Genomic DNA, 71,531 nt, shown 5'->3' with positions numbered 1-71,531 from the left:
CAGCACCTTGTCACCCTACAGTGAATGTAGTAGTTTTATACCCAAGTAATTAATCATAGCCTAATTTACGCAGCAGAATATAATAATATAATAACAATAAATAAGTCCAAATACTCAAATCAAGGGGTGCTATAGCTTTCTGTTATTCTGACGTTGGGGCATTCTGCAGTAGTCCTAGTTGATTAATATCATTGTTAGCCTTGTAGTCACACCAGAAATGAGGAAATGTGTGCCAAAATGTGCATTTAAAAAAAATATTGTGTAACATATTTTGAGCATCTGACATGAAACTACGTGTTTAGCTCCTCTTTAATCAGTTCAATTGTATTAGTCTTAGTTTTAAATGTTTGCAGGCATTTTCTCCCAGATTATTGATATTTCCACACTTTTTGCCAATTAAATGGTAAATAACAGCTGTCAGAAATTTAGGAGGTTGATGTGACTATCTGTATGGTATTATTTATTCACAGCATTAGCTTGGCTCAGAATAAACAATGGAAGCAGGTGGAAAAATCTCCATCAAAGGTGGCTTCCAAAATGCCAAAACTGTCATAAATACATACTGTATCTTCCCTGTGGTTTAATGAGCAGATAGCTTCTTGGAACTGACCAACATTAGCTGATTCCAGTGACTGCAGCATCTGTCCTGTCCTCGTGAAGTTGTTTACTAATGTCTGTGCAGTCAGTATTGGCTGTTTGGTCAAATTAATTGTAAAAACTGTCTAGTGGTTAAATTTGCTTTGCTAATGTGAGGCCAAAATATGCTTCGGGTTTCGTCTGAATATCTAACCGTCTTTTTGGAACTGTTTGGAGGATGCAAATGAAACAAATGTACATGTATTATATTAGTATTATTCGGAGCAGTTACATTTTTAGCTCTTGACCAACATCTTTGCAGTTTTGTGCTGGGCAGGTTGTGTACACATTAGTTTAACAGTCTTTGCTGTTGCTGATGGAAACAGGGCTGATGAGAGCAGTAAGACTGACACATACAGTGAATGTATGAATAAAATTAAAACAATGAGCTAAAAGAGGCTAAAAAAAACTGCACAGAGCTACCAGACCTGGTTGATATTTCTCTGTGGGCACTGTTGTCTATTTCAACTCATGTTTTTGTCCACCATTATTGTATGTCTTTGCACAATATTTTTTAAAACCCAACACGCAATTAGAATATATTTTTACTTATTGTTTATTGTAAAATTGTATTCATATTGTTTATGATGATCCACCACAATACCAACACCTACTGGATAAAAAACCTGGTTCTGGTTCATGTATGCTTTTTGAACATGGTTGCCATTTTACTCTATCTATTAATATGAAACAGGGCAAATCAAGAAAAAAGAAAATGCATGATCACACTTAGTGCTATTTCTTCAAATCCATCTTCGTGAGACAGGTCATTTAGGCATTTTCTGTCAGTGGTTAATATGACCATGAGCTCTAAGATGTCTGGGCTCAGCTACTTATGCTTTCAGTTTTGTTTAGTGTTATGCTTTAGGGTGGTATTTATATCTGTGTTTGTGTAATTCAAGACAAAAAAAAGTCAATTCAATATTCATCAGAAATATTCAAGCAGGAAATAGTGGAACAACAGAGTAGAGTGCATTAAAGATTAAGTCATCAAACAAGCTGAAAATATATATCGTGGACTTTTTGACAGAGCACAGATAAAGAGGAAGTCCAGTGATTTATGACTGAACTGGTGTAAATCTTTAAAAACGAGTTACAAAAGGGTAAGTGAGCAGCTGGGCACAGTGGTTTTTAACAAGCACTACTCTGAACTGGAGTTCATGGTGCATTTAAGGACATTTTTTTAGCTGCGGATTAACACACATTTGGTACACTGGTGAGTATTTTGGGCAACAGGATGATGTATGTGGCCTGTTGACAAGTTGTTGTTTTTTATATCAGTTTTTGGCTTGTTTTGGGGTTTTCCATGAAACTTGGTGGCACTAAAAAAAATGTATTTAATATAAGGCAGTGTTTTCTTATGATCCCCTTTCATAGGTTTAATGTCTATAAATTGTGCAGTATGTTGTTTTATTGTAATACATCTCATAGCCTTGAAAGAGTAAAACTAAAGCATTTCCCAACATGAAACAGATATTAGAGAAAAGTCTGAAAAATAGACCAAATTTTGTGTATCAAGTCTTGTTTTTAATTATATAGACAATATCACAATTTTGACTCAGTGGGCTTTACAACATCCTCCATCATTTAATTCAAACAAGGAAAAATGCCACTCAAAAAAACCTGGAAAAACTGTACATATCAGAATCTAGTTAAAGGTGGTCTGGGCCCACCATGGTCTAGAGTAAAGTGCTCATTTAAAAATGCAGACAGCAAAGAGCCTTAATTGATTGCATGAGTTCACTTTGACATTTGTGGTTTTGAGATTCACAGATGTCTGACAGTGCTCCGTCGAGGAAATACTAGCGATACTTATTTTGTAGCTACTGTATTTCTTGACTGGCTTCACTGTAGAAGCACAATCCAGTCAACAAATCAATATTTCAGCATTTTCTGAGCACAACAGGTGTTAGGTTTGGCTTTGCTTGCAGGTTTAAGGAGTTTAGTTTAGTGTGTGTGATCCTATCTAAGCTACTGTACAGCAGAAATTTCAAATGTCTGTCCCTTTCTGTTGGATAAAATATGCAGCCACTGAGCAACAAGCGGAGGCAAACAATCTTTCTCACACAATTAAATTCCAAGAGGACACTATAGGCTTGGTTATCACAGCCTCAGTCGTCCAGACTGCAAACAAGTGTAAACAGAGGCAATACAGTTTTATGTAATAAAGACATGGTCCGCCTCGCTGACACATATGCTTTGGTGTGTGTGTATGCCTGGTTGGGGGTTGGGGGGTGATGATCTAAAGAGGGAGTTCATGAGCCTACAGTCGCTTTAGGCCCCAAAATGCTCTTTGATTGTCCCAGATTATGATAACCTACAGCAGTGATGGATCCCACCGCACAGAACTGAAATAAAACCACTGAATGGACGTCCAACATCAAAAGCCATACTGAAGAGACTGCAGAGGACATAAATTATATGTAGCTGCTGTACGGAGCGCGCCGTTACTCTTCCATTGATGCCAATCAGGTTTTTTTTTTTCTTGGTTTTTTTTCATGTGATCCGTCCACAGCCTTGTGCACTGCAATTACAGAGATTGGCTCCCTGGATATCTAGTCACGATCAGTTCATATTCACCCTGCAACATGGACATCTGGATTCATTATTGATGCTGTGTTGGTGCCGCTGCATGTGGAAAGGGTGGGTTTGGCGCACGGGGAGTCGCCTGTGAAAACCCCAACACACACACACACACACACACACACACACACACACACACACACACAAACACGCATGCACATATATAGGCTACACACACACACACACACACACACACACACACAAACCTCAAAACCCTTACAGCTTTCATATACTCGACTCTGAACTTCATGTACACCCTTGAATGAACAAGGCAGCCTTTTGTGGCCCCGAAAACGCCGCCGAACATGCTTCAGGTGTGCGCTACCCGCAGTAACGAGACTGCGATGCTGAGCCAATGCAGCGGCAACACACGCCCCTCCGCTCCGAACACACACCGACCCCCCCTCACCCACCCCTTCCCCATCATCACCACCTCGTCGACGGACACACAGATCCGAGTCTAGACCGCCAGCAGTCAACACACCCTGTGCTGTGAAATTGCTTCACGGCGGTACTTGGATGGTCAGATGTGGAAAAGCAACCGTGTGACACATTTCTTTTTTTTTGGGGGGGGGGGGGGGGGGGGGGGGAAATGTTGAGAGCGCGTCCGCGTCTACGGCGTGCGTGCGTGCAGGGTAAAAATAATTTGGAGGTGGGCGCCCTTCGAATCATGAGCGCACACATGTAAGATATGAATGAATAAAATCACATTTTGCTCAGGTGTACATCATAAGGTGATTTTTTTTCAGGGGATATGAGGGGTAGGTGAGGTGGGTATACACTTGTGGTGGTCTACTTACGCACTGCCTCCTTTTTAGGGTCTAGGGCACTAGCAGTCTGCTGTATCTGGCCTATTTTGTTCTGGAGGACCCAGACCCGCTGGTTGGTGTTAATGATGTCGTTTTCCAGCTCCTGAAATAAGGAGCAGGCGTGCCGGGCCAGGTCGGACAGCTGTCGCAAGGTCCGGGACAGAACCACATTACTGATGGCACACAGGTCCTCGAAAAGCAGACCTTCATCGTTGGGGATCTGGTGCCTGCAAAGAAGCTGCGGCTCCACAATCCTTTTGGCGAACGGCATTTTGCACGCCAGAAATAAGAGTTGTAAGCCAAGAGTAAATTCCCACTGCTTAGAAAAAGGGGAAAGAGGGAAACAGACAACATCCAAATATATAAATCCACGAGAAACCCGATAAGGTTCAGGCCGACCGCGCGTTATCCCCGGGCGTCAATCCAAAGTTCCCAGATTCTCCTTGAGATCCTCCATCCTGCTGCTGGTTTCTGGGGATCACTCACACTCCCTCTCACACACGCACACACATGCACACACATGCAGGACACAGCTAAGCCCAGGTCAGTGGTGTGAGGATGCGTGTTGAGTCTACGATCATGGGTTGCCTCCGTGCAGGGTCAAATCAGCATGAACCAAGAGGAAGCACCGCTCAATATTTTCACAATAAGAACCACGGTCACACAGGCTATAATTCAAACCAATGTAGTAAGAACAACATACAATGGAAACACACCCACACAAAAAAACATATAGGATATATGTTGAACCCAAATCATTTTTCACATAAACCAGTTTGTATCCAGTACCCAGCCTGCACACCTTAAGCTCTTATTGTTTTAGGTGTATGCTTGGTTTTCCGGTCTTACTTTGGTTATTTCTGCGGGTTTTGACGCAGCCTGGTTCTGTGGCCTGAGCGGTGTGCAGGCTGAGAGGATGAGAGAGGAGACTGAAGCAAAACATGGAGCTGTGGATGTGTGTCGACAGGGAATGGTCATGAAAATAAACCTGTAGCCACAAAATATTTCATCGTGTCAAGACGTCCTTACAGATTCACCACAGAATAAACATTTCGTCAGATTCATTATTTGACCCTGATGAAAGTGTTGAGGTACTCTATGTATCTTATATAATAAGATACATAGAATCTTGTATCTTGTATAATAAGATACATAGAGTACATATATATATATATATATATATATATATATATATATATATATATATATATATATATATATATATATATATATATATATATATATATATATAAGATACATAATTACATAATTCTGAATATCAAAACTTTGCTCATGACATGCTGGTAATGCTGGACCAAATACTGGACAAAATTATGGAGTCACAGGAGTGCCATAAAGAGATTCAATCTGTACAAGGATAAGGACATACATGTGGAAATATAAAGAGGAATAAATATAAATAAATACATTTTAAAAAAGGGAAATATAAAGTCATATAAATAAAATGAATAAATAAATAAAAATGTGGAAAAACAGATAAATAAACATTAAATAAGTAAAAACATTTGTTTTCTTATTTCTTATTTCTTATTTCTTATTTTACTTATTTCTCCAATTCTTTCCTATTCTTTTACAGATTTATTCTTTTTTTAGAGCACTCCTATGACTGTATAAAACAACTGATCTGTGTATATTTCAGAGGTCGGACAGTCAAACTCAACTTAGGGGTTGTTTACCTGCAAATGGTGATAGACATCTCAAAATGTAACAATTAAACAATAACATAATCGAAACTCAATCAAAACTACATCAATCCCAAAGAGTATGAATAGCAGCGACAATTCAGTGTTTACAACAGCCTCACAAAAACAGAAAAAAACAGTGAGTAAAAAAGAAAATCGTGGTTGGCAGATTTTTATAAAAACTAGAACTGATTTCACACCTGTCCAGTTTTATATATCCTAGTAGATGATTAGTACACAATACAGTACACAAAGTATAATGCAACACCCATCCATCCATCCATCCATCTTCTTTCCGCTTATCCGGGGTCGGGTCGCGGGGGCAGCAGCCTAAGCAGGGAAACCCAGACTTCCCTCTCCCCAGCCACTTCGTCCAGCTCTTCCCGGGGGATCCCGAGGCGTTCCCAGGCCAGCCGAGAGACATAGTCTCTCCAGCGTGTCCTGGGTCTTCCCCGGGGTCTCCTACCGGTGGGACGTGCCCTGAACACCTCACCCGGGAGGCGTCCGGGAGGCATCCTAACTTGATGCCCGAGCCACCTCATCTGGCTCTTCTCAACGCGGAGGAGCAGCGGGTCTACTCCGAGCTCCTCCCGGATGACCGAGCTTCTCACCCTATCTCTAAGGGAGAGCACAGCCACCCTACGGAGGAAGCTCATTTCGGCCGCTTGTACCCGTGATCTTGTTCTTTCGGTCACTACCCAAAGCTCATGACCATAGGTGAGGGTAGGAACGAAGATCGACTGGTAAATCGACGGATCTGTCTCTTCACCACGACGGATCTGTGCAGAGCCCGCATTACTGCAGACGCCGCACCGATCCGCCTGTCGATCTCCCGCTCCATCCTTCCCTCACTCGTGAACAAGATCCCGAGGTACTTGAACTCCTCCACTTGGGGCAGGATCTCATCCCCGACCCGAAGGGTGCACTCCACCCTTTTCCGGCTGAGGACCATGGACTCGGATTTGGAGGTGCTGATTCTCATCCCGGCCGCTTCACACTCGGCGGCGAACCGATCCAGTGAGAGTTGGAGGTCACGGTCTGATGAAGCCAACAGGACCACATCATCTGCAAAAAGCAGTGACCCAATCCTGAGGTCACCAAACCGGAACCCCTCAACGCCCTGGCTGCGCCTAGAAATCCTGTCCATAAAAATTATGAACAGGATCGGTGACAAAGGGCAGCCCTGGCGGAGTCCAACCCCCACCGGAAACGAGTCCGACTTACTACCAGCTATGCGGACCAAGCTCTGACACCGGTCGTACAGGGAACGGACGGCCTGTATCAGGGGGTCCGATACCCCGTACTCCTGGAGAACCCCCCACAGGACCCCCCGAGGGACACGGTCGAATGCCTTTTCCAAGTCCACAAAGCACATGTGGACTGGTTGGGCAAACTCCCATGCACCCTCAAGGATCCTGCAGAGGGTGTAAAGCTGGTCCACAGTTCCACGACCCGGACGAAAACCACATTGCTCCTCCTGGATCCGAGGTTCGACTATCCGACGGACCCTCCTCTCCAGTACCCCCGAATAGACCTTACCAGGGAGGCTGAGGAGTGTGATCCCCCTATAGTTGGAACACACCCTCCGGTCCCCCTTCTTAAAAAGAGGGACCACCACCCCAGTTTGCCAATCCAGAGGCACTGCCCCCGATGTCCACGCGATGTTGCAGAGTCGTGTCAACCATGACAGCCCCACAACATCCAGGGCCTTGAGGAACTCCGGGCGGATCTCATCCACCCCCGGGGCCTTGCCACCGAGGAGCTTCTTGACCACCTCGGCGACCTCAGCCCCAGAGATAGGAGAGCCCACACCCGGGTCCCCAGGCCCTGCTTCCTTACCGGAAGGCGTGTCGGTGGGATTGAGGAGGTCTTCGAAGTATTCCTTCCACCGATCCACGACGTCCCGAGTCGAGGTCAGCAGGGCACCGTCACCCCCATACACAGTATTGACGGTGCACTGCTTCCCCCTCCTGAGACGCCGGATGGTGGTCCAGAACCTCTTTGAAGCCGTCCGCAAGTCATTCTCCATGGCCTCACCGAACTCCTCCCATGTCCGGGTTTTTGCCTCAGCGACCGCCGCAGCCGCCCCCCGCTTGGCCTGCCTGCAGCCTCCGGAGTCCCACAGGCCAAAAAGGCCCTATAGGACTCCTTCTTCAGCGTGACGTCATCCCTCACCGCCGGTGTCCACCAGCGGGTTCGGGTATTGCCGCCACGACAGGCACCGACCACCTTGCGGCCACAGGACCGGTCGGCTGCCTTGACAATGGAGGCCCACTCTGACTCAATGTCCCTCGCCTCCCCCGGTACATGGTCAAAGTTCTCCCGGAGTTGGGAATTGAAGCTCTCTCTGACAGGAAACTCTGCCAGACGTTCCCAGCAGACCCTCACAATGCGTTTCGGTCTGCCAGGTCTGACCGGCAGGTCTCACCACCAGGTGGTGATCAGTTGACAGCTCCGCCCCTCTCTTTGCCCGAGTGTCCAAGACATGCGGCCACAAGTCCGACGACACGACTACAAAGTCAATCATCGAACTGCGGCCTAGGGTGTCCTGGTGCCAAATGCACATATGGACACCCTTATGCTTAAACATGGTGTTTGTTATGGACAATAAGTATTGCCACCCCTGCCCGGCGCCTTTCACCAATGGCAACTCCAGAGTGGACGAGAGTCCAACCCCTCTCGAGAAGACTGGTTCCAGAGCCCTTGCTATGCGTCGAGGTGAGGCCGACTATATCTAGTCGGAACTTCTCAACCTCGCGCACCAGCTCAGGCTCCTTCCCTGCCAGAGAGGTGACATTCCACGTCCCTAGAGCTAGCTTCTGCAGCCGAGGATCGGACCGCCAAGGTCCCCGCCTTCGGCTGCTGCCCAGCTCACACTGCACCCGACCCCTTTGGCCCCTCCTACGGGTGGTGAGCCCACGGGAAGGGGGTCCCACGTTGCCTCTTCGGGCTGTGCCCGGCCGGGCCCCATGGGTGCAGGCCCGGCCACCAGGCGCTCGCCATCGAGCCCCATCCCCAGGCCTGGCTCCAGGGGGGGGCCCCGGTGACCCGCGTCCGGGCAGGGGAAACGAGGTTCCATTTATATTATTCGTCATAAAGGGTTTTTTGTGAGCTACGCTTTGTCTGGTCCCTCCCCCCGGACCTGTTTGCCTTGGGTGACCCTACCAGGGGCATAAAGCCCCCGACAACGGAGCTCCTGGGGTCATTGGGACACTCAAACCCCTCCACCACGATAAGGTAGTAGCTCAGGGAGGGGAAGTTAATGCAACACATTACAGTATAAACCAGTGGAATTTCATTCAATCCTCAGTTCACTGTATGGGTCAATGACGTATAAGGATTTGCAACAACTCAATTTTAGAATAATGAAAACAAGCATATCTAATGCAGTAGTTCAAACATTCAGAATGTTGTGTACCTGAAGATCTATATTATAAATTTGAAATTAAGTGATTTTAGTGGGGGGGGGGGGGTTTAAGATTAATTGGCGCTGGCCTTAAAAAGAGTCATGTGGTGCGACCATGATTCATCTTGAAATAAATCAATTTACTTAACACGCTTCACATCTTCTTTTTTTTTTTTTTTTTACAAGTTTTCAGTAAAAAGTGTTTCAGTGTTTGGAAACAAAGTATTTGAATTTTTTGTAAATGATGATCTTTTATTTATATAAGATATTTCAAGATGAATCATGGTCGCACCAAATGACTTTTTTTTCAGGCCAGTGCCAATTAATCTTGAAAACCCCCCACTAAAATCACTTTCAAATTGTAATATGAATTGTCAGGTACACAACATTCTGAATGTTTGAACTACTGCATTAGATATGCTTGTTTTTATTATTCTAAAATTGAGTTGTTGAAAATCCTTATACGTCATTGACCCGTATATGTGTCCACCTGCTTAAACATTGAGGATCTAAACTGCTAAGCTCTAAACTCCAAGATAGTCAGAAAAGGCTAACCTACAGCAGGAGCCTATACTGTAGCTGAACAATGTCCAGTGAACAGATTTTGCTGAATGTGAAGTTCCAGGATGCTAAGCCTGGCTGTTGTCTGTTTCATTCACAGTGATTAGCCTATAGCCTCTAGGCTCAGTCTGTATATAGACATGTCTGCAGTAAACTTGCTGTTACAGCAAATTTGAGACACCGCAGATTGACAGTAACCTATCACGGGCCTCACTCAGAGCTGCCAAGAACACAATATACAAACTACATACTACAAATTGTATTGTATGCTTCCCAGCAAACAGTAAACCACACACTGATGATTAGAACGAGCAAAACTGAGGCGACAGTAATGGGAATGAACAATGCTTTTGTTTGAAATTCTTCCTGCCTTTACATTTTCCCATAAATGTAACCATAATTTTTACACTCTATCCACTTTATTATGAGTGTGACACTTGGTGGTCATTGCATTAAATTCCATGAATTAGACATTTTAAACCTAATGAGGCCATGTATCTGTTGACATTTTCCTCATTGTCCTGGCCGGGTGAGAGTTCAGTTAAGTCTCAAGTCAGTGAGTGCTGCTGTTGGCAGTCAAAACGTTGGGAAAACAAACCCCAAAGAATTATAGCATTGATTTTACATTATATTAGCATCTAATCCAAATGCTTGCATATGTTTGTATGTATATATGTTATAGTTGAAATGACAGCTTCATTATCATGTTTGTAACACAAATAGATTAAACTTAAATTAACTGTGTGGTTAAAAAAGATTTACATGGCACAGACTTTAGTCAAACATAATAATATGAGAATATTATGGTATTTTACATAAGATAATGTCAGTTAAAAAAACATGGTTCTGATCTGATTTTTGCTTTTGTCATGGGATGGATATTATGAAGTAAAAAGGACACAGACATTTATTTTAAAACAATATTAGCATGCTTATATACAGTACCAATTAAACAGTTTGGACACACTTGCCCGTTCCCTTGTATGAGAAATGTCCAAACGTTTGACTTGTACTGTACATTGAAAGAGTTTTTGTTGTGTAATGATGATTCTTCATGTCCATACTGGCTGCAAAGAGACTCCTTCCCTTACTTGCTGAACTGCAGTGGAAGGACAGTAACACAAAGAGGGAATTTCAAACTTAAAAGACTTGAAGATAGTATCTCTGCTGAATCCTCATATTGGCTGAACTTTAAAATGTATTTTGTTCCTTCCCCTCTAACATCGGCGTCACATTAGAAACAGATTGCAATAAATTAAACAACTACAGAATGAAACAATGCTTTTAATTTACAAAGACAATGTTAAGATGCTTCAAGACAGACATGAAAACATGGTAACATACCCATTAATGAGAACGCTAGTATCAACTATGTCCAGAGGAGGGCACTGTTAAGTCAAACTTATATTTCAAGAAGGGCGCAAAACAGGTGCAGTACCTTCTGAGTGAATATGGTGCCCTGCCAGAAACATTATCTGTTATGATAGTGGAAAAGAACAACTAAGTAAATAGATTCATAAAATCCCAAAATAAACCTTCACTGGAGCACTCATGAGTGTCATCTTAAGTAATACAACATTAAACTGAGGAGTATTGACAGACTTTTTTGGCTGTTTTTATTCAGATTCATTTTTGTGTTGATGTATTTGAGTAGATTAATGATTGACTTGAAGCAGAAAAAAACCAATATATTTACTTCTGGTGTTGGTAATAAATTTGAATTATAAACCTCAGCTGATTTGTTATCAGTGTTTAGGGCCTCATACTGCTTGACTTGCAGTTTACCTGGTGCTAGGAAATGCACTGTCGCCAGATAAGGAGCTTAGAAACTCATCTAATTCTAATGTTTCCGGTTTTCTTGACATTTTTCTCCTCAAAGGGTCATGTTTGTTTAAGAAATGACACTTGTAGAAAATCAGTAGAAAAACTACAGTGTCCCGCACAGGACATGAGCAAAACATTTTTATTTATCCACTTTACTGGCACGTAGGAGAAACTATCCAGCACTCAGATCATATATGTGATCTATTTTCATAAATTCAAAATGCAAAATCAGTGAAAACAGTTTATTTGTTTATCTGTTTTTTTGTAGTTGTCAATGAAAACGGTTTATTTGTTTATCTGTTTTTGTTTTTTGCTCACCAACTACATTTTTACTGTTTTTTTGTGTGTAATATTGAGTATAGTTTGCACTTTTGACTTGTGACACACATCCATTTTAATTTATACATAAATATACACATATATATAATCCTGTTTTCTTGTTTAGAACAGCAGTGTCTTAATTTTTTAAGCAAAAATAACTTTAATTTAAGGGCTGTCATTGGTAGCAGGGATGATCAAAAGACCTAATTCACTCACTACACATACACAGACATACAGAGAAATATAACTAACTGTACACCTTTCAAAAGAGATTATGTGTCTAATCTTGCAACTGATAACCCTTCAAAGTATAACACAAACTCCTTCCTATGTGAAGACAGCCCAGAGACGTTCACTGTTTCTTTGAAACATCCTATCTGTCAATGAAAACTCAGATACACCCTGAGTTATTGCTCTGTCCAAAGGCCAAGGCAGCACAGAAGGTTATTGAAACTGTATAAGAGAGTGCAGTGTCCTCCCTCCTCAGTGTGTATTTGTGTTTATGTGTGGACGGATCTGAGGCAGCAAGATGTTTTGTAGGATTCTTGTAGCGTTGCTGGCTCTGACCTGCACTGTTTCTGCTCTGTCAGAGGTGGAGATCAGGGCGAAGGAGTTCCTGAACAAGTTCGACGAGGAGGCCACCAAGCGTATGTACCAGTATTCGCTGGCATCATGGGCCTACAACACCAACATCACACAAGAGAACTCTGACAAATTGGTAAGCATTTGGAGACCTCTTTAATGTTGCCTTACCATAGATTGTGCAGTTTCTATAGATAGACTAGTGTTCACAGAGTTTACTGATTTACATGATTTTATGTGTATTCATTCCACCCAGGCAGAAGAGGGGCAAATCTGGGGCGCTTTCTACACCCAAATATCAGATGAGTCTCGGCAATTTCCCATTGACCAGATCACGGATCCTGAAGTCAAATTACAGCTGATCTCCCTACAAGACAAAGGCTCTGGTGCCCTATCTGCAGATAAAGCTGAACATGTAAGACAGCTGCTGTTAGATTTCATTATGTGTTTAAATGTGTCCCAAAATATGTTGTTTTTGTGTTTGTAAAAGCTGCAAAGACACAAACTTCTTCTGCTGGACTGTTCCTCATTGCTTCATCGCTACTTTTAAGTTAAGTCTACCTGTAAAGTTCATTACGAATTCACATTAACATAAACATTTTATCCGTGTGTTTCTAAAATCTGTTTGTAGCTGAGCAAGGTCATGAGTGAGATGAGTACAATCTACAGCACAGGGACCGTGTGCCTGATGGATGACCCTTTTACCTGCCAGACTTTGGAGCCAGGTACACTCTTAGCCAGGTACACTCACCTTAACTGGTTAATAAGGACCAGTTAAGGTGAAGTATCTACTACTGTCAGCCGAAGTTAGATAATGCAGTTTATAATTAACAGTCACAAAGAAAAGAAACACAGCTTTATTAGATTATTTAACAGATTTTACCAAGATACTGTAACAAGTTCTTACACTCTTTCATTTTGAACTCTGACATAACAAAAATGTAAAGTAGGAAAGTAACTAAATGTATTTCCATTTTATGCCAGGTGAAATTTTGATGAAATTTTATTTTATTGATTTTACAGCTACAGACATTTCTGTCACTTTTTAGATTAAGATTTTACATAAAATAATTATGTAATAGGTTTAAATTAAGTTAAGAAAAACATGAACTGTTAAATATTAAACCAGTAGTTCACAACTTTTTTGGTTTATGACCCTTTACAAAAAAACAGTACAGATGCATTATCAGGTGTTCAACCAGAGATAAAAAGAGTGATTTCCACTCTAAATTTCTCAGATTTGAACATTTGTGAATATTCCCAAATTGTGTGCACACTTCTGTAGAACGCCTTCTTTTTTTCTTCCTTTCAACCCCCATAATCTTCTCACAAACCCTCAGATTTGATCATGTGTATATACATTAGTTACACCACAAGAAGCTACAACAATATAATGATACTTATGCAGCCATATATTGGTATTAACAATCTAATAATGTTATATTTAATATAATAAATCAGTCACAGGAGGCAGTTTTATGATAATGTTAAGGCAGCATGTCTTATCTTCTAAAATATTGTTTTATTGGAAGCTTTCGCCTTGAAAACTGTTTGCAGATTTGATTACTAAGATAAGCATTTATTTGAGCTTTGTACCTGGCCACTGACTTGTGTGTGGCTCTGTTTACAGGACTGGAACATGTTATGGCCAATAGCCAAAACTACAATGAGCGTCTGCATGTGTGGGAGGGCTGGAGGAAAGAGGTGGGGAAGAGGATGAGGCCGCTGTATGAAGACTATGTGGTTCTGAAGAATGAAGCTGCCAAACTAAACGGTGATTCTCCTCAAAGGAAACATGCTATATGTTATAAGAATGTTTTAAAGTCCCATTCACTATGAGGATGCATACTATTGATAATATAAGTGAATGATCAAAAAATAATGTGTGTTGACCAAAGGAAACATTTACATATAATCCTGTTGATTACTTTGACCTCAAGCTTTGAACACAGACTACCACAGATTTCCACAATGTACTCCTTGCTCTTTATTTCTCTTGATCTTTTCCTCTCTAACACCCACATTTACAGAGTTTGAAGACTATGGAGCTTACTGGAGATATAACTATGAGACGATTGAGGACGACACTCAGTTCAAGTACACTAGAGATGAGCTGATGGAAGATGTCCGTTCAGTATACAAAGAGGTACGTGTGTAATATCTGTTCATGTCTGTTTCATGCTTCTTGGAATATAAGAGAATGAAAATGAGCGATGTGTTACTGATTGCGTAAAGAAATCACAGTAATTTATCGTTTTTCACAGATCATGCCCTTGTACAAGGAGCTACATGCCTACGTGAGGGCAAAGCTTATGGATGTCTACCCAGGACACATTGATGCAGAAGGACCTCTGCCAGCCCACCTACTGGGTATGTTCACTGCGGATTTTGTGAACCATCACTGTTCCACATATGAGTCTTTTTGTCTTGCTGATGGTGTGGGAGACTTCACTTGAGTTTGGTGCTGAAATCATCATAGTTAAAGAGCCAGCATCCCATAAGCAACAGCTTCATGAGCTTCATCATCAGCTCAGTAGATTCAACGGTTTATTGTCATATAATCAGGAAAAGTTGCACTGTGCAATGAAATTCTTAGCTTGCTGTCCTGTCAGATTATCATATGTAGAATAGAAACGATGAATTTTGAAAAGTAGGTTACATGACAGTGAAGTTAATATAAGTTAATATAATATATATCTTAATGCCTCAGATCAGTAAGATTTGAGTGCTCATGTATTTTTTAAGCCCAGTCCAGAGCTGTTGTATGGCTCCCTCTGTCGTCCAGGTCTGAACACTACTGTTTGTTTACACTCAGATTAAACAGGATTAAAAAGCACTCAAAATGTTTGACACAATTGAGTCACAGCTTGCAAAATGAGCTTTACAAATCTGTTTGACGCTATAAATGTGTTTGTTTTTATTTGTTTGAGGATTGGTAAAGAGACAATTCTGCCCCCTAGTATCATTTGAAAGGACTATAGCTATACACACCTGTGTTAATATGTCCTGTGCACACCTTGGTTAATATGTCCTGTGAGCTTAATGTCTGGAGTTCAAAGTGAAAAGTGTTTTAACTTGTGTGCTTATTATCCAGGTGATATGTGGGGAAGATTCTGGACCAACCTGTACCGTCATTCAATCCCTTACCCACACAAGCAGGATATTGATGTCAGCAATGCTATGGTGGAACAGGTACAGTGCCACCGAGTTGATCCTTTTATTTATTCAGTGTACAAGTTAAACATTTTAAATGAAAGAATATAGTATAAGGCAACACAGATCATGCAGTGATGTTGTAAGAAGTTATACCAGTATATAAATACAATTCTGAAAAATTGGAATTTTCAGGGTTGGACTGAGGATCGGCTTTTCCGGGAAGCAGAGAAGTTCTTCATGTCTGTGGGCCTGTATGAGATGTTCGATAACTTCTGGAATAACTCCATGCTGACAAAGCCTACAGATGGAAGCAGGGTGGTCTGTCATCCCACAGCCTGGGACATGGGAAACAGAGAGGACTTTAGGTAGAATAAACCCACAGACATGCACATATTCACACATGCAGAAACAAGAAATCGTACTAGTCATATCAATTAAGTGATGAATCAGGTTCACAAGCAACTTTGTAAGATGATATCTCACACAGACACGATTGTGGCCTTTTTGTGGCATGATTAGAGAACAGTAATCTTACTGTAGATCAGAACATGGGAGCCATAAATATGAACTTGCTGGGACAATGATGTTGATTAATCTCTGAGTCATTCTTTCTAGCTAATAAAGATAAAAAGTCTTTATGCTGTCAAATATTAACCCATATACTTCAAAGCTCTCCCAGTACTGACTGATTTGGAGGTTTTATAGCAACATAGTTTGTCCAAATGCAAAATATAGCTTTTCCCAAATATGTTACAAATGTCAGGGTTTATGACTCCTCAAGTGTCAGATTACTGGACAAAGGTTTTACTTTTCATGTTTCACTGGACCAACGCCCAATTTATTTTATTGGACTTGGCCTTCAGTGTATGTTATATCTGACTTATCAGAAACATGTTATTGCACTGGCTGTTTTATTAGTACAGGATATCTGATATGGTATCATGAAATGCTTGAATCACAAAATATACAACTGCTGACATCCATACTTTTCAGGATCAAAATGTGCACCAAAGTAAACATGGACGACTTCCTGACAGTGCACCACGAAATGGGACACAACCAGTATCAGATGGCTTACCGCAACCTGTCCTACCTCTTGAGGGATGGCGCCAATGAGGGTTTCCATGAGGCTGTCGGTGAAATCATGTCCCTCTCTGCTGCGACACCCATACACCTGCAGAACCTGGGACTCCTAGGAGATGGCTTTGTTTATGATGAAGGTACTGTTGATGTCTATAACGCTAGCAGTTTTCAAACCAAAGAAATAGTGATTCTGCAGTTCTCAGCTTTAGCCTCTTTGCAGCTCATTGTTTTGGTTTTACGAACTACAACTTTATTGTTTTGGTTTACTCTTGACTCTCATAAGTGTTTCCAGCCGTAGGCAGCTGTTTTTAGTGAAAAACCTCTGATAAACCTCTTGTACACTACCTGCTCAGTATCAAACAGCAGACAGACAAAGTTAATGACTACGTGGTAAATAAAGTGTCGCATTTCGCAGCTGAAGAGCCAGATATTTCTCTCAGGAGTTGGTGGAAAGCAAAACAGAGCTAAAAGGAAAGTTAATGTTGGACTCTAAAAATGACTCCAAACGAATGCTTAAGTTGCTCTGTGTCTACTGGATGTGTAATTATGCAATCGTTTGCAAATGTACCATATCAGCTGAGATAATGTATTAGTGTTGTGTTTACAGCTTGTTTCCATTGCTGCTAAGTCACCAAAAAATCTTTTGATTTACCCAGCTTTTTTTTTTATAGCAGCATGACAAAGCTTTGCTTGCATTTTTCGTTGGCTTTTGAAAAATGTTTATGATTCTAATATTTTGTAGAATTTCTCATCTCACAAAATGGCAGGCCAGTTAATAACTTTATCTAAACACATGACCTACACTAAAACTGGAGATACAAGATGAAGAGGTAAATGCATACAGATCTATATGAATTAGAGAGGGTATAAGTGTCTCTGGGTTGGCATGGCATGCAGGATAAATATAGCTTCACCACCCACTGGGTATCATCACACCATGTTCACATGTTTACTTAAGTGAAACCAGATCTACTAACTGTTATACACACACTGTAATTCTAAAAGAGTCTAAAACAAGTGAGATAAACAGATGTTATGAATAGCTTATCAAATTCCTAAAACTACCATCTCTCTTCCAACATGATTTTCAGTATCTCATAAATGTAAAAAAGTGTGTTTCAGTATTCTCAATGATGGTCTAACCACATAGAGAGCCTCCCAAACATTTTCATGCTTTATATCGTAAACTGTGTTTCTTCCTTTGCAGAGACAGAGATTAACTTCCTGCTGAAGCAGGCACTCACCATTGTGGCCACACTGCCATTCACCTACATGCTGGAGGAATGGAGGTGGCAGGTCTTTGCAGGGAATATCACTGAGGATAAATGGATGGAGCGCTGGTGGGAGATGAAGTAAGTAGACATTTGCATCTACAAATTATTTTTCAAACGCTCAATTTGTCAAAATCTGTTAATTTCTTATGTCACTGTAATCAAATATGGTCATGACATCATCATGATATTGAGGCATTTCATGGTCTGTAACCTCAGTGGCTGCGTTACTGCAGGTCTGTGGTTACAGCATCAACCTGCATCAGGTTTGACTTTCTGATGTCGTTACAGGAGAGAACTTGTAGGAGTGGCGGAGCCAGTGCCGAGAGATGAGACCTACTGCGACCCGCCTGCTCTGTTCCACGTTTCTGGAGACTACTCCTTCATCAGGTGACATTCAACTCACACAGCTGCATTGCAGAAGCTGCAAGTTAAGGAACAAGTCACCATTTTATGATATAGATCCAGGAATATTTCATTGTGGAAAGACAGGGTAATACCAGATGGCGTTTGACACTTTCTGTATTTTCTCACTTTCATGAAAGAAAAAATCAGCCCATGGTAGTTTCGGACCTTATATGTATTCATATGTATTTTATGTAAGCCAAATAGACACACACAGTGTAACAAACAATAAGCAACATTTCATCCATACACACATTGCTTCTGTGCAGAGTTCAAGGTGGTTGCCTGGCAACTGCATTGTGACATTGTTTGGCAAGATATTACAAAAGATATTTCTTTTACATCATAACAACTCTTTGTGTACATATTTTTTAACTTTTGAGAGGCCAGATTAGTTACTTCTTCCTTCTTTAAGTCTTGATGCTACATTGACTGTTGGTCTACTGTTGGTCTACAACAGTCAATGTAGACCAAAAGCTTGGCAACTGCTCTGTTAGGGAGCTACCTGAATCTTCCATATCTTGTCCATCTGAACACCAATTTTATTTGTTTCCTCTATGTTACACATGTACGTGCAATCATCCAAAGCCGGTCTATGCCAAAACAATGTCTAATGTAAACCTCAAAAGCATGACTTCAGATCATTTTAATCCATGTCTTTTAACCAGCATGTCATATTTGTTTAAAACAATCGGTCCATTTCTGCTACATCACCCATATGTGTGTGTGTGTGTGTGTGTGTGTGTGTGTGTGTGTGTGTGTGTTGGTGGTTGTGAATACAGATACTTCACAAGAACCATCTACCAGTTCCAGTTCCAACAAGCACTTTGTGATGCGGCCGGTCATGTTGGTCACTTGTCCTCTTGTGACATTACTGGTTCTAAGGAAGCAGGCACCAAGTTGAGGTATGGACAACTTCCTGTTTCCCTTTGAAGATCGTCACAGAATCACATGTAGTCTTTCGCTTTTTCCACTAGCCCTGTGACAGGCCTGTACATTTTCTGAGAAATTACATAAGGTTATTACAAATATAAATGCAGCAGTACTATATCATCATCATCACTGTTACCACTATCACAATCATCACTATCATTGTTTTCTGTTAGGAATATGTTAGAGCTGGGAAGGTCCCAGTCCTGGACCAGGGCTTTGCACACAATATCCGGTGATACTAAGATGAATGCTCGCCCCCTATTGAACTATTTTGACAAACTTTATCAGTGGCTGAAGGTGGAGAACCAGAAAAACAACAGGCTTGTTGGCTGGAAAACAGCAGTGGATCCATGTGAGTACAAAATACACATACTGAAGATTATTCCCTCTCATAATTACATACATTTTAACATAACATACATTTTCTTCAAGGAATAGTTTGACATTTTTGGAAAATTTGCATATTTGCTTTCTTGCTGAAAGTTAAATGAGCTGATTAATCCCCAGAGTGGTATCAATCTTCTTATTTTACTTATTTTCCAAATGTTAAACTATTCCTTTACTTTCCATCTGTTCTGATTTGTTTTCTGGACAGCTTGTCAGGATTAAGTATGTTTTGGCCATATTGTATTTTTATAGTGTTTAGTTCCTCATCAAACACAGTTAATTGAACACTTTCTGATAGATAAGAGAAGCTGTCCCAGAGTTATAACGTGAATTACAGAACAAACAATTTCACACCATTATATAATAACTGTAAAAACTTGATGTTACCTCTGGTGTAAAAAATGCTGTGCCACTTGGCTGTACAAGAGCACTTTGGTTTAAAAAACAATTCTGGGGACATTTTTAACAAAGTAGAAAAGACACAGACTCACCCAGTCTGTAGTTTGTTCATGACAAATATTTGTGTGCTCAGACCACATTAATTTATTAACAATTTAATTTGTTTGCAGACTCAGAGAATGCCATTAAAGTTAGGCTAAGTTTGAAGGCTGCCATGGGCGATACAGCTGTGAGTATTATTGATCATCATTAGAGGAGTTACTGTTTCTAACTACATCTGACATGACAGGGCTTTTGCAGCTCTGAAGTGAACTGTTTGATATCATGGCAAATGTTATGTTATTACTATGTTCTTCAGTATTCCTGGAACGCCAATGAGCTGTACCTATTCAAGACCAATGTTGCATATGCTTTGAGGCAGTACTACAGCCTACACAACGAGACCCTTCTCTTCACGTCAGTGTCAACTGCATATTCCTAAGACTAGAATGTGAACATTTTTAGATTTATTATTTTAGATTAACATCACATTTGATTTGTCAAACTTGTCTGTTTGCATCTGCAGATCTGAGAACGTCCTCACCTATCAGGAGACACCCAGAATCTCCTTTTACATTGTGGCTACCAACCCAAAAACTCCCTCCACATATATCCCCAAAGCAGATGTGGTAGCTGCCATACGGTGAGGCAGGAATTTAACTCAACATTTTTTATTTTTTTGATTACATTATATACGATATATTACAAAAACATGTTCAAAATACTTTTTGACTCACCCCGAATGTTTCACAGACCTTCAGCAGCTTTAATAGCCATACCAATTTAATTTTACGTGTTTTTTAGTCTTTCTAGCTGTAGGGAAGGCATCATCTGTCGGTTGGTTAGTCCACCACTTTGGTCAAGAGATCTCAACAGCAATCAGATGACTCACCATTCAGTTTTTATTTTACATTCATGGTCTCAAGAGAATGAATCCTCCTGACAGCTTTACCAGTTTTCAATTATCAAGTAAAGTATCTCAACATCTACTGAATAAGTTGGCACCAACTTTGTAAAGACATTCATGGTTCCTAGACAGTGCTAGCGCCACCATGTTACACTTTTGGTATAGAAATGTCTCATGTCTCTCCTTCACATGTATTGTAATCATTTTGTGTAATCATTTTGTTAATACCTCCACTTTTCATCTTGTGCCTTCATCAAGTCAAAATATAAATTTGTATATACTATAATACTTTGGTTTATTACCAAATACTTGCAAAACTAATGTTACTCCAATCAGCCTTTGTGTTTAGTACTAATGAGCAAATGTTAGCATGCTAACTCACTAAACTAAGATGGAGAAAATATTATACCCAGAAGGGCTAAGTGAAGGGCAACATGATTTATATTCTTGAATTTCAAATCTCATTCACAAGGCTTTGTTAGTTATTTGCCTCTCTGTATAAACCATGACCTGGATGACTGAGAATTTTACCTGATAAAGATTAGCATGTTAGCATTGTCATTATCAGTCTGCTGACATAAGCATTCAGCTCAAAGCACCACTGTGCCTACAGCCTCACAGAGCTGCTAGCATGCCTGTAGACTTTTAGTCTTGCTTTCATATTACTTCTAATGTGACGATATCAACTCAGATTGAATTTACAATAGACATTTTCAGTACGTGTGCAATAATTAACCTTTTTTTAATATTAATCCCAGATTATCTCGAGGCCGAATCAATGATGCCTTCCAATTAGATGACCATACACTGGAGTTCGTGGGTATCCCACCAACACTGGCAACACCTGTGGAGCAGCCGGTGGAGGTGTGGCTAGTGGTATTTGGGGTGGTCATGGGATTGGTGGTGCTGATGGGCGTCTACCTTGTCGTTTCTGGTATCAGAGAGCGCAAGAGGTGAGTTTAGTCTTGAGGCTGAGACCCATTTTTAGACACTTACATGTACAGTACTCTACCATTTTCTAGCATAACTGTGAGAAATGTTTTGTGGTTGTTGTGTTTTGCAGGAGGCCTGCAGAAATAAAGATAGAAGAGAATCCCTATGAAACAAGGATTGATGGACAGAGTAACAAAGGCTATGACGACAGTGATGAACAAACTGGACTCTGAGTCCACCGCTATTCACAGCCCCTTATGAAACATGTACATAAATGCTAAATGTATACCTATATGTGTAAAAGTTTGTCAAGGATTTTGACTCCCACAGGTATTGTAAAGTGAATTTCCTTAATATAGGCTGTATAAGATATACAAATATGAATTGTACTTGGACTTGTAGTTTAGAAAACTACAAAATCAGTGTGCCAAAAGTAACCATACCGCACTTTTGAGTACAATCACAATGTATTTCCATTTATATGTAGATACTCATACACTGACTATTTTAATAACATCCCTGAAAATGTGATTTAATTGTATTCAAGCTTTATTTCTGATATAGGTCCTTTCGGGGAAGCAGTGTTTTTTCCAGTGTTGCTTTCAGATTGTGTTTTTTAATTCATAAACATTATATTGCATATTCAGAGAATGTCATAGTTGTTGTTCAGCTCAAATTCAGGATAGTTGATTTAAAAAACAAGAATTATGTTTGTCCATATTACTTTTTAATATTTAATACTCTGTAAAAGGCTTTGATGGTCATACATTTTTGTAAAGCTATTTGATACCTGTTTTAAAATATAAAAATTAAGTGTTGTTGTAATGGAGACTTGGATGTGAAATGAAAAATTCATGGAAAATTGCAAGCGTTGCCTTTATTAAAAATGCATTTCTGACAAAGGTCTATGACTGAAATGTTGCATTTAAAAACACTTTCACTAACTGTAAAATACATAAAATACACAGTTTATTACCAAAGGGGGAAAAAATTGAAAAAACAACAACTGAACTACAGTTTAAGCATCATTTGTTATACATAAAACATCACATAGCCAGTCAAAGCTCATTTAATGCTTGTGCTTATGCTCATGTTTATAGTTTATATCATTAAAAATGTAATTTTGATGACAATATCCCATTATTTTGCATGTTGCAAAAAGTATTAAATAAATAAGATTATCACATCACCTTGTTGTTTTTAGAAATACATTATTTTCATGTAATTGTAAATGAAATGACATCTTTAAGGTTGTAATTGTTAGCTATTCATTCTGCAGAAAGCACCTTTGCTTGTGAAATCACTGTAAGTGACAGAATACCAAAAATAGTATCACTTATCTGAACCAGAGCAACACAAATACATTAAAATACAAATCTTTCATATATTGTATGATACATATCTACGCTCTTCTGCAATAGCAGAATTTGACACAGAGATACCAGAGTCTGTGTCACTGAAGGCTCACAAAAGAGAGTTATTCTTAATGTTTTTGGTTTCAGTTTTTGAACCTTGACGTCTTGATTTTAAAGGTTTAACTGCTTTGACTGAGAACAGGGAATATACACCTGGAGAGATGGCAACTCTCCATCACGTCTGAATGACGAAGAGGAATGATTGATCTTTTTTCCGTCCATCCAGGGTTGCCATTTCCACTTCATCTGTGTTGACTATCTGGATGAACCAGCCACGGTGCAGCACTGACTCAAACGTCAGCTCTGACCGGGGACCCTTCATGAAGAAGACGAACGAAAGGGTGGTCTTGTCATCCTTGGAGATCTTCCTCAGCATCTTTTTGTCACATGTCTACAACATAAAATGTGCGGTTATTGTTCATCAGAGAGAGCACAGGTGGCTGGTTAAATACTCTAACTGTAAGATAATTATGTTGGCAAAATCAGGATCCTAATAATATGTTATATGTTGTAAGTTTTCACCCCATTAGCTTTACTACATATTTATAGCATACACCGTTGTCAATGTTATTTAAATCACGAAAAGTGTAGCATGTTTTTCTTTTGGTATTTGTATTATTTCTGGACTTGGAGTGTTTTTGCCTTGATTCACTCTTGTCTGTGCTTTGTCGTTACAGGCTGCTGTCATAAGCAGATATAAAGACGTTTTAGGTGTTTATTAATGTACATTATTCGTCAACAATAATAACTCATCATATGAAGATATATTGTATTTTATTACAACTATTTTTACTTAATAGTAGGACTTACGATATGTTCCTGAAAGCTTCGGAAAAACCAAGTACATTTTTAGCCATGCAGTCCTCCCATCCATGCAGTTAAACTAATGTAAACTGTCTGCTTTAGTACAACCTGTTTACATTTCAATGAGTATGTTTTCATGTCATGCCCTACCTCCACTGTATAGTTGCCTTAACTGGAAGCAGAATGAACATACAGTACCTCGAAATTTTGTTTACCTGCGACTTAAAACTGAGTGAGACAGGTTGATGCTCATTAAATCTAACTATGTACACATGAACTTAGTTATAATTAATACCTCGACTTGTAGGAGCACTTTCTGTCCTTCTTTGCAGCACCTGAGGAAGCAGTTGGACCCTGTGAAGTTCAGAACCACTGGTATCCCTGTGAATAACCTGCTGGTTGACCTGTAGTAGTAGATGGTGATATTCTCTAAACACAAAAGAAATAAAATCATATAAATAAGAAATATTTTCCTTGTTAGAGGAAATGATTAATTAAACATGACAATGGATGAAGAGAGTATCTGAAATTAAAAACTGAATGTAATTGTTGTAATTTAAGTTTTTCAGGTGTTTCGTTTGTGTCATGTTGCTGCATGTGACTGACAGACCTGGGTTCGGTGAAACATAGACTGTCTTCTGCGAACAGATGCCTCTCAGGTATTGCTGGGAAGCCAAACATTCGACCATAACATTTTGTGTCCTGTCTTGTCTGAAACTTCCCCTAGGAACTTAAAGTGAAACAGAACAATCAAATATTACAGAACTTTTTTATGAAAAAAAGGAACATGGATCACTGGTGTGTTAAAATATTGACCTCAATACCACCGTGTACTGGTGATTGTGATTAATTCCTCACGCATCATTTTATCTGTTTATGACTAGGATGGTCCTCTATTACCAACAGAAGGTAGTTGAACTGTACATTAGTGATCTCTAAGGCTTTTTTAATCATTGACAGAATCTGATGTGTTGTATTTTTATTAATTTATAGAGACCCAAACCTAACTACATATAACTAACTAACTACTAGCTATGTTAAGGATAGACAAGACAAAAAAGAAAGACAAGAAAATGGAAGAGAACAGAAGACATGAACAGACAATAGTAGAGAATAAAGGAAGACAAAGGAAAAGAGGAGATGACAAGAAAAGAAAGGATACAATAGAAGGGAAGACAAGACAAGAATAGTTAAAACCAATAATATTTACTCACCAAGCGTCACCGTGCTGGATTCTGCCACCACCACTACGTCATGACAGGTGCTCCCATCGTCGCATCCCCTCCCTTTCACCACAGAGATGCTGGTTTTCGTCAGGGAAATGACGAGTAGATGCTTGTCCTGTCCGTTCTGCTCATCTTCAGGCTGGCAAACATCATCCTCTATTCCTCCGTCCTCCCTTCCTTCTCCCTCCTTGCTCCAATCACTCTCCTGGTCTTCCTCTCTCATCATTTCCATGTTGAAATTAAGAACTCTGGTCTCCTTGGAGACTGGATATAAAAAGTCCTCAGCTGGGTCAGGCTGATTAGTGGGCTCCTTTATCTTGGCCATCTTGTGCACCGTCTGAAGACAGGACGGAGGAGAGGGGAGATAAGTGTTGGACTTTATGTCTCTCTATGTTTGTACTTGACAACTGCTGTGTGGGAATTCCACCTTAAATTCCTAAATACAAAGCTACTGTTAAAGTTATGTGTTTTCTTCCTTTGGTGGATACCTTAATGTAGGCAGTACAATGTCATGTCATATTGTGCTATTTCTACTGCAATTACAGTGTAATATGATAAAGCAACAGTGTTGCTAGCAGCTTTTTAGTGTAACATTAACACTAGACGTGCTAAAAGTGTCCATATTTAGCAATTATAAAATATATATTTATAATATATAAACATTTAAAATGGTTTTAAACACACAATAATGTAGCTGTAAGCAGGTATAAGTGTTTATTCATGTATTTGTCAACAGCTATAACTCCTTTTGTTGGCGCCTGTAAGTGGGTGCTGGTATAGAAACAGATAATGAATGACAGAATACATTACTACGTTGATGCCCTAGGTGAGTTTTTAGATTGAAGCCCCAAAAGATTTTGATCAAAGTCCCCCGAAAAGTGTAACCTCCAGTCCTCCAGACAAAAAGGCAAGTAGGGGTCAAGTTGCAATTTAAAGAGTGCTTAGTGGGATTGCTTGAGGTAGCACATGAAGTTTGGTGGCTGTCGTGCGAACAGTAAGCCTCGGAAAATCATACCAGATGAAAACTCATGCAAGGTAATGGGGAAAAGGATAGTAAGAAAAAATACACACACTTTCCATTTATATGTTGCCCTAGACGACTGCCTATGTGGCCCAAGACACAGGCCGGCCCTGACAAGATAGTAAAGCACAGTTGTGATTATATAACATGTCTTTATAAGAGGACTAATAATTGTTAACAAATAAACTACCCTTATATCTGTGTACAACTACATTATAAACCATTTATTTAATGTTGTAGAGTTACAATAGTGTAACTTAAACATGAACACACACCTGGCAGAACCTATCTGGGTCAGAGACAGACAGACACACTCTTTGACCTATAGTTCACATTGTATATTCTTACATTCATTGCCTGAAAACTTACCCTAACCCTAACCACAGACACCAAAAAACATCTTTGTCTAAATTGGGGGCACAGCTTTTCTCATACAGAAACACACCATGCCAGAAATAAGTCACTTAGCAGATAAAACATTTTACTGGATGAAATTGATATCATTATCAGACAAGTAAACCTAAATACAATATGGAAAGAATATATTCTGAAATAGAAACTCACCAGCATTGGATTACCCTCAGCTAATGTCTGTGCCAACTCCTCAGGTGTGAGATCCTGCAAGTCTTTGCCATTTATCTGCATCAGCTTGTCTCCTCTCAAATTTAGAAAACAACACCAAAGTGAGGGTTGAATTTCTGAGTGAATAATGAATGAATTTCCAGTAGAACAAATACTTGGTTTGAAATTGGTTCACAATTTTTCAACTCTGTCTTTAAAAAACAGTCAGGTGTCCACATAAACACTCAAAGAGATTCATACTGGCTATTGAAAGATGCCTTTCAAATGCATTTTCAATGTAAGTGATGGGGGGCAAAATCCACAATGTCCATAGTCATACATTTAAAAGTTAATCTGAAGCTTATATGAATAAATTACATTGAAAGTGATGGGAGCCCCCTCTGTAAATTACATTGTTTTTGTTATAACTTTATGTGATCATAACATTTAAAAATTGATCATAAATAACTAATAAACCATCAATAAGGATCATCCTTGAGTGTAACAGACCTGTCTGTGTTTGATCTGCATTTCCAGATTTAATGGCTGAGTTGTGCTTTTAGCATTTTATGCCTCCAGGTCCTATTTATTATTTAATAATGTAAAACCTGTCTTACAGTAACCCAGAGGAGACACAATGTCTGAAGTGCAAAAAAACAAACAAAACAACAAAACAGAAAAATCTGGCATCACTTTCCTTTTTTTCCTTCTTTCTTATCCTTATCCAGCTCTTTAAAGCTAAGTTTTACCACTTCTTTTGGTGGAGACCTTTACAACTGCATACCTGATGGCTTGTTAAACAGTGAGTAAATCATTAATAAAGCTTCTTTATAATAAGCCAATAGGTCTGCAGCTGTCAATGTTAATCAATTATTAATATTAGAGCTGCGTTGTTTTCATTATCGATTAATTGTTAAATCTAGGAAGCCTTAAATATATGTGGGAAATTGCTCAGCTTCCTAGTGTCCACGATCATGTCTTTAAATGCCTTGTTTCGTCAGACCCTTTTGAATTTACAGTCATACAGGACAAAGAATCCTCACATTTGAGATGCTGAAAAATGACTGAAACGATTCATCGATTATCAAAACAATTCATTTTCAGTGGCTTGACTATAATAAGTCAATAATTCTGCTCACCATTTACAAACCCACTTTTGATGTATGCTTTATTAGAGAGCAGCAGTTCAGTAGGAGTTGTAGCCAGTAAATCTCAGCTTCCACTTCTGCTTTCTGCAGTCACTTTCTCAGTAGTTAGATCACATCTGCACTAACTTTCTTTTTTGACCACTTGATATATTATCTGCAAATTGCAGCTCTATTATAATATTCAGTTTGATCTTGTTTTTGAAGTTGTGTGTCTATTTAACTATTTTCAAACCTGATTTTTTGTAGGTATTTAAAAATGTTCTTTCTAATATCTGATTCCAAAATCATCATTTATTGTTCTCTTTATATACCGTTTATGGTGTTTATTATTATTTTTTATTTATTTAGTAGTATCACACATTAAAGTGCACAGGAAATGCTTTCTACAAGCACAGAATAATTATTCAGTTTTTTGTTACTTGTGAGAAAACTAAGTGACTTAATTTGTGTCTGTCCAACAGTGTCTCTGGGTTATACCTGACAAACGGTTTTCCTCCACTTGCTTTTTTGTCCTTGACAACATTGTCCACTTCATACCGGTGCTTTCCATCTTGGATCTGGTGGATGATCAGCACGCTTCCATTTACCGGAGAATCCTGTCATGTGGAGATGAATCAACAAAGTTTCTCTTAATAAAAAACATCAACCAACATAAACATTCATATCTTCACAAATTCATACATTTTTTTCACAGACAGCAGTGTTAAGTGTTAAAAACAGTACAACTTCATCACTGACCTTCTGATCCATGATGCTGACAGTGTCCACTGCTGATAATGCCAAAGATTGAAGCCAGTGCTAGTGGTAGTGGTTTTAAAGCCTGCCCGTATGTTTCCGCTTCCGCTTTTATTAACAGAAGGGGAAGTAGGAGTGAGGGGGCCACTCACACAGTCATGAACATGGAACTTATGTCAGAAGAGGAACTGAATGAAGATTAGTAAATCTTTAATAAAAGGGGACACTGTATGATTGAGATAACAACTTGTGACAAATATGGAACTATTAGAAATAGTAAACTTTATTTAGTATAGCACACTTCACAGAGCAAGCCCACAAAGTGCTTCACACGAATAAATTGTACCATAAAAATAGTAAAAAAAAAAAAGAAACAAACAAGAAAACATAATCAACAACAAACACTCAAAATGACACTAAACATAACAAGGTTTTTGTCTTGTTTTGTTGCTTTTTAAAGGTGTTAACAGAGGCTGCAAATTGTATCATATGAAATGTTTGCAAGTGCCTGACGATGCAGGGATCTATATGTGAAAACAAGAAAGTCAATGTAAAGAAGACAAGTTGGTTTTGATGTGAGTAATCTTGCTGTAGAGCAGTGTATAGGCTCTGTGGCTACACACACACACACAGACCCACACATTGACCTAGTTCACTTTGGGAACGTTAATATAGACAATGATTTCCTGGAAACTTAACCTAACCCTAACCACTGATCACAAACTCATACTCTTACTCTCTTACTTTCTTTCTTTCTACAAATTAGGGACACAGCTTTTGTCACACAGACAATTGTGATTTACCAAAATACATTTTATTTTAAATTAAAGCTCATATATTAAAGACTTTCCCTTTTCCTATATGTGGTCAATATAGACCCATAACACAACTGACTTAACAATAATTGCTAATACAAACTGATTATTTTGAGAATTACTTTGTCTATAATTTGCGTCCCATGATCTTATAATGTGCCTGCTCTATTCATCATGAGCAGTAAAATAGGTAAATTGGGCCTATTTTAATCTAAAAACTATTTGTACATTGTAAATTAAATGTGGTCTAAGGCAGAAAAAATTACAAAGACAGGTTGAACAAAACACATTCATAGTCATTAATATGCAGCTAATCAGAGCAAATGGAATCAATATTTAAACAAAGTGTAAAAACAAGGTCCAAGGTATTTCCCCTGATGTTTGTGGGACCAGGTACATGTTGAATACAATTAACAGACTCAGTGACATTAAGAAAATCAGCAGAAAATGTACAAGAAATGCCATTTACATTAATATTAATAACAACCATAATAACTCTGTCCAACCTAATGATAGAGGATTTTAAAAAATCAATGAATTCAGACATAAAATAACTATTAGAAACAGGGGGTCAGTAAATTCAAATACAATAAAATGGATTTGAATGACCAACTTTGGTCATCTGCAGTTCAAAGAAGGAGAAAGCCCCAGTGCTCATCATCCAGGACTAGCAGTGAAAACTGAGATGAAATTGGGAAGAAAGAGGGAGATTCCATGGAGTGTGTGTTTAAATAGTCAGTCATCATGTGGAGATGACAGCACCACATGCTGTATATTAGCAGCTAGCAATCTTGAGCCCAGTTTGGGTGAATTCCATCCCTCTGAAAAAGAGACAATCGGTCCCAAAACGGATTAAAAATGCCAATAAAACCAGCATTGGGAGCCCATAAGTGGACTGATGTCAGTTGTGAAAGCTAAGCAGGCTGCTGGAACAATCAGTACCTTGGCCTATTGTGAGAATGGCCCCTGATTTAAAAACTCTTTAATTAAAGACTCTTTACAATGTAGTAGAACATTTAGTAAGTAGTAATGGAATCACCAACATCAGTGCTGAGGAGGAGAAGAGCAGCTGAGGAGGTGACGACTGGACTCTATCAGAAGTATGTTCAGCATTGATAGTGTGTGCCACATTCACCGACTGTGGATGGATGGTCGTAGACTGTTGCAGTGAGTGCCAGCGTCCTTCTTAACAGAGGGGTTATCTTGACACATTCACATACACCTTAGACACCACATGCACCACATCCTCCTTTTTCCACACCTCATATAAAACACTCAAACTGTAAAAATCTCTTTTTATTTGTTTACAGAATGTTCTCTTCCTTAATTGTTTAGCACTACCAGTAACAGCTTGGTTGCTGTAAAAATGACCATCAAAACAACAAAATCCTAAACAGAGTGAAGAGGAATTGACAACCCGCTGATGTACAGTATGCCACTGTAGACATGGGAACTACTGGATGAATCTGACTTCCTCTGTGACAATAAATCACTCTGTAGTGATATTAGTTGCTGTTCTACAATAATGATCTATTATTATAGAAACGGAAGAGACAGATTACTTCATTACAACGGTCAGTTTGCTATATACCACATAATAGCGTCCTTGGTTGGATTCCAGCTACAGGTCATTTCTCTCTCTCTCTTTCTCTCCCTGTTTCCCGTCAGCCTCTCTGCTTTCTACTGTCAAAATAAAGGCAACAAGCCCCAAAATGATGGTGTGTCCACAATGTCCTCTTTACCATTAACAAATTTAACTGACTTGTTTTTATTAATGCACCTGTATTTCAAGACTGCCCACTAAAAACCAACACAATCATACACAGTAAAAAATATGGATGTAGTCACTATGATAACAATGTTTGAGTTTGGATAGCTGATATTACATTGTCTGTCCTTAAAGGACAAAAAACGCATTTAGACTGTCATCTATATTTTGAGGTGTTGCACCCTTGTTCCATTTTATCCTACAGGTTTGATATAATAGTACTGTCAACATAAAAAACTGAGCCACCCTTTATAGTTAACTATATATTACCTGAAGCATTCATTACACTTATTCATTTTATCTCTCATACACACTGTGGATCATTGGTGACAGTTATGTCTGGCCTGGTGCCCAGAGAGCCGTAAAGACTATGGGAAGCAACCTCCACGTGCCGGGTGTCCCTCACATTAGACATGACTGTCCTGGGCTATTTTTGAAAGATGGAGTCAATTTCACACTTAGGGGAATTGATACGTTAAAAGTACATTAGCTAATTGCCATAAAAAACATCTCCACATTCAGTGAACTGCTTACAGTTGGCAGTGTGAAAACTTTTGCACTTGGCCTTTAGGACCAATTTTGTGTGCCGTTAACATAGCCCCGACTGTCATCGCTAATGTTGAGATTATTTTTTCAGTTTTAATTTATTGTCCACCTTTTTGTGTTGTATTCCCTTTTATTTAAAAAAAAAATGTAAGAGTTAATCTATGATAACGTCTAGCTCGCATTACAAATTAATTCAGTTCATATTTGCACTCCTTTTGTCTTTAATACTGACAGGAAATGTTAGATTTCACATTCAAATCTGACTGTCAACTGAAAGGACAACCAAATCATACAATACAGATAAAACATCAAGCATTAAAGCTGATCTCTTTTGCTGAGGGATAGAAGTCTAGTTTAACTTGAAAGTGAAAATACACCCACACAACGTTTCAGTCTTCTGACCTTTCACAAGACATTGTCTTGAAATGCCTTCAGAAAGGTCTGAAGAATGAAGTGTTGGCAAATAACTATGTAGAGTCCATTTCTCTGTGTGTGGGAGTATTTTCGCTTTCTACTTGAAGATAACCAAGGAGCCTGACACCCAACAGTTTTGGTGAGTGTCTTTTGTTTTCTGCTCTGATAGAAGTCCAGTTCAAACACAGAAACACATCTAAAACAAACCAGTGGGTCAGGTGCAGGGTGTAGAGTTTTCAAACGCCCAGAAGCTATCATTTATTTGTGATGTTGCAAACTGTGAGAAGGTGTTCCTCAGGCAAATACCCAGGCACAGGTATTGTGAGGCTTGTATGCAAAAAGAAACATTATCAGCTGATCAAATGCACCTATAGATAATAAGTACATTAGCCTCAACTGTACTTTTTTTTGTTGTAAATAATGATCAAATCTTAATATACTATCATGGTAAAATTCAGTCACTTTGAAAGAAAGAAGTATTGACCGTCAATGCTTTTGGTTCTAATGTTTTGCTTTTATGATAGCTTTGAATGTATGTGTTTGTCTTAAATCAATATTATTTATATTATTTTATGACCTTAAACAGCCTGAATATTGCTTGAATTATATTTATTGTTTCATTATTAAAATTAAAATGACTATTTCTTGTTAAACAAATGACAATACAAGAAAGAGGAGTAGTGTATCTGTGTGCATTATTGCTGCAAAACTATCTGTCGCTGTTTTTATACTGGGATGAGTTGTGTTACTAAATTTATACGTGCAAACACACACACATGCACACACACACACACACACACACACACACACACACACACACACACACACACACACACACACACACACACACACACACACACACACACAGAAGCTATTTCCAGCTTTCCCCCTTTCGAGCCAGTGAAGTCCAGCTAAATCTGTAGATGCTGAGGTGGATTGAGTTACATGAGAGGCGCACGCCACTGTCGCAAACTTTCAGGTCTACCACCACCTACCACTGCAGTACACGGTGTTGAGATACGGACCACGTTTCCACTGTTCACTATTCCTTCATTCAGACAGTGGACAGTTCAAACTCAACCAGGTACAGTGAGATTGTGTGTTTCTGACTGCTGAGAAAAGTTTTTATCATTGTGGCAGCTTAAGGTACTGAGTAATGTTGACCTCTGCATTGCATTTTACTTCCTTAAATAATGGTGTGGGTGTTGGATAAAGTTACTGTAACACATTAATTAACACAATATTCAACTTATCAGAGGAGGCATGGTCAGATTTTCAGAGGTTTTTCTTTTTTTTTAGCTGCTTCACAACAAATATGGATCCTACAGAGTTCAATGGGCTTTTAAGGTTTGGCCAGATATTTACGAATGAATGGTGTTCCCAAGATTTTGTCCACTTCATTAATATCCATGAAGGGAGGAAAATATCAGGAATACTAGTCAATATAATGCACTCCAGTACTCCACAACCAACCACTACAACCTCAATAATAAACATTAAGTTGAAAAAACTGAAAATATATAAGCTTCATAAAAGTAGATTTGTGGCCGAGCTGTTGTATTGGATTGCATTAGATTGCACGTGTTCCTAATAAAGTGAAGTGACACTGACTAGTGAGTGTATGTTACAGACAATGTTATGGAAGTGAAACAGAATCTTTTCAGTTGATCCCCTTATGTTACTTCCCCAACATGAACAAAAAAAGCCCTCAACATGAGTACCTTATGTTCCCCCCTCAACATGAATACAATATAATAACCTCAAGAAGAAAGATCTTAAGTTCTAAGCCTTTTATTAATTCTTGTGCTGTTCCTTTAAAGGGCTGCAAATCTGTTTCAGTTTATATTTGCATCTTAGACTGTATGTAGAATAAATCTTCTACTCAACACCGTTTTTTTTATTTTTTATTTACCTTTTGTTGATCAAAGTGAACTTTCCATTGAGTACAACTGACCTGTTACAGTTGAAGGAACTTACTGGTTACACAAACAGGCTGTGAAAGTACTACTTATGTTCCCATGCTTGTTTTTAGATGTATATGGTTTTATACTGTACTATTTATGTGTTTCAGATGGTGATACTTGATGTGTTAGTAATAGGAGGTGGGCCTCATGCCTTGACCTTGACTAGCTTGCTGTCCAACCCTGACCCAAACTCAGATCCTGGGCAGGACTCACCCCCTTCCCCCTACTGCTTGGACCCTCCAAAACTTCAGTCAAACCCAGAAAAATCCAACAACAAAAGACACAGTGGCAAGAGGAAAAGGAGAGTAACAACTGGTACAGTATGCTTGACTTACTTAATCAGAATTATGTGACAAAATTAGTTAGTATAATCGGTTGGTTTAACCAAATTAGTCAATTGGTTTATTGACAGAAAATGAATTGGCAACTTTTTGACAGGGGACATATCATATACATTTCCAGGTCTATATTTATATTCTAGGACTCTACTTCATATCATCTGTGCAGGATTTAGGGTTGGAAAAAATCCCTATTCATCATATACTGGCCTTTTATGCAGCCCCTCACTTTGGCCTTGGTCTGAAACCAGGCAGGCAGTTCCGGTCCTCTGAAATGAGGCCAACGCGGAAGTAACTTAAAACTGAATTCTATCAAAAGGCCACCAGGGGGCGACCGTTTTGGTGTCAAAAGGACTTCCGTCTCTATACAAGTCAGTAAACGTTTTCAAAATGTGTTTATGGTCTCAATCGCTAGTTTACAGCCTTCCTCAATGCAGTATGATGTTCATTTGTGAAATTTTGGCCTCCCTGATTTGATATTTGACGATAAAGCAGGGTATGCATTGGGGAATGGCTACGTCCTGATTGACAGGTTGATTGATTCACAGGTTCAGGAGGGCGGACAGATAGACTACAGGAAATAGCCGTGAACTTGTTTCACACCGACAGTTTTCTCCAGAGTTTTGCGGTTATAGTTAGTCGTAACAGCTAACCTGTTGCCTGTGTAGACTGTGGTAGATCCAGCCATCGCAACCTCCCCCGCTCTGTCCTCTTGCTCCTCCTGATGCCCATATAAGTAGAATCTGTGTTTTTATTTTTCCCGGCATGCACCTAAAATTTTCAAGATGGCGCTGCTCAGATCCGAAACTATTGGCTTCCGAGCAGCAGTCCACAAACCAATGGGTGACGTCACGGATGTTACGTCCATTTCTTATATACAGTCTATGTCTGAAACAGGCTGTTTTAGCTGCTGTCTCTGTAAAGGCTCGCTCCCAGTTCACCCAATTTCTTCTGATTGCCAGCTCCCAGAAGCTGTCCTTCTCAGTGGCTCTGAAGGTTACAAACAAACAGTAGTAGGATTCCACTTCTTTTCTCGTTCTTTACTCAAAATGGAAACTTCTTGAATACATCCATACATGTTTGAGCCTGAATACGGTGCGAAATATGCGGGTGGACAACATGAACAACTCATGGAACAACCACAGCAACAGAGGCTAGTGAACGGATGGCTGTTTGTTAACATGCACAATCAATATCATGCCATCATGAGCAGGAAGTAGAGGCAACTATGCAAACAGAGTGTTCAGAGCAGGCTGAAGCCCTGCTATTTGACTTTTAGGGAGCATTTTTACAAATGTTGACCTTTGACCTTGTTTAATATTCAACATTACAACAGTATCAAAATAATAAATTAATAATAATGAACAGGAAATCACAAAAATGATGTTATGTGCCCTTTAAAAAAAAAAAGAAGCCACACATTGTTTGACTTCAAAATTGTGAGAATTTGCTGCTCTACTTTATCTAACGCAATAGTAAACTGAATATTTTGGGATTTAAAACTGTTGGTTGGACAAAACAAGTAATCTGAGGACATCATGCTTTGCTCAGTAAAATGTGATAGAATTTTGAGTTGATTAATTGAGATAATAATCGATAATGAAAATAATTGGTAGTTTTAGCCCATATTGCTAATTATTATCTCATAAAATTTACTTAGTTATTAATTATGTGAATATAAAATATGATTTAGTCTCACAAACAATGAGTAAATACATCTTTCTAATTGCTTGATTTATTAAGTCATAATTTTGATAAATCTTGGTGAAGTGAGTTTAGATTTTAATCTCAAATAGTTTTAACCTTGTAAGTATTTATCTTGTTTGGATTCTCATAAATCTGACTTTATCTTGATTTAAGTCATGATTTTTTACTTTAAATTAAATCCAAGTTTTTGATTTTGATATGGTTTATGAAGTAAAGGTGCTAACTCGGCATCTCATAATTTTGCCACAAATACCAGTAGAGTATCTTTCTTTCAAACTAGCTTTGACTGACCTAACTTTTCAGTTGTTAATTTTTCTGCATGTGCTTTCATATGTTCACAAAGTAAACCCAAGATAAAATACTCCTCCTCCTGTCATTGTTATGTTTTTTGTAAGGTGCCTACAGCTCAGGTGCAGTTTGTGATTAGCCTCTGCAGGTCTGACGCTGGAGGAACAACTAGCAAAGTCAACGATTTCAGAGAGGGTCATTTGCCCACCGCTCAGTCTCCGAGTGGTGGATTCCTATGGAGAGTGGACGGCTTTGTGGGAGAGCCAATTCACGGCTCTAAACATCCCTCATCTGCGCTCACACACACTGGTGCATACAGACCCTCTCAACAAGGTATAAACGCAAACAACTTCTCCTGAAGTAGAAATGAGGAAGGTGCTTTTCAGTATGATTTCATATGTGTGTTCTTTTGCTCTTTGACAGAAAGCACTGCAGGAGTTTGTTTTAAAGCATGACCGTTCAGTGGAGCTTCACAGTCTTCCAGACCAGGTTTACATTTTGGATGAAAACGCTTTCTTCAATGACATGCGACTCGGCAAGAAAGAGAAGAAACGTCTAAACATCACCTCAACACTCAAGAAGAGTTTGTCCTTCAGTCTGCCAGGAACCAAACTAAGTGTGGATTTCTTTAAAGATCAGGTTTGCTAATATATATGTGTGTCCTCTGCATGATAGGTTGAATATTACACTGTGTTTTGCATTTAGAAGCAGTTTATTACAGTTTTCAAGCACTGTGTTTTTCTTGAATTGTTTGTAACCATACATCTTTGTGTTAAGTGTTGCTGTGACTAACTTCACATTCATGTCTTCATCCTGAATAAAAGAAGCATGCAACATTGCATCCTGATAACGTTGGTTGTGGTTTTAATTATGTCTTATACTTTTTGTGGGGTTACCTCCAGATGCGTATTTTAAAGTCAAGTTTTATAAAGGGGGCATATCATGCACATTTCATTATCAGGTCTATGTTTATATTCTGTGGCTCAACTGGTAAATATTTGCATGATTTACAGATTTAAAAAAAACAAACAACTCCTTATTTATCTTATGCTGGACCTTAATGCAGTATTATGCATATGAGGGAACATTTTACATGCGGTCACTTCAAATTTTTGTACCTTGAGTATGTTAAACATAGACAACTGGTATAATAACAGCATGAAAATAACAGAAAATCACAAAAAGCATGCTATGTCCTCTTTAAGTTACAGAAAGAAAAGTTTTGACAGAATCTGACAGTCACATTGTGAGCGATACTAACACAAGAGACTTCTGAAATCTGCATGCTGATCGTCTGATCCCTGAATAGATGCCAAAGGTTGGTGTTACTTTACTGTTATTTTTAATACCATTGAGGGTGGCAAAGTCGGACATTTTCAAATCAAACACATAATGACTTTAAGTAACAAGAAAAGCATAATCCATGAACTGCTGTTTACTGAGCTGTTTGAGTTGATGAATCTGAACATGCAGGTGGAGAGATACAACTTGGACCAAGTGCTCATGAAAGGAACAGTGGCACACATCAGCCCTGTGATTGAAGACAAGGACGGGGGCAAAAAGGAGAGTGACTGTATGAAGGAGGACGAAACAAAGAATGTTGTCATGAGAGTGACTGATAGAAATGGAGATAGGGCGAGGAAGAGGGTAAAATATTTTGAAGTCCAACTTCAAGAAGGGGTCATCCTAAAAGCCCACCAGGTTGTTATGGCAACAGGTCCAACTCGTGCCCATATGGCAAACATCCCTTCGTGGGTAACAAGTATTGGAGAGAGCTACCCAGAGGAGCGCTTGCAGCACACTGTGCACCTCATGCACCATCTACCAATTGCTCAGCAAAAACTTAAAGGATCTGATTGTCAGAGACAGAAAGAGACTTTTCCCATACAAGGTAAGTCTGACTCCCTTCTGCATGGCAGAATATTCAGTGTTTTTCTTTTGCCTGATCTTTCACTGCTTCTCCAGACATCAGTGGCAGTATCCTCACTGCAACACTTTCCTTTACAAGTACTTTATGTGTGTAGTGTGTGAGGCAGGGCAGAGAGTAATGGTAGTTGGTGGAGGTCTGACCAGCGCTCATGTCGTCTCCATTGCCCTGCAGCAAGGTGCCAGTCACGTGACATGGGTCATGAGGAAGCACCTCCAGGTCTAGTGATTGTGTGAAGCTGTATGTAGACCAACCATAAAGAAATATAGTAAATATAGATGTCTGCCTCCACCATACATGTGAGTCTCCACTGTTTCTTCTACAGTTGAAGCAGTTTGATGTGGGCGATGTGGAGAGTCTGGTGGGTCGTTATTCCCACGTGGAGCATGGCATCAAAATGGATGGCCAAGCCTACCTGAGACAGTTCTACAATGAAAGGAGTCTTTACAAACGGCTGGCTATGATTCGACAGGCAAGGAAAGGAGGAGCTGTCACCCCAGAGGCGTACATCCACCTGAAGCCATTCATACTGAAAGGGCAGGTGGATGTGAAGACATACTGTCAGGTAATGGTCCACAGAGTGTAAGGTTGAGGGTGACGCCAGGTGAGGTAAATTAAATTTAGATGAGGTGAAGTGAGATTATGTAATATTAGGTAAAATAATGTGAGGTCACGTGAGGAAACATAATGTAATGTACTGCAAGTGAACTGGTTTACCTGAACTGGTTTACCTGATTCTCATCCATCTGACCAGGTGAATGAAGCCAGCTGGTGCTACAGGAACCAGGTCTGGAGCCTCTCCCTCAGCACTAGGCACCACTGGACTGGAGATATGATCTGGCTCGCCACTGGGTGCAAACTTGATGTCAAACAGGACCCTTTGCTTTCAGAGGTGATGAGGGAATTCCCCATTCAGGTGTGTTAATCTGATAAATTACTTTATATCTGTACAGTAATCATAGAAGTATGAATATGAATAGAAAAGAGAGTTGGTTGCATGATAAAATCAACAAATGAATGAAAGAATAAGGGCAATGTCATGATATTTCAAAATCAAACTATATTTTCATTATGTAAACTGAGCAAGACAACATTAAAAGATTAATGAAATGTGTCCGGTTTGTCCCCATGTAGGTGATAGATGGTTGGCCGTGCATATCAGAAAGCTTACAGTGGGCAGAAGGATGCCCTCTTTATCTGATGGGGCAGTACACTGCTCTTCAGGTAGTGTTTTGTAAAAAGAAGTTGTAACATCTGTCTGTATAATCACTTTACAGAGCCCTAATTTATTTTCTCCTGCTTTCCCCACCCACAGGTTGGACCTCACGCAATAAACCTGGCTGGTGGTCAGGCGGCCAGTATGAGAATCGCCAAGGACATTGTGCTTCGTCAGCAACAGACTAATGTAGAGGTGTCTAAGCTAAGTGGTGGGAAATCTAAAACTGAAGAATATATTCAACAAATGCAAGGCTTACTGTGGCTTTAATTTTACCATTTAGCTCGAGGAACTCAAATGCACATGTGTGTGTGCCATCATCTATTCCTGATCTAATGGGACTTATGATGTGACAGTGAATAAATGCTGTGAAACTGACTCATTTGGGGAAGTATGCCAACAATCTCTAAATGGAACATGACTGGAATCATTTTTAACTCAAATGGAAAAAGGGGATCAGTCATGTAATCCTGAATGATGTGGTGCTTGTTGTTTTATTATATCTGTTTGTGTGGTGAGCTGTTTTGTGTGTGCTTTCTTGGTGAATGTTGAGTCTTGTGCTTCAGAGCTTTTAGATCATTATATGGATTGTTGAATTTTGTGTATTTTAAAGACCCATGTAGGTACAGGCATTGCAGATTATGGGGCATTAGTTAATGTGATATACTTGTCCCTATACAAATCCTGTTTCAAATAAACATAGGCTATTTGGCCCAAATAAACATTGATTAATCCCAGCTATATTCACATATACATTTGATTAAGAAGGCTTACGGGCAGAAAATCTGTGTTTTTTTTTGTGTTACTTGTTTGACCTGTTTACATCAGTATCAATGTTTACAGAAAAAAACCTGTTGTGGCATCTGAATACATTAAAAACATTTGTTTTTGTATACCATTATTAATAAAAAAGATTTGGATGAAGAATATTTCCTTATCTGACTTTTTTCTGATTGTGTATCTCTTGTAGAAATTAACGCAATATAAACGCATATAATAAACACAGACGTCTACTGATTAATTTCATTTTGGTATTTTCTAAAAACACTTAGCCTAGTAGGCCTACTTATGCTCTGATATCTAAAGCTGTTTACCTTAAACGTCACACTGAGGAAATACCTTTAGCCACTCCCCCAGCCTTACTTCCGTAAAGTAAACCTACCTGTGGAGAAGAGGGAAGGGTGTTGTCACGATCATAAAGACGGGTTTATTCAAATTACACCAGAAAAACACTCAAAACAGTCAGAATAGTGTCGGGACTGGCTGTCTTGTACTTTCAGGTGGGTTTACCAGATCAACTGGTTTGCTTTGTTTGCTTCAGAAACTCGGTACATCAGCTGCTGCCACCTAATTTAGGAAGCATTCATGTGATTTGACATCTATAGGCACTAATTTTAAAATATTGCTGGAACGGATAAAAATGTAAGCTTCCGTTATGCACAATGTGAATATCTCAAAATATACAATTGGGCTAAATAGGCACCCGCAGTGTTGTTGGAAGCGAGGTGTTCTTGTTATTCTGAGGGTCAATCCTTCAAGCTCGTAAAATATTAGATTCGTGCAGTGCAGAGGAGGAGTTACCCAGCAAAGAAATTATGTAATATTACCGTCATACCGTGACAACTCTCTAAAATAAAGCGAAAGCTGTCGGCGGCAGTAGCCTCTGTGATCAGCTGATGACCAGCTGATCTGCTCAGCTGACTGCTCTGCTGCTGCTGTGATCCACTGAAGTTTCAAATTCCTGTGAAGAGTGTTTTGAAACCAGGAAAAACCCCTGCGATTGTGGAACTGGCTGTTTCGCCACATCATGTTACGTTGCAATATTTAATTTTGAAATGTTCATCTAACCTCCTCCACCTACTCAGCACCTGTTTGATTTGGACAAAATACTTCAATAACCAAACAAGGGCATGGCAGTATCCATAATATATTAATATGATATTATATAATATTGTCTTAGATTTTGGTTATCGTAATATCATGATATATCATAAGTTTTGTCTTTTTCAGGTTTTAAAGGCTACATGACAGTAAAATGATTCTGAACTTACCAGACTGTAAGACTGTTTTAGCTGTTGTATTATTTGCCTTTACCCACTTACCCACATTATATCCACATTACTAATAATATCAAAACATGTTGTTGTGTAAATATTTTGTGAAAGCACCAATAATACTCCCTACAAAATTATTGCAGTTACAATGTTGAGGTATTTTATCAAAAATTTGGTGATATTTGACTTTGTCCATATCCCAGAGCCCTAAACTAAACTAAAACATAGCAAAACATTATATCATTATTATATTTTATCTTCAATGATGATAATAATAATAATAATAATAATAATAATAATAATAATAATGATAATAATACATTTTATTTACAGAGTGCTTTTAACAATACTCAAAGATGCTTTACAGAAACAAAGACATTTAAAACAATAAAACTGTACAGAATAAATGAAAAAAAAACAATCAATAAAAGCAATGTAGAGAAAAAGAAACAAAACAAAAGAAAAAACATCAAAAATTTGATTTGAAAAGTTTTGAAGAGTCTTGAGGAGAGGTTTGAATTTGATTAGGTCAGTACAGTCATGGAGGGATTTAGGGAGTGAGCTCCAGAGAGTGGGGATGGCAACTGAGAAGGCTCTGTCCCCCCAGGTCTGGTGCTTGGTCCTGAGAGGGTTGGAAAGGAGGTTAGCATCTGATGAACGGAGGTTACAGGAGGGAGTGTACGGGTGGAACAGATCAGTGAGGTAAGAGGGGCCGAGGTTGTGGAGGGATTTGATCCAATTTAATGTAGAAATCAATTTGACGTGTTTCCTACACAACACCTTTAAGAAATTTTAGGTCACAGGTGAATTGTAAACTCTTTAATTCCTGTTTTCCTGCCTTTCACCCACTGCATGGGACACTGTAACTCTGAATAGGAGGAAGTGAGTGTAGAAAATGATGTGATGTATGAGGCTGTAACAATAATATATCTTTATCATGACTCACAGTGGATCAGTTGTACTGTGTTATTTCTGCTGATGAAAAATGTTGTAAAAAAACCCAACAAAAAAACAGGCATCTCAATATATCAAATTTACTGTGGTGTTTTTCTGGCAACTTGAATATACAGTAAGAGTCAAACTTGTTATTTAGCTCTTTTTCGAGACTTAAAAAAGGAAATTATGCACGAAAAAAAAGAAGAGATTAATTTGTTGCCCTTAAACAAACCACTTCATTTTGTCCATAAAGCTTTTAATTATCTTTTTTATGATCATTTTTATTTTTTGGTTAATGAACACTAAAGCATATTTTATGTTCCCCAGCATGATGAATGTGAGGAGAGTTGACAGAACAGTTTTGAGTGTGGACCAATCTGAGGGAGTCGGTGCTCATGTCCGAAGGAGCATCGGTAGAAAGGAGGTAAGTGTGTCAACAGGTGGATTTATTGTAAATCTTGATCCCTTTTACTAGGACAGCAATACTTTACTTGCAAACTCATATAAACAGATTATTACAGTACATATTTTATTTCCAGCTGAGGAACCTGGATCCTTTTCTGATGTTGGATGAGTTTAGAGTGAGCAAGCCATCAGGTTTTCCAGACCACCCTCACAGAGGATTTGAGACGGTAAGACTCTTTGACTGTATTTTGAAGACTGTTTCGTGTGGCAGCAAATATTCACATCATCACAATAAGTTAGAAAGAGTTAAACACAAACTTTTCCATAAGACTCAGGATAGTCATCAAAATTAAAATTAGTCACACATTGCATCATTCTTTTTTCACCTTACCAGATGTTTATTTCACCAGTGTTCTTTTACTTCTTCTTTTGTAATGTACTGTCCACTGATTAGCTGTGACTAGATGATTATAAATAGTAAGCATAAAAAGCAATGCATACATCCTTTTTTTTAGGAGTACCTTTTACAAAATGGAATTTTTAGGAGAAACACAAATAACCATCAAGACAAAACATTTAGTATTACTTATTCTTTAGCAAACACAATGACTCATCTTAACCCATCAAGTGGTAAAAAGTTGAATGTCCATTTTTCAGTAAAACAAATAACAAATTCTATATGATTTCAACCACACTGTTCAAAACAAAGTGAAAGAAATGATTGGGGCACAGGCTTTGCATCACAATCGAAATTAATATTAACATATAAATGGTAAAAGAACTACACTTATGTTGTGGCTTTTCTACTTTAACGAACAAAGCAATTAAAAATGTTTCTTCTCATTTCCAAACAAACTCTCACACACTCCGATTCAAGATGCTGGCCCGGCCATCATAGGGATCAAATCACCACCCTCACAATGAAATGACAGCCATGCAGCTCTACCTCCTGAGTCACAGCCTGAGGGACTGTATGAAAATTATTGGGGTTAATTAAAATAGTACGGCCTTCGCCAGTGTTAATATTTTCTTTGGACCCTTTCCTTAATTTATAGAACAAATCTCCCCCTAACATCTCAAAATAATAATTTTCAATTGACACAACTCCTTCAACCAAATACACAAAAGAAACAGCTTAATAACAAGCACTGGACCAACATATTTTACTGAGGGGTGAAATTCCTGTTCTAATCACTAGATGGCAATAACACAACAGTTCCCAGAAAGAGAGCACACTCAAGCGCTTCCCTCATGTAATGATATTTACGTTTAAGTTTATTTAAGTTTATAGACTTCAAAAATCATATAGAAAGCCTGAGATTCAGTATCCACTGGTACTGTTGTTATTGTTGCCTAAGCTCAGGTTTATCACAGAATGCTTTGGGTTACATTTTTAACCCATAGTGACCACAAAGTGATCACAAAAAAATCCCCTTCTTATGAAAGAGAGGAATACACCAGATTTCGGAGGTGTTTTTGTAAAATCATCCTTGGCTTTGTTTTTCTATGCATATGAAAGAGACTGTTGACTGTTGTCACTGACATACTGACATGTCGGCTGGTCTAGTTTTATTGAAAACTGAAAGGTGAGTCCAAAAAAATGTGTCACATCACTGATGTAGCCTCCTGCATACATAAACATATTCAACATAAAACCCATCTATTTTAATACAGCATTTCACCGCTTTTCAACCCGTAAATCATCTTCTCACATGGTGAGGGTCTTCTGTTGTAACAGCTGAGTCTATTCCTATTGCCCCCCACTTCTTTACACCAGTTCATCGTAATTTTAATTAAGTAGATTTAGCCTCAGTGTGATGTAAAATCTACCCATTTTACACTGTTCAAACACACCTTAATTCCCATCTCATCTGCTTTCCTTTTGTATTTAGGTCACACTTTGCAGTCTTGATTTCATGCCTCTCTTTAAGAGTCATGGTGAACATAATAACAACAACAACAACAAAAAAAAAACAATAATAATAATGATAATAATAACTTTTATATAAGTAAAAATATGGAAGTTTTGCTGGTTACACCTTCTAAATGTGGTAATTTATCTGTTACTTGTAATTTAAATACATTTGGGTTTCTTAACAACACAGATGGATTAATGCAGTAATTGTCTTGCATGCATTGACATCCCGATTTTTCATTGTACATAGTTATAATTTAGATTATAAATTAATAATTCATTAAAGATTTGAGCTTAATTGTTGTATTGAATTCACCATAAACCTGTTGCATGTTTCCATCAAATTCTGGTTCAACTCCATTAAATGTCACCAGGTTTTCTAAAGTTGTTCTTAAATGTGTATATGTCTGTACAGTAATACAACTACCACATTGTTGAATGGAGGTAATGTGGAAGTTTTGACTTGTAACTTTAAAAGCAAAAAATCCAGAAATTGTCCTTAGATTGCCAGACGTCCACCAAGTTTATTTGATTTGGCAGATGCAACTTATATCTCCCGGTGTGGGTGGACAGGACTAGGCTATACTCACAGCATGTCTTTCAGCAGGTGTGTTTTCTCACACTCATATAACTTTTTGAAATTACACAGCTGTGGAGACGGATCACAGGCAGCTCGTGGCAGGGGCCTGAGCTTTCCTCCCTTACACAGATGTTCACCTTTGAACATTTGACCCCCAACTCTTCCTGCCCAGCCTGACCACTGGGGCGGTGAAAATGAGCACACACGTGCTTTTAGGGTTAGCACTTGTTTGTAAGCTTGTGGTCTGAGTGAATGAAACTTAGACCATGATATTTCACTTAATTTTTATAATCACAAGGTATCATTAATATAATTATTAAGTCATCTTTATGAGTCAGTTGTGCATGTGTCTGCTACTGCTGTGTATGGTACATCTGTGCCCGTGTCTTTCCTCAAACAGGTGACGTATGTTTTAGAAGGGATCAACGCCCATGAAGACTTCTGTGGCCATAAAGGACAACTGAAACCCGGAGATCTGCAAGTACTGCAAAACTATATGTTTATAGTGTTATTTTACAACATTTTTATAATATTTTTCGCTCTTTATATTGTTGTGTTTGTCTTTTTTATCTAATTTATTGAGAGAAAGCCTCAGATGAGAAGATACCACTCTCCTGTACCACCCACTGTATTTAAATATGAATGTTATGACAGTTCCCCAAATGTGGAGCCAAAACATCTTTATCGCCCCCTGGTGACTAGCTGCAGTATAGGTCATAAATCCTGTCATGTGGATGGGACATGAGCCAAACTATAAAAGTCAAAGTACACATCAAATACATTTATCCCAAAGATGGTTTCTGTCATTTTAGGTAGTTCTTGTGATAATTATAAAAAGGGGTGTGATGTCATGATTAACAGCTGTGACAGCCACCCTCAAACCTCTGTCAGGCATTGGGGCGGGCTGGGGTGGGGGCGCATGTCCTACGGCCCACCATGCCGCTGCTCGACTCTACTGTGCAGACAAGCAAGATGGCAGATATTTTGGCTTTGCATATTTTGGCTTTCCATATTCATATGCGGTCTGTATGGTCAATATGAAGCTTCCACCAGCAGCCAGTTAGCTTTACATCCACTTCCAAAATAGCAAAATGTTCACTTGTTTGTTTATTTTGTACAAAAAACTAAGTGACACATTTTGGTTTTACCTGGGGGTCATATGCCAAACCATTTTCTGGCTGGGTGCTGATTTTTGTGGCAACCTCACATTCACAACATGACATCTAAAAACACCTCACAACTGTAGGTTTTATACTTTACTGTGTCACTTTTTCTGTAACTTGTTCATTAGTGAGCTGACCAGCTGCTTGCTGTAACTTAATCATTATATTGCACAGATACATATTATATCAGTCATATTTTTTGCTCTTTCAGGTACTGCATACATGATGTATAATGATCATTATCAATATCAGCCTAATCCTCTGATTGTTACTGGAAATGTGCTTGATTTAAAACAAGTCGTGACCTTTTATCAGTGGTGTCTGGTCTACTTGCTCTTAACTTGAACCTACAAGAGCACATTGGCTTACACATCCCCACAAACTCATTATATATTATACATTACAATCTTGAGCACTCACACTAATTGGATATCATGCCCTGTGGGTTGTTTCCTGTGTTTTTAAAGTAGTAAACACACACACACACACACACACACACACACACATACACACGCACAGAGGCTGCTGACTCAGCATCAATATACAACAGAGGATCAGTCATTTCAGCTGAATTTGCCGTACCCCCACCGTGTACACTCTCTGTAGGCTTGGACGTCACGTGGGAGCTGCAGATGCTCAAACAGACGCCTGCCTGTCCTTCAGGGAAAGCTCAAACATTGTCTCAGATTAAAGCAGTGCTTCATTGAGGGAAGTGGTGAAGGCATCACACCAACATATTGGAACGGAAAGAAAAAGTCTTACATTTCTTCCAGCGTTTTTTAAAATCCCAGTTTATTTTAAATTGTGTTGTATTTATTTTATGTTCTATCAAAGTTTTAAACAAATGACGGTCTTCATATTTTTATACAATGACTTACTTTATCAGGACTTAATGTGCCCATGTGAGCTTCTTCCCAAGTGTGTTTCTATCATATCATTGTAGATTTTTTTATTGAAAAATGTTGTTAATTTTACAAATAATGAACAACAAAACAAGAAGGCACATGTAAGTAATACATAATAATAGTATAATAATAATAATAATAATAATAATAATAATAATAATAGTATAATAATAATAATAATAATAATGATAAATAAGATAAATAAGTGGGTGTATATCTAAATACACACATGCACATACATACACATATACGTATACATACACCCAAACACAGGGTCAGCTTTCTAAAGGTAGAAAATTATACATTCTCTGCATATACACACACACTCATATCATTATAGATATTTTAAATTTAATTTGAATCCCAGATTAATTTCACATCACATGCTGCCTCTGATCTCTGAGTTTCAAGTCAGCTCCTCTTTGAATTCTGCACGTTTTATCATCCATGAGTAAATAACTAGCACAGAGCAATAAAAGAAACCAAGTAGCATGATGAACAGTCACAGATGAAGTATAATAGGCTGGCGATGTTAAAGCAAAGCTTGAGGGTGGAAATGTCCAGCTGGCCCAAAAAGAGTTGTTAAACAAAACTTCATTGCATCCTGTTTCAAATCATTACCTGAAAGCAACTTCAAAAACTGACTTTTGAAGTATATCTTGTGCTAAGTAATCCTTCTACTTTTATTTTATTGACTTTTATTTTTAACAAGTTAACTTGTTATTGATTTGTTCTGTTTACTAAAAGGCTTTTTAATGTGGGAACATTGTAATGTTGAAAATCAAACCCAGAAGAAAATTTTGGAAGTAAAAAAGATAAATCCAACATGACAGTTTCTTATTGTGTTGTAGTTATATCTCATTATTAAACAGGTTCATTTTTCCCCCCATGTATGTCTTAGAACAACAGTGCCCAAATGAACACTGACCAATGTTTTTCTGTCTGTATTCATTCCTCCTGTTCATACTTGACATAAAGAAATCTATAAACCTGCAGCTCTCCTTCTGTGCAAAAGTAAATCATTATTTGAAAACATTTATTTGAGGATAATATGAAATTTCAGGCATCCAAATTAGTCAAATCAAATTGGTGTTTTTTAAAGATACTGTCTATTTTTTGTACCAAATTCTCTCTTCTTGTTACTATCCTGCCACTGCAGATGTGATAAAAATTTGTGACATTTGTGTCTGTGTCTTATATGTGATATACACCTCTCCTTATCCACCAGTGGATGACTGCAGGACGGGGGGTGGTCCATTCCGAGATGCCCATCTCAGAGGAGCCGGTGGTGGGCTTACAGTTGTGGGTGAACCTGTCAAGACGAAACAAGATGGTGGAACCAGCGTACCAGGAGCTTCGCGCCTCAGAGATACCCAAACCAAGCCAAGGAGGGGTTACAGTCGCTGTGATATCTGGAGACGCTTTAGGAGTGAAGGTGTGTGTGTGTGTGTGTGTGTGTGTGTGTGTGTGTGTGTGTGTGTGTGTGTGTGTGTGTGTGTGTGTGTGTGTGTGTGTGTGTGTGTGTGTGTGTGTGTGTGTGTGTGTGTCTTCACATTTCTTCTACAGGGTTGTGATATCACTATAACAGTATAGCTACAAATCAAGCCACAACAAGAGGAGTGCTTTGAAACTGAATGTGGCGTTTACTTGTTGATTTCATGGTAATTGCTCATTTACTCGATGCTTCAGGCAAACTTGCAAAACTGGACAAACAATGACATAACTGTGCTTGTCTTCATTTGTGCGTGTGTGTGCATGTGCGTGCGAGGGAATGGTAGTTAACCGCACTATTTGACCAGTGTGAGTTTAAGGAGTGTCTTTTAGAAAAGAGGAAACCACAAATGAGGAGCAGATTGTCCAGGCCTACGAGGATGACTTGGTAGTGTTGTAGTCCTTGACGTGTGTATGTACGTGTATGCGTGTCTGTGTGTGCACGTCATTTCTGGAAATTTTATATGGAGACTGTTTAAGGAAGTGAGGACTGATGAGAAACGTTGGGCCAACATTAGTCTTAAGAGTAAATTATGCTTATAATGGAATGGTTGTGTGTGTGTGTGTGTGTGTGTGTGTGTGTGTGTGTGTGTGTGTGTGTGTGTGTGTGTGTGTGTGTGTGTGTGTGTGTGTGTGTGTGTGTGTGTGTGTGTGTGTGTGTGTGTGTGTGTGTGTGTGTGTGTGTGTGTGTGTGTGTGTGGAGCGAACAAGGTTACTACAGGGCAGGAGACACAGCGAGCTGTCATCCGGCATTAAAACCTGTGGGTTTAACACAGGTCATTGAACTCCAAAAGCCTCCTTCTCCTCTAAAAGTCAAATATCAGTTTCTCTTTATAGATTGTATTAAAATCATTTTGGGGTTTTATGATACTTAAATTTTACTTAAATCCCCTGTGGCAAGAAGACGCTGCGTAGTTTACGGTTAATGAGGTGCTCTTCGAACAACTACAGTTCACAACATCTGGTGATAAAAACTGAACAGGAGAATGGGAGGAAATGTTATTAGTGAGTCACTGATTCTGCTTTAAATCCTTCAAGAAATCAATAAATGGTCAAAGTATTGAGTGTATTATGATATAATTGATGTTTTATTCATTTTACTGTATAGAATTTGAACATTTTTACTTAGGGTGCTTCTTTAGGTAAAAGTCACTGCAACACTTTTCACAGGGATGGTGTACTTATTGAAGTTATGCCATGAAAATACTTATAAGTTATAAAAAAAATTCTATACGTAGACAGTGTGGGACAATAATGCATTACTGTAACACTTTTTTACAGTAGCACAACGGCTAACAATAGTCCCAGTATGTACCCGTTAATTCAGCAATTTGAGGGTCTGCTTGTTGTCTTATCAGGAGTTTAATGGAGGGCCAATATCAGTTTGGTCCCTTTGCATTATTTTGACAGGCTGTTGCAGTATGTGTTAACCTGGTACAGGAAAGGAGGAAAAATTAAACTCCAAGTACCCTCAAAGTCATCATTATGCTAATGTTAGACGATAGGCTGGTTTAGTTCAGAGTTGACAAATATTTGAACACAACTTTACCTAGAGGACCAGACTTCTGCTGTTGAGCAATTAGTAAAATAATGTAATTACTATCTGAATGAGTAATATATAAAAACTATTTGATTACTAGGCAGCGTAATCCCTGAAAATATCCTGTAAAAATATATGACAGCAGTAATTCTGCACAGAATGAGAACAAGGAACTGTAAGAAAACGCAGGTGCTTTAATTTTCCATATTTTGCTGACTTTTCCACTTCTGTTTCCTTTTTGCAAAACTGCAATGTCGACAGTTTCTTATAAAGGTAATTTGCAACAACTGCAGATGTGGAATAAGCCTGAGGACACCTGGTGAAATGTCTCACTCATGGTTAAAAGAATAAACACACACACATGCTCTATGGTAAAAAAGAAAAAGAAAAAAGGAGCTGTTTATTGCAAGAAATGTAAACCACAAAACTATCAATAATAGAGACTGAGTTTCTCTGGAAAATCCTGTGATGATCAGTAGGGTGTGAAGCCAAAGCACTGCATTGTTGGGTTTTAAAGCAATAGTTGTAAGTAAATGACCATGACAGTCACTGGCGCCACTATTTCAAAGTTTGCATACTTGTGTTTTCTGTTTCATACAAAATATTTAAAGTTTGTGGCTGTATGTGTGAGAGGGAGTGCACATTTTGTTATTGTTTTATTTTTATTTTTTCCATAGTCCAAGGTCTTCACAAGGACACCGACCCTGTACCTGGACTTCAGCCTGCAGGCAGGAGCCCAGTGCATGCAGCCAGTCCCATCAGGTAATATAGAATAACATTTCTAAATACACAATGTTTCTGTACTTTGTTTTTATTATTAGTGTGTGTGTGTGTGTGTGTGTGTGTGTGTGTGTGTGTGTGGGGGGGGGGGGGGGGTATGTACGTGTGTACTATGATTGGGTTGTATTTTTATTTCTCAAATTCCATGTTTTTTTTAAAAAATTTTCTGTTGAATGTTTGTTTTATGTAAAGCACATTGAGTTGCCACTGTGTATGAAATGCGCTATATAAATAAAACTGCCTTGCCTTGCCTTGCCTTGCCTTGCCTTGCCTTGCCTTGCCTTGCCTTGCCTTGCCTTGCCTTACAGTGGTCTTTACTGATAATCTTCATTGCATCTCACGGCATCTTTGTACTCTGACTGACCTTGAGCCATCTCTCCTAATTCTACTCTAAATTACTGTTACTGAAAGCACGTATACATTGAAGTAGCTTCACTAAAGGATGACCCAGTTTACTACAAAATATACTGAATGCCGTCCTCTTGTTGCAGGGAATAGACAATTATGTGATACTTGGGAATATAATATTGAAATGGAAAGTAGTTTTTAACGTCTGCTTTTTAAAAAAAAGTCTTTGACACAAATCATGTGTCTTTTGAAAAAACGAAATAATACTCATCTTGCAAATGAAAATGGGAATTCTTAATAAATAAAACTACTGTGATTTGTGATATTGGGCTGTACATATAAAATTGACTTGAGAGCGAGTAATGGACAGCAAGAAAGCTTTGTATGACGAAGCACAGGAAAACAATTGTACAGTTAAATTAATTCATTAATTTTCATTTCACTTTTTTTATTGATATATTGTCTTTAAGCAAAGAGAATTCACCCAATTCATTATTATATACAGTCTGAATAAAAGTCTGCTTTTGACAGGATGGACTACATTCATCTACACACTAACGGGATCCATTCATGTTGGTGAGTTTTAATGTTCTCCTATAACCGGAATCGGTCTTTATTCAGCAGCAAGTACATGTTTACAAAGAATTTGTTTTGGTACAGGTGTCAGAACAGCAAAATGAAGAAATATGCTAGCAATAAGATGGAGAAATTTGTGGACTGGATTGAAGGACTGGACTGGGTTCAAGGTGAGAGACAGTCAACCAGTGGGCAGCCTGGAGCAAGCAAATGAGCTAAACTGTTTCTACAACAGGTTTAATTCACAGCCCTAAACTGTCTCCTCCACTATCACACCACCACATACCTAGACCTCCACACACCCCACTGCCCCCAATGCTTTTACCCCTCCCCCATAATCTCCTCTGTGAGCTCCTTGGACCCAAACCCTGCACCTTTGAAGTGCCTTTCCTCCATTGAGATGACAAGCACCCTCCCCCACCTGACTTTGTCTACTGGCCAGGTTCGGAGACAGCTGAAGAGACCTCACCAAGGCAAGGCTGCGGGCCAAGACAGTATCAACCACAGGGTTAAGAGGACCTGTGCCAGCCAGTTGCCTGCTATTCTGCATCACCTTTTCAACCTGAACCTGAACCAGGAGAAGATGTGGGAGCTGTGGAAGATGTCCTGCCTGGTTTCTGTTCCCAAGAAAATCACTCCATCTGGCCTCAAAGACTATTGACCAGGTGCCCTCCCATCTCATGATGGTCTTGGCTGCTTTGACACAGCACCGGCCGTCCTATATCAAATCCCGCATTGACTTTAAGATTCTACTCCTCACTTACAAGATCCTTCATAACCTGGCACCATCATATCTCTCTGAACTTATTCACATCTACACACCTTCCCAAACTCTCCGATCCTCCTCTGCCAACCAGCTCTCTGCCCCATCTGCCAACTTAAATACCATGGGGTCAAGAGACTTCAGCCGATCTGCCCCCCGCCTTTGGAACTCTCTCCCACCAGACATTATTATTATTATTATTATTATTATTATTATTATTATTATTATTATTATTATTATTATTATTATTATTATTATTATTATATGCTGAATACACAGATGTGCAAGGCCCCTTTTTATATAAAGAAAGTTGCTGGGAGACATAAAGCCAATCAATTGCTCTGACCCAATACAGCCCCTCTAACCCCCCTTAATGGATAGATCATGTCAAGCCAATCAACATCTCTCTGACCCAGGGGCCCCCACACCAATGGATAGATCATCAGTGATGCAACGTTTTGTGTAGCTCATGTTCTGCCACTTGCTGAGCTGACAGCATTTTAGCTAATGTAGTATCAAACTGGAATCTGTTTTTATTGTTTGTCACATTGGGCCACATGTTTCTCATATATTGGATTTGCAAGATATTGTCATGGGTAGTTGAGAGCCCATTAAGTATAATTAAATCCCTTCATTCATTCTGGCAGTACCACTTAAAGGACATTGGAAACGGACATTGTGTATTAATGTCATGTAAGGATTATGTCCACTTTATAGATTACAGGAATGTTCTTGCCACATTGTAGTAGTACAATATCAAATCAAATCATGTTGTCCTCATAAAACAAATAATAGTTATAGTTTTATTTCGTTGGTCTCGGCTCCAGGCAAAGTAAGGACGTTATCTAGGCCCCCTGTTGTTTGAAGCCAGGCCTGCTTAGACTGCAGGTGAAATTATTGGTGGATCCTCTGTAGTTTGCCTACCAATCTCATGTGCGAACGGATGATGCCATCATCTACCTGTTGCAGAGAGCTCACTCACATCTGGATGGAAACGGTTGGACTGTCGTCTTTGATTTCTACATTGCATTCCACACCATCCAGCCACTGCTGCTGAGGGAGAAGCTTTAATGAGGGTAGACATGTCCACCATTTCCTGGATTACCAACTACCTGACAGACAGACTGCAGTTTTTCTGACTGGGCAGTGCTCTGTCTAAAATGGTGTAGAGTAGTACTTGAGTTCCCCAGGGGACAGTGCTGTCTCCCTTTTCACCTTATACACCTCTGACTTTCAGTACAACACAAGGTCATGCCACTTGCAGAAGTTTTGGGTGTATAAGTGATGGGCAGGAGGTTGAGTACAGAACATTGGTGGGCAGTTTTGTGGAGTGGTTTGGAAGAAATCATCTGCTTCTGATTGTGGCCAAGACCAGGTAGATGGTGATCAACTTCAGAAGGAAGATGACAGCTACACAGCCCACGTGTGCGCTGTATTTTGCTGTGGCCTGATGGTGGAGCAGCATTGGAGTTGGCAACACGAACAGACATAATATACTGATTTAAAAAGCCGGCTCTGTAATTGGCTGCAAACCAGACTCCTTTGCAGTTGTGGTGGAGAGTACTACACTGAACAAACTGTTATCCTGACTACCCTCTCCACTGCCTACTGGATAGACAGTGGAGCACTTTCTCTAATAGACTGGTTTAGCTTTGCTGTCACAAGGACGGATAGAGGAAATATTTCCTGCCCAAAGCAGTAACCCTCTACAACACCTCACCTCCGTCTACAGAGAAGTTTTATTTTTTATTTTTGTCTTCTAGTGTTGAAATATGTAAATGGGTTACAACCTATTAAACTCATTTTCACCTCTATAATTTTATTGCAGGACTCCACTAGAGTAGCTTTGCATGATTCACAATTCAAAAAAAAATATTTGTATACTATTTTTATGCAATGCCTCATTTCAGCCTCTGTCTCTAACAGGCAATGTTAGCTCTTTTCTCCCCTCTGAATGAGCCCACTCTGTTCTGATTGGCCAGTTTTCCAGAAGCCTGCTAATGGCCAGCAGTATCAGAGGTGTGTTAAGTTATCACTGCTGCAAACTAAATATGTCCTGCTTTACAGGAAATAAGCTTTTATATGACTAAATAATGGGAGACTTTGAAGAGTTTACAGGCGATTAAACATGTTCCTAATTGAATTTGAGCTTCGTTAGCATCACTAAAAACCAGTCAACACAGATAATCAGTTTTACTTTTGTGTACACCACACATGCACTCAGAGAATTTGGTGAAGGGTGACTCATCTGACTATATCACTTTTTCCCACATCTCTTTAATGTCTGTGGTATTTTCAGCACTGAACTTTCAAATGTGCATTCATCTTTTCTAATGAGGGGTTTATGCACTGCAACCTATTATAATATCCCTCAGTATGTAATTGTCGAAAGACTGTTCCTGCTGACACAGTCTGAAAATGTCTTGCATTGACATTCTCAGTCACCTGAGAAAAAGTTGCTCTTCTGTTTTTCCTTACATATTTTAGTTCCATGTCAATCATACCTACAGTTTATATCAAAGCAGTACTGTGCTGTATCAATGTTTGACATTAGAGGCGTGAAATACTGCATTTCCTGGTTATTGGACAGCATCATATGACCAGGGAATTCCCCTTGCATGAGAAGAAACCCTTTCAGACAGTGAACTTATATTCAGAGATTTTGTTGCTTGGTTGAAACCTGTTGTTTTCAGTCAGAATTCCCCCTTTTAATATTCCTCCGTAGAATTTCATTAAGATTTGATTACTCCCCATCATTACTTCGCAGGATCTCTCAGACTGGTTGTAATTGCTACCAGATGTTTTGATGACACGAGAGGATGAAAATGGCGGCTAACATTAAAGAAGTTATTTGAATCGTGTCTCCAGCTCTGCATGTCATCTGGCCAAATCAGGACCAGCTGGTTTTGAATGCGTCCACCGCAAGTGGAAGTGTCAGGCTTTCCTAGCGTTTAGTTTCCATAAGTGGTGCAAATAAACTGCTAAACCAGGTCAAACTAAAACATGCAGGTGCCTGTATTTCTACTTTACTCACAGTGGTTTTGTTATGATGCATAGATGTGGCATCCTGGAATTGTTTTTGAAACTTATTGCTACTAATGATTTACATGCCAGCTCATAAACAGCAAGTAAGGTTGATTTGAGTGAATAATGTCCAATGTCTTAACTGGTTTCTGTTTGTTTCCCACCCTACTGCTCCAAATGACACACAAGACTTAAGGTCTACCAATACTTTTTTTTTTCTTTTTCCAAAGTCAAAGCTCCTACTCCCAGATGTCCTAGATTTCCACTTGTTTTCGAAGTACAACAAAGAGAACTCACAGACCAGAAACCCAATGGATCATCTTAAATAACATGTTTATTGCGTTGTTTCTTTCTTCACATGACTTGAAAAGGAGTTCAATTTCGTCAGAATGGAAAGAAAGGGGAAAATACTCCTATTTGAATCTAATAATTAGCTGCATTATTGAGTCACGTTGAGGGTCATAAAACCCAGTGAATTGTATCTAGAATGACAAATAATGATATACATGAATTTGGTATATGTTTGAGCTGTTTTTAGTGTAGTTTTGAAAATAACAGGAGCCATGAGAAATGAATTGGTTGGTTCAAAATTTTATCTAATGCCAGACTTACACAAAATATCACAGTGGATCAGATATGTGATTATTTGATTGAGACCCAGATCAATTAAAATCATGATGAAGTAAAGGTCAGATTTCAGTTTAGATTACAAAATGTTGTCATCTCACACAGATTCGTATAAGGTCAAAACAGTGTGCTTTCTTGTTTTCAAGGTCCGGATTGGGAGCAGCAGAAGGTAGAACCTCATCACACAGTGGTTTTCGGAGATGGAGACTGTGTCAAAGTTGAAAACAAGGTGAGAGATGTACAGTAAGTTTTCAGTAAGTGAGCATAACCTCTTTTATTTTCATCCCTGTTAAGTCTGTCATGCTGTACTTAACATTTCATTTTTTTCTATTTGAATAAACCTTACTAACATGAATCTTACTTGTCCTGCTAGCATCAAATCACTTTTGTGTGGTTATTGTCCCGAAAAGAATCAGATAAATGTATTCTGCTCCACTTTTACCCCCTGGTTTTGATACACTGCTGATCTAGACTAATGGTTCCCATCCATTATGGCTTATAATGACCATTTAAAATGAAGCTACTTGTGACCCATCCTCACATGTTAAAGTCTGTGTGGACATGAGTTGTGACCAGTTTGATCAAACAGTGATTTTTGATTGTCAGATTATTAAATATAAAATATTATTCATACGAAAAGGTTAACATTGTTCAAATCAAAGCTTAGATAAAACAAGAAAATAAGTTTACAGGCATTCATGGCATTCATAGCAGCCATGTGAAACTGATTAGCACGAAACACACTTGAGTCTGACGGGGATGTCATTAATTTTGCCAAAAGCCAAAGTAGTATTGGACTAATTAAAAATGTTACCAAATAAAAAAAGTGATAAACTGGTGATTTACACATGACAAGTGAAGGCTTGTAATGAATCCACTTCACACACAGACAAAGTAAAGTGCCATTTCCTCTTATTTTCTCCTCAGGACTCTGAAATTTCCCATTTCGTGCTGATTGCTGGAGAACCAATCAAAGAGCCTGTTTTACAACATGGTATGTCATGTGTGTTATTCCCTCAAGTCACTGAACAAACGAAATGCTTAAGTAGGAACAAACAGACCATAATCAATACCTGTAATGTGAAACTTGTCTATGTTGTGTTTGCCCCTCAGGTCCATTCGTAATGACCACAGAGGAAGAGATTGTACAGGCTATCAAAGATTACAAGACTGGCAGAAATGGCTTTGAAAAGGCAATTACCTGGAGATCCAAGATCAGAGATTGTCTCTGAATACTACATATTGCACTCTGGCCCCTGGTGCAGATGTGTGCCTTACTTGTTTGACACATTTTTAGAGATATTTCCTTCATGACCAGTGTGTGAAAATATGCATATTTATTTATGTGCTCTACGTACTTACATACTCCGTTTTAACATGTTACATATTCAAGTGCTTCATGTGGGAGTGGATGACATGCCCCTGTGTTAGCATGGTTTGTGGTTTACCCCTTCTCCCTTGTAAAACATAGATTTTAGGGAAAATGTGCTTCTAACCGTTCTCTACTCCCCTTGTTAATTTAAGGTTAATGAGGTTTTTCTTCTGCTATTCAAGATAACATTGTAGTTTAGCTGGTATTAAATTCTGAAACAATGGTTGGGACACAATGGTGTTATGAAGAGAATTAATAATCCTGTAAGCATAAAGGTTTTACAAATGTCTTGATATTAAAGAAACATTAACACAACAAAACAAAAGTAACCAGTTTTCCAGCTGCTAGATGACCTACATAACCAAAACCTCCATAGACCACATAAAAACATTGTGTTAAAAATGTTTTTATACTGTTTAATTGTTCTTAATTGTTGTAAGCATTGTTTTTCAACTGGCAGTAAATATGGCCAAACAGGGATTTCTCATTTGCATATAAATTATGAATATTGTTCTCATATTTCCTCCATTATGTATATTCCCAGCAGATTACATTTAGAATCAAATGGGCCTGGATGGGCAAGTGGGTGGGGTGTCGGCAGGACAGGGGTGGTGCCGGCATCTTATTTCTCCTCACGCGTTACGGAGGTCTGGATCACATTTAAAACACATGTTACTGCACTTTGGCTGTGTGCGGTTTGGCAACTCCAGAGGAAGAGACATTGATAGGGGATTTAACAGGCAGGGGACTTGATCACTTGACAGACAAACAGACAGACATTAGAAAAGAGGAGACGGGAACATACAAGCAAATAAAAAGGCAAGAGGACCATCAGCAGACACCAAGACAGACACACCAGCTTCTCATAGAAACTTTCCCAGCAGTATCCCAGATCTTAGGGGAAGTATTCGTGCCTTCTCTTGCACCTCAGGGTCTTTTTACACTGACAAATCACAGTGTAGCTGGAGAGCCGTACTGACAGAGAGGAAGTTTAACAGATACAGATATTGTAACCACTGAAATTAGCAGTTTATGTGTCTAGAGAAGCCAGCCGTCTACAGGCTTTTCAGGAAGTGGGGATTTTTTTTTTTAAAGGCTCTGAAATATCTCTCAGGCCTTCAATCCATTTGGACAAAAGAGAGTATGCTGATAAGAAGTCTTCAAGGGAAACTTTAAAGGTAATTTTAAGCTTTTAATTCCTAGTAGCCTTGTTACTTAACTGGACACCTCAGGTTCTGCATCAAAGTGTCAGCAGTAAGACGTGCATGTTTTAAAGCCTCTTTGGCCTCTCCATTTGGCCCACGGGTGTCTGGGTTGCTGTGACAGGTTACGTCTGGCTCACACACATACACACACACACACACACACACACACACACACACACACACACACTCTTCTGCGCAGCTGGAAGATTGGGAGTTTGTGTTGCACATACCTGCGCTGAGAGGATTGAGTGTGTGTGGTCTGAGGGACTCAGCTGGTCTGGGAAACTGAGTCAGAGAGGCAGCCAGCTCTAAGTGGTTTCTTCCAGCAGTCAAAAGGAGACAACTTCATACTGCTGAGGGCTTCTCAGAGAGAGCAAGCAGAGTCAAGAGGACAATGATGATGAAGATGAAACAGACTCTTTGCAGAATCTCCTGCTTGGTAACTCTTTTGGTGGAGCTGAGCTGGATAAATGTGGGCCACAGCATGCACAGAGAAGGAGGAAGTAGGGTAAGTGTGGCATGAGACTATGTATTTAAGTGTAACCTCTGTCTTTAAAAAAAAGCTTATGAAGGCAGCAACTTAAGAAACTCCTTGAATTGTATTGCTTTTTGTAGTTTATCTATAAAGATAGATTTTGTTTATCATAGCAATAAAGATAACTTGAATGTATTATTTAACACTGTTCATTGCATTCCTCTTAAATTCTTGAGACACTCAAAGGCATAATTTCCCTCCCTTTTTTTTGGTGCAATTTTGTGACAATGCACACTCTACAAGTGTAGCCTCTTCCCTCTTTCCCCTCACTATCTCATAAATCTCACGCTTGACCAGTTGCTGCCAGTGCCACACACTAACATGTGCTAACTGTGTTCTGTCCCCTGAAACTAAAATCAATATTTATCATGTGTATGCTTGCATGTGTCTCTTCTTAAGTAAACACTGTAAATGAAAAAAAGAGCAAATGCACGTCAGAGGTAGTGAAAATGCACATCGACATTGTATGTGCATCAGAGGGATTATTGAGCCACTTCACTCCTTTTGTTCATGCTGTTACTTAAATTGATTGATTTTATCTTGCTGTCATTCATCTTCATTATTGTAATCTCCCCATTCACTTCCTTCGCTTTTACCTTTCCTTCGATTCTTGTCTCTCTCTCAGGCGTTCTCACTCTCTGTTTCTCATTAGCGGGTCTATCCCCCGGTAGAAATTACAGAGGGGAAACCTCCTTATTTTCTGTTGTTGCTTCTCTGATTTAAGTGGAAGCAGTCAGCCAGTCAGCCTGCCCCACCCTGTTCTGCAACACATTGAATACATCAGAGGGATCATTACAGTTGTCCAGAGGAAATAAAGCAAACATTGTGCAGACAAGTGCAATATTCCATCATCATCCTCTCTGCTGTGCCTCCGGCCTTGTTGTAGACTTGCCATCCAGTATCAGGCTTTGGCTTTCCCGCCTCAAAAATGAGCCTGCGATTCCTACAATTTTAACTCCTCTCCCACTTAGTTAGATCAAACTCTTGTCCCAAACTACCTATTAATAACAGTAAAAAATTATTTATTTCACTAGGGCACAAACATTATTACATTAGATTTCATCCTAAACAAAAAAATACACTTCAGCATTTGACTGCATTTCATAACAATCTCATGCAAACCACCTAGTATTAAAATCTACTCTGCTTCAATTTTGTTCTGGTTTGTATCATCATGGGAACTTTGACCTTTTGTGGTAGCATGACAGGTGTTTTTATGGTTTTCTCCCACTCCTGAATCACAGCTCGTCTCCTCTAGGGCGAGTTGCCAAGGACAATCTGATACTGCATGCTGGTGGTTCTGGCATTATATGCATGTCATCCTTCTAGTGTATAAATCCAAACTCTTCAGTGGCAGTGTCATGAGACTTCAGAATGAGCAGTGTTTAGAGACAGAGAGGTTTAAGGGCAGACCGGAGCAGCTGTTGATAATCACACTCTGACTAATGGGTGTAACATCAGGCCAAGTGCTCCAAGTAACTCCACACTGAAGCAAACGTCATATGAATTCAGCCTTAGTGTAAGACACATGTTGGTAGATAATAATGCATGGTAATGTAGCTATGAATGCAGTTTCTTATGTTTTACTTACATGTTTTTGCATGAATATTTTTTGAAACAGTCTACAGTCTCTCTAGAGGATCTGTGAGGCTGTATAAATCAAATTAATTAACAATCCATCCAATAGTTGTCAAGATTGTTGAAAGTAAACCAAAAACCTGCTGGTTGCATAATAATTTAAGTCAGGGTATTAATAAAACTGGACTATCTCCCTAGGATTATATGTCAGTCTACATAGTTGCCAAGGTATTCACTCAGAACCACAAATCAAGTCAACCTAATGTTGGCTCTAGAGGAAAAGTCAGAAGAACACCAAAATCTACAGATCTATCTATCTCTGTATTTCACAGTATACATAGTTTTTAAATTTAGTGTCTGGTACGACATTCCTGCACTGACACAACAGTAGTGCCAAAAGCAGCCAGCAATGGCAGAGATTAAAGCCGGGCTCAGACTACAAGAGATTTGGGTTGATTTATCCCTGATTCACACCTCCTGATAATTGGAAGTGAAATCTGGTTTGGGACCTTACTTGATACCGATGTTTGGACCACATTTTAATGTGAGGGGTTTACAAAACCAGTCTTAAACCTCCAAAACTGTTTGCAGACTCATCAGGTCACCCCAATGATTTCAAACATATTTGATATTTAGGAGTTCAAATCTGGATGATTTCGTCACTACTTTCCAAGTGGGAGCCAGCTAGTGACCGCGTCTCCCCGACCACAAAGTTTCCATCCCCAAAAGACATTTAGTTACATCAAGTGAAACTGAGACTTCATTGAGGAGTTTTTTCTTATGTATGACTCACTGTGATCTCTGCAGGTAATGAAGGAGTGGGAAAGGAAGGTGCGGTCAGCGTCCAGCCTTGATGAGCTGCTGAGGCTTGCAGACTTTCCTGACTGGAAGCTGTGGAAGTGTCGTATGAGACTGCAGCAGCCAGAGACCCAGACAGAGACCCTATCCTCTCCTCCTTCAGCAGGGTCTCACCGCTCTACACGTTATGCTGCTGAATCTTACAGCCTGGAGATACTTAGAGGTTGGATAAAAAATACAGTTCAAGTGTTCAAGTCTGTGTGTGTGTGTGTGTGTCAATGTGGATGTAAACATTGTCCATCTCCCATTTAGCCATAGATGAGGAGTGGCAGCGGACTCAGTGCATGCCCAGGGAAACATGTGTCGACGTGGCCAAGGAGCTAGGCACAGACCCCTCAATGTTCTTCAAGCCTCCCTGCGTGTCCATCCACAGGTTTGTTGAACATTGGTCTGACTCACAGGATGTACACTTTGGATATAAGCTTGCCTTGGCTGACTAATTCTCTTCCCCTTACGTTATCTGAGTGTTACTGTTTTCAAAATCCTCAAGTTTTTTGTTATCAGCAAAAATTGTATGCCATAGGCATGTCTTTTACTGTTTTATGTTGCATTTTAGTCACTTAAATGCTAGGGCTCGCCTCCCCATGTGCAAATCTTCAACCAAAACAAGCTGCCCCCCTCCCACTGACACTATTTTGCAAGGGCACTTTGGCTGCATCGTGGGCTTAGCGCCGCCCAAGAGGATTGTGATAAGTTTATAAAAAAATAGAAAGTCCGTGTTTTTTAACCCTATGGCAGAATGAACAGACACAGTGCTAAAACACGAAACTAGACTAGTTGAACACGAAACCAGATCCAGATGTGGGAACAATGTGCAAAACTAATGTTAGCTACTTTAGCTTATTTGTGCCAACAGGGCAAGAATCATAACCAAGTAACAGTAATCTTACAGAAATATCACAAAACAATAATCCGAGTGCTGAAGCCGGGGAGAGCAGCAGGTGAGCCAACTGTCAATCACAGTTGTCAAAACCCACGCGGCAGACATCAAAGCTCCTAGAAATCTTCAAATCTTATTATTGGAGCAATCATTTACAATATGGCCACCAATGCTGTTATCAGAGGGCATGAATGTAGTGATTGAGACCACAATGACTACTTAAAAAACTATTTGTGACTTAGTGCGTCTAGAGAGAAATGAACGCTTTTTTAATGTGAGTCAGTATCTAGCAGCTGTTGGTGGCATTGAAACATTGCCACAAACAACAAAAGCCCATATTATGTATAATATGATACGGCAAATCTCTTAGCTTAAAACTATTTACAAAACCATTTTCATAAGATTTTTTAATAATTTTGCTAAAGCAATAGTTTTAAGAGACAAGTGCAAAAATTACTTGTGGTTTTATGTAAAGTTATGTGCTAGACTACAGTATATCTCGACTGTGTGCAGTAATGGCTGTAGCTGTAGCTTTATATTTACAGACATGACATACAGACATGAGAGTGGTATCAATCTTGTCATCTAATTTTTGGTGAGAAAGCGAATGATCATGTTTTCCAAAAAAATCTCATCTCTCACTCATATCAGTTACCCTCCAATCAGTCATGTTAGATTGCATATTGAATTATTGGGATGATTTATTTTAATCAGTATTCATGTACTCTGATCTTTTAAATATATTTTTAAAAATCCCACAGTTATAACAACCCACTTAATTTTCTACATTATGCCACGCATGTCACTTTACCCAGATGTGAATTTGTTTTCCTACTGACAGGTGCAGTGGCTGCTGCAATCAAGAGGGTGTCACCTGCAGAAACACAACTACTGTATATGTCAATAAAACTGTGAGTCACCAAATCCTTTCGAGTATTGGATCTTAGATGGTAGAAACAGCGCTAGTTTTCAGCAGTCAATAACTCTTAGACCTATGTGTGTGTGTCTGTGTGATTATTTGTCCTTCAGGTCCTTAGTGTGATTCCATTCAAGTTTATACCAGAGCCTGTGCTTATAAAAGTAGCCAATCATACAGAATGCAGATGCATGGAGCCTGCCATAATACGACGTGATGCTCAACCTCACAGGAGCAGTGGGTGAGTCCAAAACCTCCATCATTATTTCCCAACTGAATTTGGTGAGATGTTTTTCAACAAAATTCTGTTCTAATCCATCTGTTTCGTTGGCAGCTGCTCTCCGATCGGACAGCTGTCAGGCGCAGAGGACTCCAGGAGACTTTGCGCCAGTGGGCTGATTTGGGATTGTTCAAGTGACAGATGCATACCTTACCCTTCCAGCACACCAGGTGTGTGTATGCAAATATGTACAGTATATAGAAAGGCTTCTTGGATGTGTGCTGCAGCTTTTTAGAAGAAGTCCACAAAACATCATGTTTTCATATTTTATGTTCACAGACTGTATTTTAAATTGGAATTCAAAATAATAACACTTTGGTCCAAACTGAAACGTCTCAACAAATGTTGAAGAAATTGGCTTAAAATCTTGTACAAATATATGGCTCCCAGAGGATGTATCCTAATAACTTTGGTTTTAATGCTAGCATTTAGCCCAAAGCATCACTGTGTCCAAGTACATTTTTTCAGTACAATTCTCCATCTTGTCTGTTTAAAAAAGCATTTTGTTATCCAAAATCCAGCATTATATCTATATTGTTTATTGAACACTAGTTTCAAAGTATAACCACTGTTATATTTTTATAGTATGCACTATAAAACAAGAATCTGTTAAAATACCATTAATTACTCCTTAATTCAAATGGTGAATGGACAGCACTTATATAGTGCCTTTCTAGTCTTCTGACCACTCAGCATTTTGAACTACATGCCAACATTCACACACGCATTCACACAATGATGGCAGAGGCTGCCAGTAGGGTGCCAACCTGCACATCAGGAGGAGAATCATTCACACACACTCTGACACCGATGGCACAGCCTTCAGGATCAAATTAGGGTTCAGTAGTTGAGGCACAGCTTTCCCATTTACCCACAACTTAATTTTAAAAGCCTTGTATTTAATAATTAAGTGCATTTACGGGTTAAAAACAAAAACTTACAATGGACAAAACCTGATAAAAACTACTCAAGAAATTTCCCCAAAGGCATTTTAAGGTGTAAATTATTAGGCTATAAGGCTTTTAAACCATGCAAATAATCCATTAAAAATACCTTAATTAATTTCAATCTATTAATTATCCTCTTAAAAACCCATTAACAAATATTCTAATTCCATCATTATTATTTGGTAAATTAATTTTAAGGTATAAAATTGTTGGGTTTTTCATAGTGATGATGACTCAGCTAACAAGATGGAAATTAATTTATTGTACTTATATTGTCTTTGTGACTTGAATAAACCATTTTGACATCTTGCTTAGAGTTTCCACTCACTTCATGGATGCCGGACTGTGAGATAGATGTGGAGCGCTGTGACTGTCTTCCGAGGCCTGAGCCCATTCGTCAGCCAACATCGATCAATCCCTGTCATCTCAACTCTTCCATCTGCGCCCTCAAGCATCAACGTTTTGATCAATCCACCTGCAGGTAGAAACCAGAGAGAGACTTTGATATAACGGTAACGATCTGCTCTTTTACCACGGACATATTCCCCAAATGCTCTTATCTGTACTCAAAAGTGACATTAGACACATGAAAAGGACCATACTTATGTCCTCGTCATTTCATACACAGTAAGTATAAATGGAAATGCTGAGAGGAAAACGAAAAAAAGATTATTAAACATGTGCTGCGGATAAAAGGATCCAGCATAAGTAAAGGGGTAATTTTACTGCATTCATTAAATACTGATTTATTTACATTTGTGTGTCTGTTGAGCGCAACATCACATATTTGAGCAGAAAATGCTCAAATGGTTTTGGAAACACACAAAAAAAACCTCCTGCTAAGTCACACATCATCCAGACTGAAAGCTGGCAGAGTGGAAGACTTTCTGAGGTCTGCTGTGTCTAAATTTATGCTTTTATAAGATTCCTCTTTTCTTCACAGATGCAGACGGCCAAAGTAGAAGCCCTATGGTGGAATAACTTACGACACCCTGCTGGCCAAGGATGTTTGGAGGCAGAGAAAAAAAGGCTCATAATTTATTTACAATCCTATTTATGCTGATCATTTTAACTAATTAAGATATTAACTCATATGACCATGTTAATTGATTTTTTTAACATGCTTACCTTTGTTTCGATCAAAGTGTGAACTTTATGATTTGTACATTTGTTCTGTGCACTGAATATGTAGTTTATATTAAAAGATTATTTTTATAGTTTGAACTTGTTATGGATGTATGGATTATTGTTCATCTTCTGATGGACTTTTCACAAATATTCCTATTTGTTCATCTGTATTTTCTCTTGTTATTCAAACTCAAACAGAAACATTTTAAACTTGTTGCATGATTTGTGGGCAACAAGGGCTGCTAAATTCTGACGTGAAAAATAAAAATGTAAAACCAAGTCACTTAAGCCTTGTTACTCCAGTAAGACAATAACCCAAACCTGATCTTGTTCTACAAAATTTCATTTTCAAATAGAGCCCTTAAAAATATTCATACAGTTTTAAAGTTTTCATGTTTTATAAATTAACAGCTTTTAATTAAACCTTTAATTAATAAGGTACTTTTGTGATGCTGATTTAACAAAAACACCCTTTATAGTCAAAGTGGAAAGAGATCTCTGCAAAGTGATCTAGATTAATGACAAATAACACACAAAATGTATGTTTGCATAAATATTCACCCACTTTATAATGGAACACACCTTAATCACCACTGGTGCAGCTGATTGGTTTTAGAGAGTAATCAGTGGATTTTAATTGATTGTCACTGTGTGAGAATAGACGTTGAAGTGAAGGTTGATTAAAGTCAAAACTATACATGACTGGTTTGAAAATAACAACAATGTTAATTTCCTTTTTTAGTCAGAGTCCAGATCACAATACAATTGAGATTATGTGGCAGGAACCCAAAAAGGATTCTGACTGATGTTTGAGCGGTTTTGCAAAGAAGTGTGCAGAAAAACTACAGCATCCATACAGTAAATGCAAAAATTCAAAGGGAATTTTCCTCACTCAATACTGGCAAAGGTGCATCGACTAAATACTGACTTAAAAGAGGTGACTACTCAAGCAAACAAGTATTTTGTATTATAATTTTCATAAATTAGCTACATTAAATCTACTTTTATTCACCGTTGTAAAACAATAAAACATGAAAACTTCCAGGGGAGGGGTGAATGTTTTTCATAGGTACTATACAAGAAACTGCTATCCTCCAAAGAAAGCTTTGTTAGCCAGATGGTTGCAGAAAAGATAGAAATCTATGCTTGTGTATGTGCTTGATCTTGTGTATGTATTTGAGCTTCAAGGCAGAGCTGCACCGTCTCTAATGATGTATGAGGACCTGTAGCAGCAACAGCAGGACAGAGTGGATAGTAAATTTCGGCTCTTCATAAAAACAGACTATCATTGTAAATGTGCTTAATTTACTGTTGCTTGGTGAATGTATTGATTTATGTCTTGTATTCCTCCCCGATCTATAAAATGCACACATTAAAGGGTACAGTATATGTGAATTCACAGCCATCATAAAGTGGCCATATACCATTATTTCCCAGTAAACATAATGTCCCAGATACCATAATGTCTCATATAGTTCCACAGAAGCTCTTAGACATGATGACATTAAAAAGTAACATTAGTAGCATCTGTGCTCGAGCTTTTCATTCATGGCAGGCCCGCTCTGCCTTTCAGATCCATGCAGGCTGTTACCAAGGTCTCATAAAAATTGTCAGTTGGAAATAATGGGCGGACGCCAGGTAAAACCGCTGTTGCCCTAACAAAAATGAAAATACAATTTTCTGTGTATTTCATGAGATTTAAATTATTACTTTAACACTTCATATATAATGAACAAACTACTGAAGAGGCCTGAAGTTACAAGGAGATTTGCCTCCCTCTTGCTGCACTCATTGTGTACTGCTGTTTCCCAACATACACTTTTCTGGCTGTTCCTCTGTTACATAATCAAAAAACACTTATCTTTAACAGTGTAAAATAAGAGTTTTAAGTAAATTAGGAGAAGAATTTCCACATTAAACACATTAAAATTCCCATTTCGGTTTAGTTTGGGTAACATTTATTTTTCATGAAGAGAAAATAACAAGCAGAGACATATTTTGAAAATATGAGGCCAGAGAAAAATGGAAATGTATGCAACCATAATTTCTATCAGCTTGATTAAGTAACCCTCATCCTACCAACATATTTAACATACAAGGACCACCGGCTACCCTCTGGACGCCAAGAATAAATTTCACCATAGCAAAATGTAAATTTATTTCTTCTCAAAACATTATTAGTTATGTAATTCATGTTATCTGAAATTATTATTATTTTAGGAAAGTTACAGTTATTTTGCATATTGTATAAAATCAAAATATGCAGAACACTTTCCTTTAATACAAATTTCAGCTTTTATCCCAAGTACAATCTTTCCACAAAGCGTTCAATATGACTGGTCTGCCAGGACACCAATACATTAAAACAGAAACAGAAAATAATTAAGTCATTAGGAATAAACTGATTGACAAAGTTGTGAAAAATTGGAATGATGGAGTAAAGCCCCTGTGAGATATGACAAAAAGTATACTTCTTTTTGTTGGCAGGATTAAGCTTAGAGTAAGTAACAAATACTCACTTCCCAGATGAAAAAAATAGATATGGATAATATTTAGAATATGGAGGAAATGCTACACGCTGCTGTAATGGGGAAATGTAATTTATGGAAGGTCCTTTGACCCTAATAATATAATTAAATTTAACCAAGCCTCGCACAGGAAAAGTTCTCAATTGTTTTATAATTATACTTGGCTTGTTTTCTATATTTTAAATTGCTATTTGTTTTATAATTGCTGTGAACCCTAGCAACCACTTTGTGGAAGCTAATGAAGATCCAAATAATGAATGAAGAATGAAAGGCAATGAAGATAATGCAATCTCCACGAGAATATCATGAATTACACTAACTCATACGGACCCTTTGCACAGCCTCTCAGTTCAACATCTGTGTGAAATGGACTGTTTTAGTGCCTGTCTCTTTAAAAGGGTAGTTTGTATTTTTTTAAGTGGGGTTGTTGTATGAGATAATTATCCATAGGCAGTGTATTACTTGCAATAAATGGGGGTCTGCACCCCCTAAATTTGGAAAAGGAGTCAGGAGTATTGTGGATTGTGTTTCACTGCAGATCAGCTGCTTGGGTCAGAAAGTGCTATTGCGAGATCAGATAGCTGATCTGCAGTATCATACAGTGCCTGGCATGCATAGGAATACGGAAGTTCTATGGTTGAGAAAATGTAGTCGTAGGCTGCCTAAAGAAAATATTCCTAATGTAGCATGTACTAAAACTGATGTAGATGTTTTTTAGGAGTGCCTTTTTTATGTGGCTAAAATATGTTTTCTGGCCGCTTCCACAGCAGTAAATTGCTAAACTTCTGTTCTGGTACACATTAGGGGGATGCTGTCTCCTATCAACTGCAGGTAATACACTGAGTATAGCTAAGTACATAATATAACCCCACTTCAAAAAATGCGAACCATCCCTTTAAGGTCCCCCTTCCAAGGACCCCACTCTGTTCGGATTGGCCAGAAGTTGCCCCTCATCAGATACATCTGTCAACAAACCACATAGATTTCTTCTTCTCAAATTCATCCGTAAATGTTCAAGCCAATACCCGATCCAAAATATCAGAGTGGACAGCACACACAACACATGGAAAAACTTAAGCAACAACCTTTGCAACGAAGCCTACAGAACAGATGAGACGATGCCGGCCTGTTAGCCAGGTAGAAAAAACAATTGCAAAGAAGTACTCTACATAATTATGTTCACCTCAAAGTCTGGAAGTTTGACCATGTTTAGCCTAGATATGCAACATCATTAAAATTCACTGCAAACTGCACACAAACTGACACAAGGCATAAAAGTCTGAAAGAAGACTCACTTGCTCTATAGTGAAAGATGATTACAGATAAGACGTAAAGAGGTGCCCACATTACAGGTTATGAATAGAAAAGGGATTAGTCCTCCAATAGCTGTTGACAGCCTTGAAATGCTTGGTTGGTTAGCACCTAAGCGAAGGGTGCCGACAGTCAACGCTGACCTTTAAAGTGACAGCTGGAGGTGTTTCTGCTATTAATCTCTTTCTTCTTGCTGAGAGAGTTCCGCCTAGTCTCATTCCATGTTCATATGAAGAGGAAAACTTTCAAATGTAATTTAACAGAGGGATGAGACTGAAACACAAAGGAGGAAGGAGAGCCCACTTCAGTATGAGTCAGTATGAGTCTCTCTCTCTATACATAGATACACACACACACACACACACACACACACACACACACACACACACACACACACACACACACACACACACATAATTTGCTTTGACATTTCATCTCTAGCTACATCACAGCATTTGATAGTACATTTCTCGGATGGACCGAGCTGCACAGATATTTTTCAGTCCAGTCGCTTTTGAATAGACAATTTTTGGCATTAAAATTTCTTTTCAGCGTGGATAATTGACATTGTGCTATCTGTTATCCAAATTCAATATTAGGTAGCTAGGAGCTCTTCTTCCTTTGCTTTGCCACCTACTGTACTGGAGTATGCAGTACAGGATCTAGTATAAATTACACAGGGACACTCTGCTGGTTTGAAGGATTTATTGTGGCAAAAGTGTCCGTTATTCGGGTGATGTTTTTTCTTCAGCTTTTACATTTTATATAGAGTTGACCTGCGGGCCACCGGTTAGGCTGGCTGTATATATTACTTCACCAAGTTCTTCAAAAGTAACGAGAGGATGCGTATATAGTTGCAGTGTTGAAACACATCATGAAGTAGCACAGATTTATTATTTTACTGCTGTGTGATAATGTGTGATACGGAAACTTGAAGCCTCCAGGGCACACAGACCATAATTGAATTGAAGAGATGTCTTTTTGAAATGAAAAATATTGAATATTCAGAGATTCAGATTTTTCAATGAGGGACAAGGAGCAGGTGTCATTTTAAG

At 38.8% G+C, this 71,531-nt stretch overlaps 6 protein-coding genes across 6 annotated transcripts in view; 4 read left to right on the top strand and 2 right to left on the bottom strand.

Annotated features, from left to right (window-relative positions):
- The window catches only part of nhsb (Nance-Horan syndrome b (congenital cataracts and dental anomalies)), a 50,865-nt gene extending 46,566 nt beyond the window's left edge, over positions 1-4,299 (bottom strand). The window contains exon 1 of the mRNA XM_062432052.1: positions 4,020-4,299. Coding sequence (XP_062288036.1) covers positions 4,020-4,299 — 280 coding nt within the window. The remainder of the gene's footprint in view (positions 1-4,019) is intronic.
- An 8,073-nt stretch (positions 4,300-12,372) lies between these two features.
- Positions 12,373-22,171, top strand: ace2 (angiotensin I converting enzyme 2). Its single transcript, XM_062417857.1, has 18 exons — positions 12,373-12,561; positions 12,682-12,840; positions 13,057-13,150; positions 14,056-14,199; positions 14,456-14,571; positions 14,690-14,795; positions 15,520-15,617; positions 15,774-15,946; positions 16,575-16,801; positions 17,872-18,016; positions 18,227-18,325; positions 19,123-19,245; positions 19,447-19,625; positions 20,230-20,288; positions 20,418-20,515; positions 20,625-20,741; positions 21,764-21,958; positions 22,069-22,171. The coding sequence occupies exons 1-18, from the start codon at positions 12,373-12,375 to the stop codon at positions 22,169-22,171; spliced, it is 2,424 nt and encodes an 807-aa protein (XP_062273841.1).
- Positions 22,172-23,048: 877 nt separating this feature from the next.
- LOC133979773 (uncharacterized) lies at positions 23,049-28,872 on the bottom strand. The gene is made up of 8 exons (XM_062418402.1): positions 28,852-28,872; positions 28,591-28,709; positions 28,240-28,242; positions 26,969-27,062; positions 25,372-25,720; positions 24,768-24,887; positions 24,453-24,586; positions 23,049-23,744 (listed from the first exon to the last, which is right to left on the bottom strand). Exons 1-8 carry the CDS (start codon positions 28,861-28,863, stop codon positions 23,529-23,531), a joined length of 1,047 nt encoding a protein of 348 aa, XP_062274386.1. The 5' UTR covers positions 28,864-28,872; the 3' UTR covers positions 23,049-23,528.
- A 5,590-nt stretch (positions 28,873-34,462) lies between these two features.
- On the top strand, positions 34,463-40,230 carry zgc:113276 (uncharacterized protein LOC553748 homolog). The gene is made up of 10 exons (XM_062431933.1): positions 34,463-34,670; positions 36,837-37,021; positions 37,112-37,327; positions 38,162-38,238; positions 38,329-38,546; positions 38,713-38,834; positions 38,941-39,180; positions 39,370-39,531; positions 39,750-39,839; positions 39,931-40,230. The coding sequence occupies exons 1-10, from the start codon at positions 34,463-34,465 to the stop codon at positions 40,099-40,101; spliced, it is 1,689 nt and encodes a 562-aa protein (XP_062287917.1). The 3' UTR covers positions 40,102-40,230.
- A 784-nt stretch (positions 40,231-41,014) lies between these two features.
- pir (pirin) lies at positions 41,015-58,371 on the top strand. The gene is made up of 10 exons (XM_062418386.1): positions 41,015-41,111; positions 43,149-43,245; positions 43,361-43,453; positions 46,122-46,202; positions 49,018-49,224; positions 51,498-51,582; positions 52,480-52,524; positions 57,085-57,167; positions 57,866-57,932; positions 58,052-58,371. The coding sequence occupies exons 2-10, from the start codon at positions 43,150-43,152 to the stop codon at positions 58,168-58,170; spliced, it is 876 nt and encodes a 291-aa protein (XP_062274370.1). The 5' UTR covers positions 41,015-41,111; position 43,149; the 3' UTR covers positions 58,171-58,371.
- A 1,493-nt stretch (positions 58,372-59,864) lies between these two features.
- vegfd (vascular endothelial growth factor D) lies at positions 59,865-66,883 on the top strand. Its single transcript, XM_062418513.1, has 8 exons — positions 59,865-60,023; positions 62,436-62,649; positions 62,739-62,859; positions 64,208-64,277; positions 64,396-64,523; positions 64,617-64,732; positions 65,825-65,990; positions 66,453-66,883. Exons 1-8 carry the CDS (start codon positions 59,910-59,912, stop codon positions 66,469-66,471), a joined length of 948 nt encoding a protein of 315 aa, XP_062274497.1. The 5' UTR covers positions 59,865-59,909; the 3' UTR covers positions 66,472-66,883.
- The last annotated feature ends 4,648 nt before the right edge of the window (positions 66,884-71,531 follow it).

Source organism: Scomber scombrus, chromosome 1, assembly GCF_963691925.1.
Source record: "Scomber scombrus chromosome 1, fScoSco1.1, whole genome shotgun sequence".
NCBI lineage: Eukaryota > Metazoa > Chordata > Actinopteri > Scombriformes > Scombridae > Scomber > Scomber scombrus.
The sequence above is the reverse complement of the archived record's forward strand: the minus strand, read 5'-3'. Positions and strand labels throughout refer to the sequence as shown.

Excerpts from the sequence above, each read along its gene's own strand:
- ace2 (XM_062417857.1), top strand. The coding sequence starts at position 12,373 with ATGTTTTGTAGGATTCTTGTAGCGTTGCTGGCTCTGACCTGCACTGTT. Across the intron at positions 20,516-20,624 it reads AACGAGACCCTTCTCTTCAC|ATCTGAGAACGTCCTCACCT; the intron begins GTCAGTGTCAAC and ends TTGCATCTGCAG. Across the intron at positions 21,959-22,068 it reads GGTATCAGAGAGCGCAAGAG|GAGGCCTGCAGAAATAAAGA; the intron begins GTGAGTTTAGTC and ends TGTGTTTTGCAG.
- LOC133979773 (XM_062418402.1), bottom strand. Across the intron at positions 24,888-25,371 it reads ATCCAGCACGGTGACGCTTG|TTCCTAGGGGAAGTTTCAGA; the intron begins GTGAGTAAATAT and ends TTTCACTTTAAG. Across the intron at positions 23,745-24,452 it reads AAGTGCTCCTACAAGTCGAG|ACATGTGACAAAAAGATGCT; the intron begins GTATTAATTATA and ends TTTATGTTGTAG.
- zgc:113276 (XM_062431933.1), top strand. The coding sequence starts at position 34,463 with ATGGTGATACTTGATGTGTTAGTAATAGGAGGTGGGCCTCATGCCTTG. Across the intron at positions 38,547-38,712 it reads AAAACTTAAAGGATCTGATT|TGTGTGAGGCAGGGCAGAGA; the intron begins GTCAGAGACAGA and ends TTATGTGTGTAG. Across the intron at positions 39,532-39,749 it reads TGAGGGAATTCCCCATTCAG|GTGATAGATGGTTGGCCGTG; the intron begins GTGTGTTAATCT and ends GTCCCCATGTAG.
- pir (XM_062418386.1), top strand. The coding sequence starts at position 43,150 with ATGATGAATGTGAGGAGAGTTGACAGAACAGTTTTGAGTGTGGACCAA. Across the intron at positions 46,203-49,017 it reads TGAAACCCGGAGATCTGCAA|TGGATGACTGCAGGACGGGG; the intron begins GTACTGCAAAAC and ends CTTATCCACCAG. Across the intron at positions 49,225-51,497 it reads GAGACGCTTTAGGAGTGAAG|TCCAAGGTCTTCACAAGGAC; the intron begins GTGTGTGTGTGT and ends TTTTTTCCATAG.
- vegfd (XM_062418513.1), top strand. The coding sequence starts at position 59,910 with ATGATGATGAAGATGAAACAGACTCTTTGCAGAATCTCCTGCTTGGTA. Across the intron at positions 60,024-62,435 it reads ACAGAGAAGGAGGAAGTAGG|GTAATGAAGGAGTGGGAAAG; the intron begins GTAAGTGTGGCA and ends TGATCTCTGCAG. Across the intron at positions 62,650-62,738 it reads CAGCCTGGAGATACTTAGAG|CCATAGATGAGGAGTGGCAG; the intron begins GTTGGATAAAAA and ends TCTCCCATTTAG.